Here is a 72089-nt window from a genome sequence, read left to right on the forward strand (position 1 = left end):
ATCACAAACTAAATAATGGAAGACTAGCTTATATTTTTTAAGAAAGATTATATTATGTTTTTATATTCTAGGATGAACACAGAGTAAATACTCTCTAAAGTTTCCCATTTCTAATATTGTAGCTTGTATCATGAATTTTAACACCGAAGTCATGCAGTTATTCAGAAAATGCAACGCCTGTTTCAACTGTCAGTTTCAGAAAAGCATACTATGCTCTAAAATGTCTAGGCATTATCTTAGAGCGATACATTGTTTGGACAATATTTTACAGTATCCGGCTTCTTTTTATTGGCAAATCCCTTGTCATTATCATTTCACACCAAGAGCCCATATCCTGCTACAAAACACAGTAAGTAGTAGCGTATGTAAAAACAATTTGTGTTGTGGAATTTATATTCTAAAATTCCTTCCCTTTCAGATATGTGAAATCTGAGCTCCTGTGGTTCTGACGAGCTTGATATTGTGACAGATTATTTGTGCATGCGTGTGTGTGTGTGCTGGGGAGTGGGTGGCAGGAAGGCAATGGAATAGTTTGGAATGGAAGGATCCTCATGACACATGGGCTGATGGAAGTGAAGCATTAAATTCCCAGGCATTCTGAGACACCTTCCCTCTGCATTCAGACTCCTAGCGATTACTATAATTTTTCAGAGGAGAAAATTTTTTTCAATTTCCAGCACAGCCAGCATGATACAAAAGCCCAGTGGAACTATAGCAGGTAGAACAGGAAGAGGGAGTCTAGTCAGAAACCCTTCATCATATCTTGTGTTTTGTTATATGCTACATGGCATGAACATAATACTTGTTTTATTAAATTCTAAGCGTGTTTCCCATTCAGGGAAATGTGCAGCCAAGCAGACTTTTTAAATAGCTGAAATATAAAAATATAAAAAGATTTAGTGTATCTATCCAGGCCAGATATGTGGAGCTATGGCTTATATATGTGTGTGCTTCAAGATGAACAGGGTTCCCACAAAGTAAAATGCTTCCAGAAGGTTTTCATTTCAGCAGCCCTGTAAGCAAACATCTACTACCCCATCCTTCTCTGCTAAACTGTAGCTTCAAATTCCAAGCACCTGAGAAATGCCCAGGAGTTCAGCTGGAACAGTTATGGCCCAGAACTCCTCCAGCAACCCCAGAGACCATACTCTCTGGCCAGAGAAACCCCAATCCTGGAAGAATCCAACTCTTCCCCTCCACCTCTGTGCCCACCCAGTCCAGCACAGATAGAAAAACCACAAAACTGGGGGGCATTTGTGCCAGTTTTAAATCCATGGTCACCCACCTCAATGGGGCTTTTAACACTTCATAGAAATTCTAATGAGATTTTTTTTTTTTTTTAGCTTTCTTCCCCACTCTCTGGAATGGCAATTTAAAACATTTTCTGCTCAATTCACATCTGCAATTTGCTTTCTTCTTGTTCCTAGCAGATGTCTTATTTCACAGAAAATTAAAATAGAAACCATGAAAGCGAACCACTTCAACTTCCTACCATCATATCTACAAATCTACCTCCATTTGCCCCCTTTCCTTTTCCTCTCCCCTCCTGGCACAGAGTAGAAAGCATCCCTTCTCCAGGTTACCTCTCCTCTGGACTGAGCCCCCAAGGCCATAGTCCTTCTCAGAAAACAAAGCTGGGCCCCACCCATCTGACCTCTTTCCTGGATCACAGCAGAGGCTTCCTCCATGGCACTCTGCTCTCCTCTTGCCCCTCTGCTCCATCCAGATTGCAACCAGAGTGAACATGTAACACATAACTGAGGTCATGTCACTATCCTGTGCTAAACCTTCTCTTATGGCCTGAACTGTGTCCAACCCTGACGAAATTCATATGTTGAAGCCTTAAAGCCTAGTACCTCAGAATGTGACTGCATTTGGAGACAGAGTTTTTGAACAAGTACCTAAAATGGGGTCATTAGGGTGGCCCCCAATCCAATAGAACTTTTGTCCTTATATGAAGAGCAGAGTAGGACAGACTCACATAGAGAAAAGATCACATGAAGACAGCCAACTACAAGCTAAGGAAGGAGGGCTCAACATCCCTGCTAATATTTTTTTTTTTTTTTTTTTTTGTGGTACGTGGGCCTCTCACTGCTGTGGCCTCTGTCATTGTGGAGCACAGGCTCCGGACGCGCAGGCTCAGCGGCCATGGCTCACGGGCCCAGCTGCTCCGCGGCATGTGGGATCTTCCCGGACCGGGGCACGAACCCGCGTCCCCTGCATCAGCAGGCGGACTCTCAACCACTGCGCCACCAGGGAAGACCCCTGCTAATATTTTGATCTTGGACTTCTAGCCTCCAGAAGTGGAAGAAAATAAATTTCTTGGTTAAGCCACCCAGTCTCTATGGTACTTCCTTATGGCAGCCCTAGCAAACTCATATACCTCTCGGTGACTCTCAGTCATCTCTAGGGTAAGGTCTATATGCTCGGATGGGGTTTCTAAGGCCCAGGATGATCTGGCTCATGCTTGCCTCTTCCACTTCATCCTTGGCCACTCTCTGCCCCTCTCTCCACTCCAGCAGCCACACTAGCTTTTGGGCAGTTCATTGAAAATGCTATTATCCTCCTTACTCTGAAACTTTCAGATGTACTGCTCTTTTCACTTGGGACATTCCTACATGCTCACGCTACTCATTCACCTAGTCAGCACCCTCATCTTTCAAGTCTCAATTTAGATATCATTCCTTAGAGAAACCATCCTTGTTCCCTAAGACTAGGTTTGGTTCCTCTGTGGTAATCTTCCATAGCATTTTGTACATCTACTGTATAGCCCATATCACTCCCAATTGTTTGGTCAATATATGTCTTCTGCCTTACTCACTGCTCTGTCTGCAGCGTGTGTGCCTATATCTGTTATATATTTGTACTCTATGTGTTTGAATGAAGCATCAGAATGAACAGGCTAAAAACAGACAGGATCATAACTTCTGGAAGGAAAAATAGAAAATTATAGTACTGCTTTGGACATGGTGTTAGTAAGATTTCCATTTATTAGCAAAATCCAATGAGGTAGTTATTTGTAACTGAAGTTGAAGTAGTGATGTAATTGCCTATAGAAAAATTGTACTACTAATTCAGTTCAGCTTATCAGAGGCAAAGGTTATTTTTTATTTTCTCAAATTTATCAAATGTTCCGAATTTGTTGGACTAGACATACACTAGGTCTAATTTATCTTGGGATACAGTTGAAACAGTTCTGGGAAGGACCAGATTTTATTTTTTCACCTGGAATTTCTTATTTTTAAAGAAAGAGTGAAAATGTGTACAAAATTGGGGCACCATCGTAGGGCACATAGTAATGCATGTTACTACCACTGGAAATTGGGTTTTCTGCAGCTCTTCATCTCTGGTTTATAGCAAAGGGTGGAAACCCTTTAAAGGAAGCACCTTGAGGTTCAGAGCTTACTAATCACGTGGGAGTCACTAGCATGCAGATGTGGAGAAAACGTTGTTAGGGACCACTTTTTTGCAGAGTGGCACACAGACGATGGAAGAGGGAACTTATGGTTTGTGTACCTGGCTCTTGTGGTCAAGAGGAGGGTAAACATGACAGCTACGCCATGCCAAGAGAAGCCTTCTATGGCACTTGTGCGATAAGTACAATGGTGCCATCTATTTGTGACTTGATATTTTTGAAGGGGTTGACTATCTCTGAGTGGGCTGGGGACAAAAAGAGTAATGTAGCTGGCCATCATTCGCACATTTATTTACATGTCAGGGCTTTTGTTCAGATTGTGACTGAAGCCTATTTGTAGATTCAGGCATAATGAAGTAAACCTCATTGAGATTCACTTCAGGACATACCCAAACAAACAAGATCTTCATTCTGAGCCCATCCAAATGTCTGTAATTTGGTAAATTACTCATTCTATTTGAATGCATTAGTCATCATTTATGAATGTCAGTGAAATTGAATGGACTTCCCTCAAAGCACTATAGAACATTTTCATCATGCTACAAATGCCTTTTTTTTTTTAAGACATATTTTTCTGCTGCATTTAAAATTTCTGATCCATGAGCCCGATAGGCATCCCAGGAAATAAAAAATCATCTCCAAGGAGCTAATGGGTATTTATGAAATTTTTTTTTTTTAGACTTGAGCAGATTAAGGTCACATCACATATGTTAAATGTATAAACCTTCATAATCTTCAGATTTAGTCAATACTTACTAAGCACTTTGGAAATGTTAGTAACCTTCAGCATAAACAGCTGTCAATAAGAAATAAAATAGGAAGAACCTTATGGAACACGATACCTCAACAGCTCACCTTCTCAAAAAATATTTTAAAAACATTCAGAGTAATGAAAGCTTTTTATTAAGTATATTGACTCATAGCAAATAATAAAAATTAAAAAGGCCTTAAAAAGAAGTAAGACACAGAAGACTTTTCTGATGCCTTGACATTTCATGTTGTCTGTTTTTTTTTTTTCTCCTTTTTTTGTGGTACGCGGGCCTCTCACTGTTGTGGCCTCTCCCGTTGCGGAGCACAGGCTCCGGACATGCAGGCCCATAGGCCATGGCTCACGGGCCTAAGCGCTCCACGGCATGTGGGATCTTCCCGGACTGGGGCACGAACCTGTGTCCCCTGCATCGGCAGGCGGACTCTCAACCACTGCGCCACCAGGGAAGCCCTCATGTTCTCTTTAAAGTCAAAGCGTTTTAGCAAGACAACAAAGAGAGAAATCTGACATTTTGCCATTCATCAAGTATTTGCAGTAAAGTTATGTCAATTAAAATTTTCTATTCCAACACATTTTACTTGCTGTGTGCCAGCTGTAAGTCTTTATAATGTATTGCAAACACATGATAAAGACAGGAGATAAGGTAAAGGCTTACCATTGAAGTTCTGAATGTATTTATGTAATTCTATAAATTCTGATTTATCTGGGCCAAAGAAATATCCTGAGTTCTCTTTTACATTTATTTAAGGAGCAATGAGGACAATGGTGTCTATAAATCATTATTGCTTAAACGACTAGAATTCTTACTAATTTAGCAAGGAAAGGTTCTTCTCAGGAAAGCATCTTTTTAACTCTTCCCCCGGAAAAGTTTCATAAGTTGAGAGCTGAATTTTTAAATGAAATGTTAACAGGTTGTCACAGGTCTACTAATCTAATGACGGAGTCTTGTCCTTATTCTGTCTCTCAGAACTTTCCTAATGCTCTGCATAGGCAACTCTAGTTTTTCTAAAGGGAAAACTGGCTATTCTTCTAGAATCTCTGTGCAAAATTTCTTCTTTAATTGACCCATTGTGTCGCAGCTACACACATGCTGTCCACTTCCTCTATACATTCCTTGTATTTTAAATCCTAGAGGGTTTTCTTTCATTATAGGAAACATGTCTCCCTTTTAATAATTCATACTTGAGGATGACTTGATTCATGATTATATGTATAGTTTGCATTTTTACTTAAGCATATGTATGTATAGCAAGTATTTATTAGTGTACCATACTTCATCTTGAACTTGAAAGACTAGATAATTCTTGGAAGGGATATTAAACTTTCTCATGCAAGCATTCTTAGACTCAAATGCCTTCAGGTTTCCAGAGAGGAAGGGAGATGAATAAAATGGTTGTGGGCACAGTGGCTGAAGAGCACTTTGTCTTAAGGTACCAGCATCTACTCAGCTGTAGTCAATTGCTGCTATGCAATAACAGTCCCAGTGCTGTTCAATCATCCAGGTTTACGAGAGTAGTCAGGAACCTGGATTTTCATTTGAAAGCTCCAAGTATGCAAATTCTAGTAGCTAATTCTAAGTCAAACACTGTGCGAACCAAGCAAATAAGTTTGTGGCTGCCTAGTGTGCAATTTCTTCTGTAAAACGGGGGGTATATCATATCTAGAAACAAAATACTCTGTGTAAGACTTACCAGCTTCACTTAACAGCAACCTAAGATGTCTAAAAAAGAAATGGAAATGTAAAATGCACACCCAGATAACATGTTTGGGAGAAATACCTTGTGTAAAAGAAGGACTTCTCCCTACCCCTGCCACCGAAGGATCTGCTGGTTCCAGGGACTGGTTCCATTCAGCACCACCCGCTTCCTCACCCTGACTCCCACCAATACAGGTGCAGGGATTTTCTGTTTCCTCAATGCTCACCTCCTTGTTTGCTGTCCAGGGAAATGTGCTTTTTGGTTTATGGATGTAATGGAATGTTAGGGGAGTCAAAGAGGTGATTCAAGGACATTTCCGGATTATGGACAACGTCATTCATGCTGAGCACATACTGAGGGAAGTGATGGCAGAGAGGAGGGCTCTCTGCCAGACAACAGCAGGAAATTGGAAAGAATGGTCTCAGCCCTGTTGGCCTCAAGGCACAGGGGCCAAGTATGGGTTGGACAGTTTACATACTACCACTCAGCTCCTAGGCAGCCCCAGAACACCGGTGACCATGGATACTGAGTAGTCTACTGATGCAGGTTTAGCTCCCACACTGCTGAAAAGCTGAGAGTAAGGCCCTTTGCGGAAATACTCTTCATCTCCACATCCCTTTCCTCCTTCAGAGCTCTCCCTCCACACCACCTCTCAATATCTCTGTTCTCACCATACCACTTTCTGGTAGGAAGAAACTTCATTCTCTCACACCAGATGTTTCTACCCCAGATTTGCCCGTGACCTAAGTCTTTTCCATATCCCTAAGGCCTTAGGATTTTACAAATAGATTGCATATGATTCTCCTTTTCTCAACTCTTTACTCTCACATTCACCTCTGAGACAATGAACACACTGAATAGGCTGTGTGAATGGCGAGGAGGAAAAATTCTAAACATCAAGATAAAAAAATTATCCTTCCACATAAATATGTTTAAAGTAGAATAATTTTATATTTATTCTTATTTGTATTACTTTACAATCTGGCATAGCAATCTTTTTGGCCTATGAAAGAAAATCACATATTCAAAATAAAAATTTACTTGAATGGATGAACTTGCTCTGTACTTCTTCCTCTTAGCCCCTTTACATGATGTGGAGGCTGTAGACTGTCTTTAGTTGTGTGCCCTTCCTTCTGCTTCTAAGGTAGAAGCACAGGACAAATACACTTGAAAATATGGTTAGGGTTAGGGTTAGGAAGCATGTTGAAGCATCATCTACTGGTAAGAGTATTACAAGGTATCAGGTGCTTTTAAACCAATGATGAATGAAGTCCGGGTGATGTTAATACCATATCAGGACTGAGCACCTAATAGAGAAGAAGCCACATTTTTGTTTTCCAAAAGGGGAAATGTTTAAACCTATTACTTTTCTGACGGATGACTAGAAATCTCCCTCCATGATGAAGAAGAAACAGAAACATAGGTCTATTTGACTCCATTATTTATAAATTCTTGTTAGTTTCAAAAATAAAATAAAATAAAATAAAGAATTCAATAAGATTCTCACCTCAGTTACTGTGTCATCAAAGTCATCACACACTTTCTTTCACCTGCCATAGAAACCCTCTTAGGTGTTATTGCCTTAATGCACAGGGAGTTTTAAAAAATGAACAAAGACTTGGGGAAAGTGTCTGCTGATGCCTTCAGGAAACTTTGACATTATGGTGGAGAAAATAAAAGAACTTTGTTTTAAGTACTCGTATCTTTGGTTATTCTCACCTCTTTCAGAACCCCTGTTAACATCCAAAATTATTATGACCTCTTTAGTTTCCACATTTCTCATCTTAAAATATTGCTTGTTTCACATGATAATAAATTATTTGTATATTTGGTAGATATTGAGAGCTTTCACATGTTACACTGCATTAAATTATGATTACCTATTTCTTCAAACTGATGAGCATGTGTTATGACATATATGCTAGGTTTTTCAACATAATAAACAGACGAATAAGAGAGGTCACAGTAAAGTGGGGAAGCAGGATGTGTAAATGTGGTTGTAATAGGCTGTTATACGTAATAGATGTAAGCAGGTTGCTCTGACAGATGATAAGAAAGAGCTAGATAAGGCTGCCCAGGTGAAATGACCCTTCTGTTCAGCCTTCACAAGTAGGTGATCATTGGCCAGAGCAAGTGGAGGTGAGGACCAACACATGCTGAATTAGAAGAGCTATGTACTTACAAGAATATCACTATAACAAGAACATAATATGCAATGTGGAGAATACTGCATTCAAGGGTTTACAGGGTGTCCAAGTATGAAAGACCTGATAGTTTATGGTAAGGCATACTGAAGTATGGCACCTTAGGGAGAGTTTAACCGGTGGGATACTTGCTCTGATTATCATAGTGGAAACACTCTGGCTGCAGTTTAGAGATTGCATTGGAAACAGGCAAGAGTGCAAATGGGGAGGCCAACTATGAGGGTTTGTTGTAATCCAGGAAGAGGCCTGAACAAGGCAATGGCAACAGAGATGGAGGAGACGGGGCAAATTCAAGGACTATTTAAGAGATGTAAATGGTAGATATGACTCAGTGAATTTTGGATGTGAAGAATAAGGAAAGAGAGTCTAGGTTTCTGGCTTTGACAACTGGATGTAGAGTGGTGCCAAAAACCAACACAGGAAATTCAGGAAAAGGATGAGATTTTACATGGAAAATGGTGAATTTATTTTTGGACACATCGAGTACAGTTATCTGTGGTTTATCCAAGATCAGACATATATTGAGTGTTGAGGGCTTGGTTCAGATGTGAGTGAAAGAGGAAGATCTGAGATTTACCATGTCTTAGTTGAAGCTATGAAAGTGGATGAGATAAACCAGAAAAATATATAAAAGATGAGGTAAAACTTACAGATCTGGGAAACATTAACATTTAAGGAGCAGGCAGAGGAAGTGGTGACTGCAGGTAAAAGTTAAATATAAATCCAGAAGATTAGCACTCTAAAAACCAAGAGGTAAGGTGATTTCAGAAATAAGTGGGGGAAGTTGGTCACTGGCATCAGATTCACAGAGGGATTAGGCAGTAGAAGAATCAAAGAGAGTTACTGAGATTTAACATCCTGGTGGTCATTGGTACCCTAGGGTAGCTCTTTCTTTCAACATGTAGTAGAGAGAGTAGCCAGACTTTAGGACTTTGAGGATTGATTGGATTGTGAGCGTTGCTGAGTATGGTTATGCAGGGAGTGTCTTGCTTGAGAACTCCCATCAAGTAGGCAAGTGTGGGCTAAATACACCCACTTGGTCTATTTAGTGCGTCATATGCCCAGTTACAAGGTAGTATACATCCTAAGGAATTGGCAACTTTTTCTAATTTTTTCAAAGGCATTGATGGTTAACTGAAGCCTGAGGGAGGATTTCCCAGTAATACTAAGTATGAAGAGGAAAATGAGGGTAACAGCTAGAGGAATGTAAGATTTGTTTGATTTTTAAAGATCAAATAGACTTGGCCATACTTAAAGGCTAGAGGCTGAGACATAATAGAAACATAGAGTTTAGAGACAAGTGAAAAGAAAAGAAAAGAAAAACAAAACAATAAATAGAAGGATCTGAAGAAAATGGGATGTAGAGACAGTAAAAAAAAACAGATTAGGGCTTCCCTGGTGGCGCAGTGGTTGAGAGTCTGCCTGCCGATGCAGGGGACACGGGTTCATGCCCTGGTCCGGGAAGATCCCACATGCCGCCGAGCGGCTGGGCCCGTGAACCATGGCCACTGAGCCTGCGCGTCCGGAGCCTGTGCTCCGCAACGGGAAAGGCCACGACAGTGAGAGGCCCACGTACCGCAAAAACACACACACACACACACAAGAAAAACAGATTAGACTTGGGTAGAAGGAGAGATTCCTCTTTTACTGATATGGAGAAAAGGAGATAAGAATGAGAGAAGATGCAGAGGAGCTTATGTGTGAAGAAAAATGTGAAAAAACCTGAAACCAGGTAGAAATAAAACAACAAACAGTAACCAAAAGAAAGAAATAGAAGTACTAAAAATGATAAATTAGCTAATTGCAAAACGGTCAATAGTCATTGTGTCCAAATTGGACACAAAATGAGACTAGGTAGATAACCTAGCAGCTTGTCCAGAATGTAGCTAAGGAGAAAAAAGAGATAAATTAAAAAAAGAAAAGAGAAGCTAAGACACATTAAAAGTAGAGTGAACAGGTTCACAGATGTTTAAAAGAAATTCCAGAAGACGTCAATAAAAGGAATGGCCTATAAAAAATATTAAAATAGATAACATATGAAAATTTTCTCAAATTGAAGAAGAATATGAGCTTAAATTAAAAGGGTCACACTAACTGCCAAACAGTTGAAATAAAAAACAAATCATGATTGTGGTAGATCAGGGATAAAGAAGAAATTTTCAAAGCTACAAGAAAGAAGACATTTTAGCTATTGTGGTAGGTGGTATTATTTATTTACAAATCTTGCCTCCCTACCCTTATCAGGGTGGGTGGTATGTACCTCCCTGACACCTTGATTTTGGCCAGTGGAATATGGGTGGAACTAACAATGTATAAATTCCAAGTAACATTACCCAGAGAGAAGGAATAGGGTATAGTCTGAAGTTATTCACAGTTACAGTAAGTTTAGAAACTATTGTTCAATGTAATTGATTATAAAAATAATGTTTCTTTTAAAAATATGTAATTCCAAATAATAAAAAAGGAAAAATGTTTATTTGTATGTGCATGTATAAGAATGTGATTAGCATATAAGATTGTATACACACACAAACATATCTATGTACAGGTGGCTGGTCCACCATATCCTCAGGTCCTGCATCCTTGGATTCAACCAGCCTCAGGTCAAAAATATTCACCCCCTCCAAAAAAAAATTCAGAGATTCCCAAAAAGCAAAACTTGAATTTGCCATGCACTGGCAACTCTTTACATCGCATTTATATTTTATTTACAACTATTTACATGGTATTTACATCGTATTAGGTATTATAAGTAATCTAGAGATGATTTAAATTGTACGGGAGGATGTTAGGTTATATGAAAACACTATGCCATTTTATATAAGGGACTTGGGCATCTGAGAAGTTTGGCATCCAAGGGGGTCCTGGAACTAATCCTCTGCAGAGACAAAGAAATGACTGTGGATGTATGTGTTATCTATATATACACACATAAATTATATACATTTATAATTTATTTACTTGTATGTAATTTGTAGCTTCTAAATCATCAGAGCATAAGAAAAGATGAGGGGGATGACTAAAAGCATATAAATGGGAAAAGACAGTAGAAATAAATCTAAATGTATCAATAATTTCAATAAATATAAATGGACTATACCTGCTACTAAAGAAAAATCTATTGAAATATCTAAAAAAAATAAACAAAAAGGTTGTCACGTATTATTCCCAAGAGATACACCTAAGCCAAATGATTCAGAATTGCTGAAAATAAAGAGATGTAAAAAGATATAGCATAAAATTCTAACCCAAGTTAAGTGAATAGAACAGTATTAATATCAAGACAAAAGAAAATTCAGGAAAAAAAGACTAATAGTCATAGCTAGGTATAGTAGATACTTATGAATAAACTTCTAGCAAAACAGAGAAATCATTTACTTTATGCATATTACAATATGACTTCAAATTATCTAATGTAAAATGGATAAAATTTCAAGGGGAAATTGACAATCAATAATTATAGTATGGATTTTAACACATGCTTTAGAAACAAATAGATTTAACTGACAAAAATTTAGTAAGTCATAGAAGATTTGAACAATAAAATTAGTAAATGAAATATATATTGTGATATTATATATATTATTTTTTCAAGCTAAAATGGACTTAAAAAATGACCCTTTATAAGGCCACAAACTCAAAAAATTCCAAAGAGCACATAACATACAGACTACTTTCTCTGACCACAATTGAATTGAGTCAGAAATTAACATACAAAATGGCCAATTTCCTTACTCAATGTTTCTAAAAAAGAAGAAAATAAAATTAACTAATTTATGGATTAAAATATTTCACTGGAAATTGGAAAATACTAAGAACTAAAGGAAATTTAAAATATTCTATAAAATATGAGATGCACGTGTGGACCATAGATTTTATTTGTGCCCTGACTCCACATCTTAGAAAAAGATAACTTTAAATTACATTCATTAAAAAATTATGAAAATTGGAAAATAACTTATTTAAACATTTAAGAACTAGAATCAACTCAAGAATTAGAACACAGAAAATAATAAAAGCAAAAGTATAAATTATTGACATAGAAACCATAACCAACAATAATAGAACCAATAGAAATGTTTAAAGAAAATAATCCTATCTTTTGAAAAGATGAACAAAATAGAAAAAGCTATAGTAAGATTAACATAAAAAAATTAAAGATACAACTGTAGAGTGGATATTTTAAGACACTATAAGATACATTTTTAAAATCAAGACAATTGCACCAATAAATTAGCAAACTAATATTAAATACTTTTCTAAAAAATATAAAGAAATAAAATTGAATGAAGAAAAATTACATTAGTCAAAATTATTTATTCTAAAATAAACTAGTTTTAAATTGTTTTAGAAATGTTTTCTCAAACTTATAAGGAACAGACAATCCACATATTATAAATTTGCTTCCAAGAAAGAAAAAGAGAAAATGCTATCAAATTAATTTTATGTAGCTGTAACATGCACCCTAGACTAGGACAGCATAAAAGAAAAGTCAGTTCAGTCTTCTTACTGAACATACGTGCAGAACCACCTAATAACCGATAGTGCACAATTCAAATGTTTGCAAGACAGCAGGTGGATAAGATAAATGTTCGAAGCAGGTTGGGTGGGGATAAGAAAGATAGTGTAAGGACCATGGCAAATAGAAGGGCACACATAAACATGTTCTTGTGAACTTGTGCGAATACACTTAGTTTTGTCAGATTGGCCAATTTTTTAAAGAAGAATCCTAAATCTATATTTCTAAGTATAATCTTCTGATGTTTAAATGTTGACAACCTATTCAATTTTTGTGAGCCAACTGCACATGCCCATAGGCGGGATTTGGTTGGAGGACCAGGAACAGCTCTGGTTGACTGTTTTCCAACTCTGCTATGAGGGCGGACAGCGAGGCTTGGGGAAAGAGTAGATCCATTCATTCCTTCTGACCTCTCAGTGCTCAGATGACCACCAGAGCCTCCAGCTGTGCCCAGAGCCCAGTTTCTGACTGGGATCCAGGGATGCTACGATTGGGTCAGCACTGGTGATTGGCCTACTTGCCACTCAGCTGTTTGGTTACCTTGTGTGACCCAATAACTTTTCTTCATACTTTGCCATTTCTGCTCAAATATGCCTATCAATTTTTAAGTCCAATCCTAAATAGTCTTACCAACATCTTAGAGAGTCTTTTCCTTGCTTCGTTTTCTTTAAAGGTCTGATAGGAGTGAGGTTGTTCTTTTCCTTTGGAGTAGATGTGGTCTGTCACTGATACTGTGAAGTTATTTTATGAGCTTTAAAGTAAGAACTAATGTCTGCAAACATCTTCCCTCAAATAAAGATGATCATTCCAAGAGAATACATAGCCAAAACATTCCTTGCAAATTGAGTTCATCAGAAATATCTGGCCTTATTCAATGCTGTGATGTTGATGCTGTAGTCAACAAAACATGTGGAACTGATAATCTTTTTTGTGTTCAGTGATTGTTGACCTATTATTGGTCTGTTGCTACATGACCCAGTGTTGTAGTTTTATTTAAAAGGTTTTGATGAATTATTCTTTTTGTTTTTGTTATTTCTAGTAAGTTGCAATGTTGACATAAGATTTCATGCCATATTTGGAGTTGTACCAATAACACAATATGAAGATCACAATCAAACAACTCAAAAATATTCTGTAATAATGCAGGGGGCTGAAAAGAACTGGCCTGTAGCTTGCCAAGAAACAGCAGCTTTTTATACAGCAGGAAATCAGGTTACTTTTAAGGCAATCCTCTTGTTACAAATTTTCTTAATCAGATTATATCTGTACACAGAGAGGAAAGGGGAAAACTGAGGCATGTAGCTTAATATTTTTAGCTTTAAACTTGTTTTTGGCTGGTAATATTAAGACAATTGATGCCAGGGTGATATTCAAAGGCCTCGGTTTTCCAGTTTGTTCTCTCATTTCTGCATTTTAGTTTGACCATTGTAATACACTCTGTATCAGGAAATAGGATGGAAAGTACGGTCCTTATTCTAGGCATATTGTGGGAAGTCTAGGGGATTCTTAAAGTCGGTACATGCACTTTTTTTAAACTATAAAAAGGAAGGACTTTAAAAAAATTATGATTATCTGTCCAATACTTCCTCTCAGGTTTGATACTGCCTTGATTATTCTACCTGCCGAATAAGACCTATAAGAACTATGAACACTAATGTGTAGAAATTAACTTGAGCAAGTATATTTTCTATTTTATTTAGCATTCACAACCAAAACAGGGCTATTTTTGATGACTACAATCAACTGCCTTCATGCCCAAGTCTAAGCTTCCTAAATCAGCAAGTGCCAGAAATTACACTTTGAACCTCCAAATAGTGTGAGTTGAACAGAAGTGTATTTTTGGATACCAAATGTGCTCTCATATCCTTCCAACTCAGAAAAATCAAACAAGCAGGAATTTCATTATCTGGGCGTTCAGCCTTTATCCCTCACAACTGGCCCTGTCTTCCTGTGACCCTGTTCCCCTGCATCAGACAGAGCCATAACTGTATCTCAGTGTTCATTTCCATCCTACCACGACCCCTCCCTCCACCTCCTCCCTCGCCCTCTCCCCTTCCAGTAGGGAAATGCTTCAACAGAAGGGAGAGAAAACTCAAAGAATCCCCCTTTACCAACTAGAACTAAGATGAATTGTGTCAGAGTTCAGAGCCCCGTTGTTGCTTTGGCATGAAATCACTGCCCTTGGTTTCTGCCAAGACGGGTGTCAGCTGGTGAATTATAACACTGGCAGACAAGACTGAGATAAGCAAAAAATACAATGACAGCTGCTACACAGAACTATTCTTTCTGGCCTAGTGAATACAAAAATACATTGTGTAAATAAAGACAGACAGCTTCATTATGCAATTGTCTGCTACTGTGTCACTGCTGAAGAACAAGTATTGATTCTGGAAAATATATCCAGACTCTTCAAGCTAGTATGGTCTTGCTCTTGGCATGCAGGGGGCGTTAAGGAAAGTAATCATCTCATCTAACTTCTTAACTTTGGAGCTGAGCCAATAATGTAAATTTAGTATAATGTCCCATTACTTTAGACATTTGAAATTTAACTTTTTTAAAAAGCCTCTTTTGCATTCAAGTCCTCAATTTTTTATATGAAAAAATATATATTTCATGTAAAATTCTAGGGCTTTGATTAGGTTTTTATGAATTATAAAGTAAGTGTGTGTATTAGTCTGCTCAGGTTGCCATAACAAAATACCATAAACCAGATACCAAATACCATAGAACAAAATACCATAAAATACTGTTGGCTTAGACAACAGAAGTTTCCCTGTGCTATACAATATATTGCATATTTATTTTATACACAGTAGTTTGTGTCTCTTAATCCCATACCCCTATCTTGCTGCTCTCAATCCTCTCCCCATTTGTACCCGCTAGTATTTTTCTATATCTAGTCTGTTTCTGTTATATATATTCATTTGTTTTACTTTTTAGATTCCACATATAAGTGATAACATGCAGTATTTGTCTTTCTCTGCTTCACTTATTTCACTAAACATTGTATTCTCTAGGTCCATCCAAATTGTTGGAAATGGCAGGATTTCATTCTTTTTTATGACTGAGTAATATTCCATTATATATATATATATATGATATATATATATGATATATATATGTATACTAAATTTTTTTTATTCATTCATCTGTTGATGGATACTTAGGCTGCTTCCATGTATTGGCTATTGTAAATAATTATGCTGTGTATATTGGGGTGCATGTATCTTTTCAAATAAGTATTTTCATTTTCCTTTAATATACACCTATAAGTGGAATTGCTGGATCATATGGTACTTCTATTTTTAGTTTTTGAGGAACCTCCATACTGATTTCCATAGTGGCTGAACCAGTTTACATTCCCACCAACAGTTTACAAGGATTCCCTTTTCTCCGCATTCTCACCAACATTTGTTACTTGTAGATTTCTTGCTGTTAGCCATTCTGACAGGTTGTGAAGTGATATCTCATTGTGGTTTTGATTTGCATTTCTCTAATAATTAGTGATGGTGATGTGGAGCTTTTTTTCATGTGCTTCTTGGGCATCCATATATCTTCTTTGCAAAAATGTCTATTCAGGTCTTTTGCCCACTTTTTAACTGGGTTGTTTGTTTTTTTTTAATATTGAGTTATATGAGCTGTTTGTACATTTTGGATATTAATCTTTATTCATTATATCATTTGCAGTTGTTTTTCTCCAATTCAATAGGTTGTTGTTCCATTTTGACAATGGTTTCCTTTGCTGTGCAAAAGCTTTTTAGTTTAATTAGGCCCCATTTGTTTATTATTACTTTTATTTACTTTGCCTCAGGAAACAGATCCAAAAAAACATTGCTACAATTTATGTCAGAGAGTGTTCTGCCTATTCTCTCTTCCAGGAGTTTTATGTATTCAGGTCTTACAGTTAGGTCTTTAATCCATTTTGAGTTTATTTTTGTATATGGTGTGAGGAAATATTTTAATCTCATTTTTTTACATGTAGCTGTCCAGTTTTCCTGACACATTGTATATTCTCACCTCATTTGTCATAGATTAATTGACCACAGTCATGTGGGTTTATTTCTGGACTCTCTGTTGTGTTCCCTTAACATATGTATGTATGTTTTTGTGCTAGTACCATGCTATTTTGATTACTGTAGCTTTGTAGTATAGTCTGAAGTAAGGAACATGATACCTCCAGCTTTGTTCTTTTTTCTCAAGATTGCTTTGGCAATTTGGCATCTTCTGTGGTTCCATATAAACTTTAGGATTATTTGTTTAGTTTTGTGAAAAATATCATGAGTATTTTGATAGGGATTACATTAAATCTGTAGATTGCTTTGGGTAGTATGGCAATATTAATTCTTCTAATCCAAGAACACAGGCTATCTTTCCATTTCTTTGTATCACCTTCAATTTCCTTAATATTTTATAGTTTTCAGAGTATAGGTCTTTCACCTCCTCTGTTAAGTTTATTCCTAGGTACTTAATTCTTTTTGATGTGATTTTAAACTGGATTTTTTGTTTTACTTTTTCTTTCTGATAGTTCAGTATTAATGTATAGAAAAGCAACAGATTTCTGTATATTAATCTTGTATCCTGTAATTTTACCAAATTCATTCATTAGTTCTAATAGCTTTTTGGTGGAGACTTTTGGGTTTTCTATATATAGTATGTCATCTGCAAATAGTGACACTTTTACTTCTTCCGTTTACATGATGTATCTTTCCATCCCCTCACTTTCAGTCTGTGTGTGACTTTATCTCTGAAGTGAGTCTTCTGTAAGCAGCATATAGCTTGGTCTCGTTATTTTTGTCCAATCAACCAACCTATGACTTTTGGTTAGAGCATTTAATCCACTGATTTTTAATTATTGATAGGTATGTACTTACTGCCATTTCATTACTTGTTTTCCAGTTGTTTCTATAGTTCTTCTCTGTTCATTTTTTCTTCCCTTGTGATCTGATGATTTTCTTTAGTGGTATGCTTGTGTTCCTTTCTTTCTAGTTTTTATGCATCTATTGTAGGTTTTTGATGTGTGGTTACAATGCAGTTCATACATGTTGACCTAAAACTTTGTTTTAAACTGGTGGTCATTTAAGTTCAAACACATTCTAAAGATTTACCGTTTTTACTCCTCTCCACATTTTGTGCTTTTGATATCATATCTTATGTCTAATGTTAATCCCTTCCTTTTTATTGTAGCTATAATTACTTTTACAACTTTTTGTCTTTTAATTTTCATTCTAGCTTACTTAAGTGGTTGATTCTCAGCACTTACTATATATTTGCATTTCCTAGTGGGATTTTTCCTTTCCTATAGATTCTTATTTATTGTTATAGCCTTTTCTTTTGCACTTAGAGAAGACCCTTTAACATTTCTTTTAGGGTTGCTTTAGTATTGCAGAACTCTTTTAGTTTTTGCTTGTCTGAGAGGTTCTCTATCTCTCCTTCAATTCTAAATGACAATATTGCTGGCTAGAGTACCCTAGGTTGTAGGTTTTACCTTTCAGTACTTTGAATATATCATGCCACTCCCTTCTGGCCTGCAAAGTTTCTGCAGAAAAATCACTGATAGCTTTATAAGGGTTCCCTTGTATTTACTCTTTTTCTTTTGCTGCCTTTAGAATTCTTATCTTTCACTATCACTTTGTGATAAGTCTTGGTGTGGAACTGTTTGGGTTCACCTTGTTTGGGACCCTCTGTGTTTCTCATACCTAAATATCTATTTCCTTCTTCAGGTTTGGGAATTTTTTAGCCATAATTTTATCAAATATATTTTCAACCTCTTCTCTCTCTGTCTTCGCCTTCTGTGACCCCTATAATGCAAGTGTTGGTATGCATTATGCTTCATGGTATGCTTCATGTTATCCCAAAGATCTCTTAAACTGCTCTCATTTTTAAATTTATTTTTCATTTTGCTGTTCTGATTGGGTGATTTCCATTATTCTATCTTCCAGATCACTTACGCATTCCTTTGTATCAGTTAGTCTGCTATTCATTCCTTCTAGTGTGTTTTTCATTTCAGTTATTGTAGTCTTCATTCCTGACTGGTTCTTTTTTATGTTTTCTAGTTCCTTGTTTAAATTCTCACTGTGTTCATCTATCCTTTTTCCTAATTCAGTTAGCATTCTTACTACTAATGTTTTGAATTATTTATTTGGTAAATTATTTATTTCTGTTTCATTACTGATTTTTTCAGGGGTTTTCTCCCTCTCTTTCAATTGAGACCAGTTCCTCTTTTTGTTTTGCTTAACTTTCTGTCTATATATATTTAGGTGAAACAGTTACCTACTGCAGTCTTGAAGGGGTGCCCTTCTATGGGAGTGTCCCTATACAGTCTGTGGGTGCCCATTGCCTTTGGTGGGAGAGCTGGATTGGAGCTAAAGTCTCATCTTTCCTCAGGGTGTGCTGGCAGCTATCACCTTGGTAGGAAGTGGAGCTGGAGCTGGAGGGACTTGGGCCAGAGGCAGGTGTAAGGCGGGACTTTCCTCTTTTCTCAGTGGCCATCACTGCCCTTTTGGGTGTGGGGTTGGATCCCAAGTTGATGGAGCAGAAGCCCTGATGGTTGGGTCCAGGCTGGCTCTGTTCCCTTTAAGTGTGTGCTCTCCCTTCTCCCAGCACTGGTACCCCTGCCCCAGTGGGGAGCAGTGCTGGAGCAAGAGGGGCCTATGTGGGCTTTCAGCTCATGATGAGATGCAGGCTGTGGTGGGCTGACTACAGACAGAAGCAATCCCTGTTGCATTTAGGTCTCCTTTGTCCCTCACAGCTGATTACTCCCCATAGCCTCTTCCACCCCCACCCTGTTGTGGTGCCACTCTGCAGAGCAGGCAGGACCCATGTGGGCTCTCTGTAGCACGGGCTGTGGCAGTCCAGCCTCATGATTTCTTTTTTTTATCCTAAGAAATGTGTTCACATTTAGAAGCAATGAACTTTTTGGGTTGGCCAAAAAGTCTGTTCAGATTTCTTCCATAAACTGGCTCTAGTAGTGCTTAGTTGTCCTTAACTTCATTTGAAACAATTTTGTTAGATTGTATTGTGACAACTGTCATATCAGTGTGCATTTAAAAAAAAACTTATCAAAATTGGTGAATTTGTGGGTAGCCATTTTAATATTGAAGATGGAAGAAAAAAAGCAACATTTTCGGCATATTATGCCCTATTATTTCAAGAAAGGTAAAAACACAACTGAAACACAAAAAGAGATTTGTGCAGTGTATGGAGAAGGTGCTGTGACTGATTGAATGGGTCAAAAGTGGTTTATGAAGTTTCGTGCTGGAGATTTCTCACTGGACAGTGCTCCACGGTCTGGCAGACCAGTTGAAGTTGATAGCGATCAAATTGAGACATTAATTAAGAACAATCAACATTATACTACGCAGGAGATAGCCAACATACATAAAATATCCAAATCAAATGTTGGAAATCATTTGCACCATCTCAGTTATGTTCATCGCTTTGATCTTTGGCTTCCACATACGTTAAGTGAAAAAACCTTCTTGACCATATTTCTGCATGCGATTTTCTACTTAAACGTAATGAAAATTTTCCACTTTTTAAAACAAATTGTGATGGGCGATGAAAACTGGATACTGTACAACAATGTGTAATGGAAGAGATCATGGGGCAAGTGAAATGAACTACCACCAACCACACCAAAGGCTAGTCTTCATCCAAAGAAGGGGATGTTGTGTATATGGTGCAATTGGAAGGGTGTCCTCTATTATGAGTTCCTTCTGGAAAACCAAACAATTAATTCCAACAAGTACTGCTCCCAATTAGACCAACTGAAAGCAGCACTCGATGAAAAGCGTCTGGAATTAGTCAACAGAAAATGCATGATCTTCCATCAGGATAACACAAGGCCACATGTTTCTTTGATGACCAGGCAAAAACTGTTACAGGTTGGCTGGGAAGTTCTGATTCATCCACTGTGTTCAGCAGCCATTACACCTTCAGATTTCCATGTATTTAGGTCTTGACAAAATTTTCCTAATGGAAAAAAATTTCAATTTCCTGGAAAACTGTAAAAGGTACCTGGAAGAGTTCTTTGCTCAGAAAGATAAAAAGTTTTGGGAAGATGGAATTATGAAGTTGCTTGAAAAATGGCAGAAGGTAGTAGAACAAAAGAGTGAATACATTGTCCAATAAAGTTCTTGGTGAAAATGAAAAATGTGTTCTTTATTTTTACTTAAAAACCAAAGGAACCTTTTGGCCAACCCAATACTTAATGAACTGCTATTTCTTATGTGATCAATGCTTGATGTTATGCAGTCATTCATGAGTAAAGGAGTCATTCAGCATGCAATATAGACCAATGTATTTCAAAGTAAGAGATTATAAAAAAATTCCTTGATAAAGTTTCAAATTCCATTGAAGCTAACCTTTAGGAGCTACCTCTGATTGAGCTTTTGGCATGATATCAAAGGTGAATATACACAATATAAAAAGGCTACTGACATTTCCCTTATCCATCTGCATGTCAGTGTGAGACTGGATTTTCTTCGTATACTTTAAACCAAAACTATATATTTTGACAGATTGAGCAGAAGCTGATCTGAGAATCCAGCTGTGTTCTATTAAGTGAGACATTAGACAGATTTGGCAAATATGTAAGGTGATTTTACTCTTCCTAGTAATTTTCTTTGTTTTGACAAGAAAGTTATCTTTTTTGGTAAAAAGTGTATTATCTATGTTAGCGTGTAATGTGCTCATTATTATTGATTTAAACAAATCATTAAATAATATTTTATAAAATTTTCAGTTTTACGAGAAGCCTTGAGAGAGATAGCTCATATAAACAAAAGCTCTTTGGAATACCCAGTATCTTTAACAGTGTAAAGTGTCCTGAGACCACAACAGTGTGAGAACCACTGGTGTAGTGGAAAAATAAGAGCATTTGTCAACTGGAAACCTTTTTTTAAAAAAATGTCCTCTGCTAGTTATTTTGTGAGCTGGGGCAAGTTACATAATCTGAGCTATAGTTACATTATTTATAAAACAGAGATAATAAGGCCTACTTCACATAGTTTTTGTAAGGATTTATTTAATGGGATCATGAACATGAAAGCACTTTATAAACTGTAAAGTGCTAAACATTTTCAGTTGTGTGTTGTTGTTTGTCTCTAGCATAGACTTATGGGACCGGCAAGATACTGAAAGCTCACAGAATTTTCCATTACGTCTTTATTCTTGATTTGCCCCTCTTAATCCTGTTCATCAACAACAGAACAAAGATGATAAATGTCATCCTTTTCTTCAAGGCTCTCTGCAATACAGCTCCAATTTACCTGTCCCCAGTTACCTTCCACAAGTGCTGTATGTGACCAAGAGAAGCCCTGGCCAGATGAGCTCTACTTGCAGGTCCTGCATTGTGCTTTCTGCTCATGCTGTTCTCTCTGCCTAGGATGGTACGTGGAACTCCTCCATCCTCAAGGCCTTTTTCAAAAATCCTTATGAAGCCATTCCTGCCATTCCTCTCCTCTCCTGAATTTGTAAATGTTTTCCGTTTTTTGACTCTGCATATTAATTTAATGTGCTTAATTTAAATACATGTAAGACATGCTTCTCCTGGTTCATTTGTCTTTGCAGTTATTTAAGCTCAGGCCACTTCTCTTGGACCATGATTCTCATCAAAAGGATTTTGTTAAGTTCACCTCTTTTATTCTCTGTAAGCAGTACTGCTTAGAGGAGGTATTTCATAAATTTTCATTGAGTAGAATTGAACTTATAAATATGCCAAAGCCTATTTTATATGGTAAGAATAATTTGTTTATAAGGGACAAGATGGCATACGAGGCTAAAATTCTTTTGAAGTCTGAAAACAATTCTCTTAGCACGTATTGTAGGGGAAACATCAAAAGATTATTTGTGATTTTCTTATTGAAGCAGGTAAATAATGCTTCCCTCTCACATCTCTTTCATAACTTCCTGTCACTGGTGATACATATGTCATGCACAGCTTTGTAGCACACCTATAAGTTTCCATGAACCAATTCAATGAATTCAATAAATTGAGCTAAAAAAAATCATTCCAACTGTTTGCAGTCCATTGCAGAAACTTTATTTTGCTTTTGTTTTCTGTTTTTTACTTTTCAGGAATTTGTTTTCTTCTGTAGAGATTATTGAATTATTTTTTCAGGTCTTGAAGTATTCCTAGCCTTTAATTCATGTTTAAAGAAGACCATACGAATTCCCTGTTCCTCTTGGTAAACTGCAAGATTAATGTGAACTAGTGCTGACCAATAGGACTTTTTACAGTAATGGAATTGTTCTCTATCTGTGCTGTCCATCACAGAGCCACTAGCTACAAGTAACTTTTGAGCACATGAAATGTGGCTAGTGCAACCGAGAAACTCAATTTTAATTTATTTTCAGTTTGATTAGTTTAAATTTAAAATAAATTTAAATAACAGTGACTAGTGCCACTGTATTTGACAGCACAGGTGTAGATTGTGAGTCAAAAACTTTTGCCTGTCTGAGACAACTAGCCCATGAAATGGTAAACTGAGGGAAATAGTCTAAAAGTAACTAAAATTACCTTTTTTCTTCAAGAAACACAAAACAGGAAATGTCTTTTAGTTTTAAACTGAAGGAGCAGGGAAGAAGAATTTATGGTCAGAGACAAACAATAGAGAAAATAGAAACACGAAAACAGATATACAAAATGACCAATACACACTTAGGCTAAAAACTGAAGAGAAGGAAAAAGTAGTCAGAACACCGGGGATTCTGAAGAGTTAATTAAATATTCATTCTACCCTGCCTTACATTTGGATTGTGTCTTCAGATTATTATCACTTCTAATCTTGTCCTTTTATATTCTTGTCATTCACTGCTCATTGTTCTCTGTTTTCTTTCATCAACCTAAAGACAACTGGTGTTCCCTCAGATAATTCTAGAATTTCACTAAGATGAAATGAATTCACTGTGCTGCTACAGTAATGTCCAGAAAAAAATAATATCCCAAGGGATGCATAAAAGTAAGTCAAGGGCTACTGTGAATATGGATTTACTCAGAAGCATGAAGAAAGGAAGGATCAGAAAAGTAGTATTTTTATTAACTGAGAAAGAGTAAAAGAAAAAATACTGTTTTAAGTTTTATGGGAAATTTGGATAGATATCTGCTATTAGAGAATATGCTGCTTCATTCTTGATCCCCTCATTTCTTTATCAAGTGACCTATGAAGCTGCAAATTTAAGATGTTAATAATTGGCAAGCATGTTTAGTAAAAGTCATTAGGTTCCATAAAGAAAAGCTGATAGCGTTTGCTCCTTTTTAATCTCTAGACTGAGTAGTATCGCTTCAGGTGCATCTTGCTAAAGCAGGTGGTAGACCTAATGATCTCTTTAACAGTAAATCAAATCCACAACATTATTGTAAAAACTGATAATGTTCTTAAAGACCACCACTGAAAGTGAGAATGTAGTAAATTGGAAATATTGTGTGTGATCTCAGCTAACCAAACCATATAAGTGAAAATAGAATAAATTTAATTTATGCTTCTTACTTCTAAGAATACTCCTTCTCAAAGCTTTTTAATAGCCTCAGAACCCTTTAGGCAGTAATAATCTACAATATTGCCATAATTTCACTAATATTAAAAAGAAAACAGTAAAAGGGAACTTTGAAGTAAACTTCATCATACATTAAGTCTAAAATAGCAGTATTTCTTAAACTAATGGTCCTACAACATTGTGAAATCAATTTAGGGGACCTCAATAGCAGTGTTTTATCTCTTTAAGGAAAACAGGATGGGATAGACTAGCCTGTATTGCATGTAGTAAGGGTAAATATTATATCATGAAATGTTGTTTCACTTAGATAAATATATATTTATTTGTATACTGTTTATGTTGTATGTTTTTCTGTTCTGAGTTAACTTGACAAAGACTCTTCTAAGTGAACAGTCAATTGATTTAGTTCTAGTTCCAAACAGGGCTAAACCTTTTCCACACAGAAACACACATTTTTATTCTTGGCAATGGACAAAAATTTTCAACATATTCATAGAAATGTCCTTGTTGATATTTTTGGGTTAAAAAGATGGTGAATTTGTGAGGGTTTACTGAATTGAAAATATAAATATATAGGATATCTGAATATTTATTATAGGGTTTCTGTGATTCATTGGTGCTGGGCCCTCTGTGGGCCCTTTCAGTCTTGAAATACATGCTGTTCAATTCTGAGAAATTTTCCTGAATTACTTCTTCAGTAATTTCCTTCCTTCTGTTTCTTTTGGTCTCCCTTTCTGGAAATTTTGTATCCTTAAAGGACCAATTAGCTAATTTCTCATCATTTATTTTCTAGTGATGCTGTGTTGTCTTTTGCTGTACCTTCTAGAAGCTTTCTACATCTTTATCATCTAAACTTTCAACTGGCTATTTTATTTCTTCTACCACCATTTTAGTATCCAAGAGCACCTCCCTTCCACCTTTTTCCTTGTTCCTTTTTAGTGATCCTATGCCTTTGGACTCTAAACTTCACGAGAGTTTCTCAGTTTTTTTCTCCCTCTGTAGGTGGGACAGGATGGCTACAGCTGACTGGAGTTGGGTATTTCCCTTTCCCCAGGTCAATTAGGCTCTGATTAAACCCCGGCAGGTTTGGATCTGGTTAATTAGTTTCTCCTGAGGGCAGACCTTGTTAAGAACAGAGCGTCGTGGCAAGTTCCAAAATGGTTTCCTTTCCTCTCACCCGGCTGGAAGCTCTAGGAGATTTTTCTCCATTTTTTACTGTTACTATGTTGAGCTCCTGGCGACAGAACTCAAAAAGCTGTGGAAGTCCCTCCAGTGACCGCGTCCCCTGGAGTTCTGAACTCTCAGAGTTGTTCATACTCTAGAAATTAGTAAACCCCAGTTTGGTTTGTCTTACTCCCGGCAGCGTCAGTTCCTGGTTTCTGCGGCTGGTTCTGCTCCGCGTCTCTGCTCTGGTAAGCGTACCATGTTCCTTTGTTTTTAATAGCATCTTGTTTCATAGTTGCAATGTGTTTTCTTATCTCTAAAATAGCTATATATTTATATTCCTTCATCCTTCTCGCCTAGTTTCCGTTTCCTCTATTTTGTTCTTTTTCTGTTTGGGATTATTATTCACATTGAATGCTGTCATGAAATGTTGAAAATTGTTTGTAATTGTTGGCTGATGATTTTAATTGAATTTTGCAGTCCCTAAATACAGCACCCATCCACCTCCCATTTATTTAGGTTTTTACTTAATCTCACTAATATTTTAGAGTTTTGTCTGTAGGGGTCTTGCATATCTTTCACTAAATTTATTCCTCGATATTTGGTGTTTTTTAAATTTGCTTTAGAAAATGGTATTATTTAAAGAGATTTTTTTCTAATTGTTTGTTGCAAGTATATAGGACTATAATTTATGTATATTATCTTTTTTCAATAGACTTCGTAAATTAAGTTTTTAATTCTGTAAATTTATCTGTGTATTCTTTTGTGACTTCTCCCTATACAATCATATTGTCTGTTAATAAAAACAGATTTCGCCTTTCCTCATGATCCTTATACACCTATTATTTCTTCTTTTTGACTAATTTCACTGGTGAGGACAACTATGGAGTGTTAATAGCAGGCTTTCTTGTCTCATTCCAGCTCAAGAGTAAACGATTCCATAGTTCAGTCATAAGTTTGGTATTTAGGCTTCTTTCTTTTAAAGATATTTATCAGATTAGGGAGTTTCCTTCTATTCCTTGTTTATGGTGCATTTAAGAAAATAATTATTGGATATTGAATTTTATCACTAGCTTTTCTGCATTTAATATGATCATATGGTTTTTCTGTCTTATTATTTTAATGTGGTGGATTAAATGGATTGATTTTCAAATGTCAAACTAATTTTTCATTCTTAAACCCATTTTGGTCATGATATATTATTTCTACATATTGCTAGACTTGCTAATATTTTGTTTATGATTTTCACATATATGTTTATGAAAGTGATTTATCTGTTGATCTGTAATTTTCCTTTCTTAAAATGTCTTAAATTTTGGTATCAAGTTTTGTTGGTCTCAAAATAATTCGTTAAAAGTTTTCTCTATTTCTGATCTCTAGAAAAATTTGTGTGAGATTGGTTTTATATCTGCCTTAAATGTTTGGTAGCAATAAATAATAGCGTCTGAATCTGGATATTTCTTTATTGGAAGGTTAATTATAGATTCAGTTTTTAAAAATTGATATAGCACTACTTTGACATTTTATTCCTTCTCATATTGGTATTGATCATTTGTGTTTTCCTAGGAATATGTCCATTTCATCTATTTTTAAATTTATTGGGGTAAAGTTGTTTATAATATATCCTTATTGACTACTTGATTCTAAGATCTGTAGTGATTCCCCTCTTTGTATTCCTGATATTAGTTGTGTTTTCTCTCTCTCTCTTTATTTTAGTCTCATTTTGGATTTATTAATTTTGTTAATTGTTTCAATGAGCCAACTTCTGTCTTTTTTTCCCCTTTAAGATCTATATTTAATTCTGTTTTATTAATTTCTGCTCTTATTGTTTCCTTCCATATAGTTTCTTTGGATTTACTTCCTCTTATTTTTATTTTGTCTCTCTCTGCCGTTGCGTTAATGAAAACCATCAACATTGGATATTTTTAAAATGTGTACCTTCTCAAAACAATTAATGGGATGTATGGAATGGATAATTTAATAACCTATTAAAATCAATAATTAAAAAAAATTATTTCCTGTGAGAAAAATTGCAGTTTTTACAGATTGAAATTTAAAACGTTCTGATAATATCATGTAATTGGGAAAAATCTATATAGTTTTAAAAGATTTTTATTAAATTAACAGATATTTTAGGAAAAAAGTTGCCAAAAGTAGCAATATTTCTAAAATTATAAGGAAGAACTAAGTATAGGAATTCTTTGAATTCATAATAAGGTGATGTACTGAATGGAGAAGATATTATTACTAAAACTTAAATTTTAAAAGCTATCTATACATTTAAAATACATTACAATTATTGGTGTACTTTAAATTTTAAAATAAAATAGAAAAGAATTCAAATTATTAGTATTACTTTCAGAAAAGGCAAAATTAAGAGACTACTATAATCTTCCATATATAATTAAAAAAATTTATATATTGTGGATCAGCCTCATAAAAATTCTGGAAGTTGTGAAATGAATTTTTAAAATGTGAATAACTTACACTGAGTTAAAATGTACTATTGTCAAATGGAATACTGATTGGATTGCAAAATTAAGATTTAATGGAATTTAAAAATTACTATAAATTTATGAAAACAGCTTCCATTTTCATCTTCCACTCTTTTTTCCTTATACTTCTGCTTTGATAATCTTTCTTTTGGTCTCTTTTTTTGAACATGGAAGAGGTCTAAATAAGCCTCAATTAAAATATTCTTTTAGATTATCCATAGGAAGTATGCTGTGGAAATAAGTTTTCTCGTGAATATTTGTGATGAATGAACGTTCTCTTCAAAGCAGTAGTAATGGTTTGGTGATCATAGTTTGCGTTGATTAGATTATAGCTTTTGTACTGCATTGTTAACCAGTCTTTTTTCCCTTAAGGATTCTTTATCTTGACTTGTAGTCTACACAGTTATAATTTATTAGTGATCAGGTATTTAGTGTGTGCTGCACAGTGTATCATTTTACTTACATGCAAAATCTCATTTAATGTTCACAAGTAACTGCATAAAGGAAGTATTATTTGACTCCTTTAACAGGTGAGATAGCTAAGGACTATAGGAATTAAGCATTTGCCCAAGGTCATTTGAGTAGTAGTGAGATTTGAATCCAAGAAATCTCATTAGAGTGCTTACTCTTAATGAATTTAAAAAAATACAGGATAATGAAAATAAACTTTACAGTTTTCTATTATTTAAACAAAAGTCATCATGGAATTCAATGTTATCCTTCAGGGGAAAGAGTTTTATAGCTCTAAATGAATGAGAGTTTTATAGCTCTAAAAGAGTTTTAAAGCTCTAAATGGTAATCATTTAGAGCTTTCTGATGTTTGACATAATCTTGAATTTGGAATTTTTCTGGACTTTTGAGTGTCAAAGATATCCTTAAGAACAAATAGCAAGAAGTTTTCCTTACTCTCTGAATATCCTATTTAGAAAGTGTGATAACTTTGAACAATGTTCTAATTATTTTATTTGACCCTGGAAGAAGTAATGATCTTATAGGCATCAGCAATAATGATTTCTGTTCTTTAAAATATGCAGTTTTCCTCAAAACTGGATATTACTGTTGAGACCAATTTTAACATACTTATAGGACAAATGTGCAGATGATACAAATAATTAAAACAGCTATTTTTAAGTCCAAGGGCACTGTTAATACAAACAAAACTTTATTTTTAAATACCACACAGACCTTAAGAATTTAGCCTTTTTTTCTCATGGTCATTTCATATTCAAATGCTTACTATTTCTTTCACTCCTGTAGCCATGGCTGCCATGCCTAATTCCTTTCTCTCAGTTGTAAGCTGTTTTCATTATGTTCAGGGGGAGAATTGTCGCTGGTTAGGTAAGGCTGATGGAAGAAAATCATTATATCCCTCCCAGAGGGGTGTTCCCTTAATGCTTTCAGAAATGCATTTTACAATTAAAAGTTGCTGAAATGGTGGTGACCAGTTTAACCAATTTCAGAATATGGTCAAGAAGGAATGTAGATTTGGTAGAGGATTTTGTTTTGTTTTGTTTTGAATGCTGAAGTATAATTTCAAACTGTTTCTCTGAAAAAGAAAAGGAACTCCCTTTTGAAGCATAAAACTAAATATCTATTAACAGGAATCCCATAGGATTGCTTTTTGCAATCCCTGTGTTTTTTGTGGCAGTGAGAGATAAAAATTAATGTTCTTGGCTTCTTTTTCTCATTGATTATAGCAAATTCTGATGCTGTGTATTCGTGGTGTTTTTACTATGCCAGCACAGCCTATCCATGGAGTGAATTTGTTATAAAGCTTATATATCTTCTTCTAACTAAATTGGAGAGAGTAGATGTAATCATCTGGTGCATTTTATTGCTATTGTAGTCTCACATAATCACTCAATGTGATGCAGTTCACATGAGGACTTCATAGAATTTCTTCCAAATTTATTCAGTTAGCTTTGCTCTGGATTCACAATGCCATGGCTATTATTCGTAAATATCTTTACCTCATCTTATTTCCGGTCCATCTCCAATTTTATATCCTTCTCAATCTCCTCATAAAAATAAAGCAAACAGCTAAAGAAGAACGTTACTTGCAAGTGTTTTTTGTTGTTGTGTTTTTTGTTGTTGTAATAAATGAGTTGTTTTACTATCAATTGTAAAGATAACCAGACAAAAGAGTAGCAACCAGCTAAGTGATCAAGATACTGTAATTACATCTGTTCTTTGCTTTATTCTACTGAGAAGCAAACCTTTGTTTCTAATATTCACTGGTATCTTAAAAGCAGTCCTCAGAGTTCCCTAACATGTTTAGTTATATATCGTTGAAATACACACAGGGCTCACTAAGTCTGTATTTTAGAGTGAAAGAGCTGGAAGGCCTCTTAAAGCTCATTTAGCTCAAACTGTGTATTTCAAAGTTAGGACAGTGGAGGATAGAGACAGGTGGACTATGGCTCTCTCACTCAAGGGCTCTCAACCATGTGGCAGATCAAGAATCAACCTAGGGTGGCTGACTCCCAGCCTGTTACTCTTGGTAGCCTCATTCTGCCTTCACTAGAACCCAGCATACATTAATGTGTGCACATTCATGTCTAAGAATGTATATAAATATACTCTGTGCTTCTCTATGTCTATAAATGTAAATATATTGGTGCAAGATCAAAGCAAGTGGTTAAATCAGAGAATGGGAAGGCATGGAATTTAACCACTGTTTTGAAGGTAACAAAGCAAGGACATACAGGGCAAGTGAAAGGTATTTTAGGCCACGAAATTCATTATGAGCCCATGCTTTGTCAACAACAAATTCAAAGAAGCTGCAAGGAAAAGAAAATATATCCCAGGGAAATGTTGTAAGTTGAAAATCTCGAGACAAGAATGAACAAAATACACTGTTTAAACGGAAAAGTTCGTCCAATGTCATCATTTATTCTTTTTTAACATCTTTATTGGAGTATAATTGCTTTACATTGTTGTGTTAGTTTCTGATGTATAACAAAGTGAATCAACTATACATATATCCCCATACCTCCTCCCTCTTGTGCCTCCCTCCCACCCTTCCTATCCCACCCCGTTAGGGGGTCACAAAGCACGGAGCTGATCTCCCTGTGCTATGCGACTGCTTCCCACTAGCTATCAGTTTTACATTTGGTAGTGTATATATGTCCATGCCATTCTCTCACTTTGTCCCAGCTTACCCTTCCCCCTCCCCGTGTCCTCAATTCCATTCTCTAGTAAGTCTGTGTCTTTATTGCCGTCCTGCCCCTAGGTTCTTCATGATTTTTTTTGTTTTTTAGATTCCATATATATGTGTTAGCATATGGTATTTGTTTTTCCCTTTCTGACTTACTTCACTCTGTATGACAGACTCTAGATCCATCCACCTCACTACAAATAACTCAATTTCATACCTATTTATGGCTGAGTAATATTCCATGGTATATATGTGCCACATCTTCTTTATCCATTCATCTGTCGATGGACACTTAGATTGCTTCCATGTCCTGGCTATTGTAAATAGAGCTGCAATGAACATTGTGGTACATGACTCTTTTTGAATTATGGTTTTCTCATGGTATATGCCCAGTAGTGGGATTGCTGGGTCGTATGGTAGTTCTATTTGTAGTTTTATAAGGAACCTCCATACTGTTCTCTATAGTGGCTGCATCAATTCACATTCCCACCAACAGTGCAGGAGGGTTCCCCTTTCTCCACACCCTCCCCATTTATTGTTTGTAGATTTATTGATGATGGCCATTCTGACTGGTGTGAGGTGATACGTCATTGTAGTTTTGATTTGCATTTCTCTAATGATTAGTGATGTTGAGCATCCTTTCATGTGTTTGCTGGCAATCTGTATATCTTCTTTGGAGAAATGTCTGTGTAGGTCTTCTGTCCATTTTTGGATTGGGTTCTTTGTTTTTTTGATATAGAGCTGCATGAACTGCTTGTAAATTTTGGAGATTAATCCTTTGTCAGTTGCTTCATTTGCAAATATTTTCTCCCATTCTGAGGGTTGTCTTTTCATCTTGTTTATGATTTCCTTTGCTGTGCAAAAGCTTTTAAGTTTCATTAGGTCCCATTTGTTTATTTTTGTTTTTATTTCCATTTCTCTAAGAGGTGGATCAAAAAAGGTGTTACTGTGATTTATGTCATAGAATGTTCTGCCTATGATTTCCTCTAAGAGTTTTATAGTGTCTGGCTTTACATTTAGATCTTTAATCCATTTTGAGTTTATTTTTGTGTATGGTGTTAGGGAGTGTTCTAATTTCATTCTTTTACATGTAGCTGTCCCGTTTTCCCAGCACCACTTATTGAAGAGGCTGTCTTTTCTCCATTGTATATTCGTGCCTCCTTTATCAAAGATAAGGAGACCCTATGTACATGGGGTTATCTCTGGGCTTTCTATCCTGTTCCATTGATCTATATTTCTGTTTTTGTGTGAGTACCATATTATTTTGATTACTGTAGCTTTGTAGCATAGTCTAAAGTCAGGGAGCCTGATTCCTCCAGCTCCATTTTTCTTAAGATTGTTTTGGCTATTCGGGGTCTTTTGTGTTTCCATACAAATTGTGAAATTTTTTGTTCCAGTTCTGTGAAAAATGTCATTGGTAGTTTGATAGGGATTGCATTGAACCTGTAGATTGCTTTGGGTAGTATAGTCATTTTCACAATGTTGATTCTTCCAATCCAAGAACATGGTATATCTTTCCATCAGTTTGCATCATCTTTAATTCCTTTCATCAGTGTCTTATAGTTTTCTGCATACAGGTCTTTTGTCTACTTAGGTAGGTTCATTCCTAGGTATTTTTTATTTTTTTGTTGCAATGGTAAATGGGAGTGTTTCCTTTATTTCTCTTTCAGATTTTTCATCATTACTATATATGAATGCAACAGATTTCTGTGCATTAACTTTGTATCCTGCTTCTTTATCAAATTCATTGATTAGTTCTAGCGGTTTTCTGGTAACATCTTTAGTATTCCCTATGTATAGTACCATGTCATCTGCAAACAGTGACAGTGTTACTTCTTCTTTTCCAATTTGGATTTCTTTTCTTTCTTTTTCTTCTCTGATTGCTGTGGCTAAAACTTCCAAAACTATATTGAATAATAGTGGCGAGAGTGGGCAACCTTGTCTTATTCCTGATCTTACTGGAAATGGTTTCAGTTTCTCACCACTGAGAACAATGTTGGCTGTGGGTTTGTCACATATGGCCTTCATTATGTTTAGGTAAGTTCCCTCTATGCCTACTTTCTGGAGAGTTTTATCATAAATAAGTGTTGAATTTGTTGAAAGCTTTTTCTGCATCTTTTGAGATTATCATATGGTTTTTCTTCTATTGAAGAATCCTTGCATTCCTGGGATAAACCCTGATTGATCATGATGTATGATTCTTTTACTATGCTGTTGGATTCTGTTTGCTAGTATTTTGTTGAGGATTTTTGCATTTATGTTCATCAGTGATATTGGCCTGTAGTTTTCTTTCTTTGCGACGTCTTTGTCTGGTTTTGGTATCAGAGTGATGGTGGCATCGTATAATGAGTTTAGGAGTGTTCCTCTCTGTTATATTTTGGAAGATTTTGAGAAGCATAGTTGTTAGCTCTCCTCTAAATGTTTGATAGAATTCGCCTGTGAAGCCATCTGGTCCTGGGCTTTGGTTTATTGGAAGATTTTTAATCACAGTCTCAATTTCAGTGCTTGTATTGGTCTGTTTATATTTTCTGTTTTTTCCTGCTTCAGACTCAGAAGGTTGTGCATTTCTAAGAATTTGTCCATTTCTTCCAGGTTGTCCATTTTATTGGCATATAGTTGCTTGTAGTGATGTCTCATGATCCTTTGTATTTCTGCAGTGTCAGTTGTTACTTCTCCGTTTTCATTTCTAATTCTATTGATTTGAGTCTTCTCCCTTTTTTTCTTGATGAATTTGGCTAATGGTTTATCAATCTTGTTTATCTTCTCAAGGAACAGCTTTTAGTTTTATTGATCTTTGCTATGGTTTCCTTCATTTCTTTTTCATTTATTTCTGATCTGATCTTTATGATTTCTTCCCTTCTGGTAACTTTGGGGTTTTTTTGTTCTTCTTTCTCTAATTGCTTTAGGTGTAAGGTTAGGTTGTTTATTTGAGATGTTTCTTGTTTCTTAAGGTAGGCTTGTATAGCTAAAAACTTCCCTCTTAGAATTGCTTTTGCTACATCCCATAGGTTTTGGGTTGTTGTGTTTTCATTGTCATTTGTTTCTAGGTATTTTTTGATTTCCTCTTTGATTTCTTCAGTGACCTCTTGGTTATTAAATTGTGTATTGCTTAGCCTCCACGTGTTTATATTTTCCACAGTTTTTTTCCTGTAATTGATATCTAGTCTCACAACGTTGTGGTCAGAAAAGATACTTGATATGATTTCAGTTTTCTTAAATTTACCAAGGCTTGATTTGTGACCCAAGATGTCATCTATCCTGGTGAATGTTCCATGAGCACTTGAGAAGAAATTGCATTTTGTTGTTTTTGGCTGGAATGTCCTATAAATGTCAGTTAAGTCCATCTTGCTTCTTGTGTCATTTACAGCTTGTGTTTCCTTATTCATTTTCATTTTGTTTGATCTGTTCATTGGTGAAAGTGGGGTGTTAAAGTCCCCCACTATTATTGTGTTGCTGTCGATTTCCCCTTTTATGGTTGTTAAAATTTGCCTTGTGTATTGAGGTGCTCCTATGTTGGATGCATAACTCTCTACAACTGTTATATCTTCTTCCTGGATTGTTCCCTTGATCATTATGTAGTGGTGTCAACCTTTGTCTCTTGTAATAGTCTTTATTTTAAGGTCTGATATGAGAATTGCTACTCCAGCTTTCTTTTGATTTCCATTTTCATGGAATATCTTTTTCCATCCCCTCACTTTCAATGTGTATGTGTCCCTAGGTCTGAAGTGGGTCTCTTGTAGACAGCATATAAATGGTTCTTGTTTTTGTATCCATTTAGCCAGTCTATGTCTTTTGGTGGGAGCATTTAATCCATTCACACTTAACGTAATTATGTAGCTTCCTATTACCATTTTCTTAATTGTTTTAGGTTTGTTATTGTAGGTCTTTTCCTTCTCTTGTATTTCCTGCCCAGAGAAGTTCCTTTAGCATTTGTTGTAAAGCTGGTTTGGTGGTGAATTCTCTTGACTTTTGCTTTATCTTTAAAGGTTTTAATTTCTCCATTGAATCTGAATGAGATCCTTGCTGGGTAGAGTAATCTTGGTTGTAGTTTTTTCTCTTTCATCACTTTAAATATGTCCTGCCACTCCCTTCTAGCTTGCAGAATTTCTGCTGAAAAATCAGCTGTTAACCTTATGGGGATTCCCTTATATGTTATTTGTTGTTTTTCCCTTGCTGCTTTTAATATTTTTTCTTGGTATTTAATTTTTGATAGTTTGATTAATATGTGTTTTGGCGTTTTTCTCCTTGGATTTATCCTGTATGGGACTCTGCACTTCCTGGACTTGATTGCCTATGTCCTTTCCCATATTAGGGAAGTTTTCAACTCTAATCTCTTCAAATATTTTTGCAGTCCCTTCTTTTTCTCTTCTTCATCTGGGACCCCTATAATTTGAATGTTGGTGCATTTAATGTAGTCTCTGTGGTCTCTGAGATTGTCCTCCATTCTTTTCATTCTTTTTCTTTATTCTGCTCTGCGGTAGTTATTTCCACTGTTTTATCTTCCTTGCATCCATTCTTCTGCCTCAGTTATTCTGCTATTGATTCCTTCTAGAGAATTTTTATTTTCACTTATGTTGTTGTTCGTCACTGTTTGCTCTTTAGCTCTTCTAGGTCCTTGTTAAACGTTTCTTATATTTTCTCTATTTCCAAGGTGTGGATCATCTTTATTATCTTCACTCTGAATTCTTTTTTAGGTAGAATGCCTATTTCCTCTTCTTTTGTTTGGTCTGGTGGGTTTTTACCTTGCTCCTTCATGTGCTGTGTATTTCTCTGCCTTCCCATTTTGCTTAACTTACTGTGTCTCCTTTTTGCGAGCTGCAGATTTGTAGTACCTGTTGTTTTTCATGTCTGCCCCCAGTGGCTAAGGTTGGTTCAGTGGGTTGTGTAGGCTTCCTGGTGGAGGGGACTGGTGCCTGTGTTCTGGTGGATGAGGCTGGATCTTGTATTTCTGGTGAGCAGGACCACATCTGGTTGTGTGTTTTGGCATGTCTGTGAACTTATTATGATTTTAGGCAGCCTCTCTTCTAATGGGTGGGATTTTGTTTCTGTCTTGCTAGTTGTTTGTCATGTGGTGTCCAGCACGGGAGCTTGCTGGTTGTTGAGTGGAGCTGGGTCTTAGCGTTGAGATGGAGATCTCCTGGAGAGCTCTCTCTGATTGATATTATGTGGGGCCGGGAGGTCTCTGGTGGTGCAATGTCCTGAACTCGGCTTTCCCACCTCAGAGGCTCAGGCCTGACACCTGGCTGGAGCACCAAGACCCTATCAGCCGCATGGCCAGGTACATGGGGAGTTTCTTGCCTTTTGGGAAGTCTGAGGTCTTCTGCCCGCATTCAGTAGGTGTTCTGTAGGAGTTGTTCCACATGTAGATGTATTTTTTATGTATTTGTGGGGAGGAAGGTGATCTCCACGTCTTACTCCTCCACCATCTTGAAGGTCCTCCCTTGCTCATTTGGGGCTTAATCTCTTCATCCAAGTCCAAATCTTCTAAATTAAGGATATTGTCTTCACCTTCCCTGCCTGATTCATATCACCTTGAAAGGAACTGCCCCAGTGTCATCTTTAATGAAAATACTTGCATCATATGTTTTTGTTCTAAAGGCTAACGATCAAAATAATTAACAGTGTACTGTTGAAAAATGAATGTAAAACAATCAATTATTTATATGAACTATAAGAATCACTGCTTAGAAAATACAAAGTTGTTTATACTTGATTCTTTTTCTTTGTCTTTTTCTTTGTTTATACTTGATTCTTTTTCTTTCTCCACTTGAATAATTCATTCAACCTAGTACTCCTTTTTATTCTTACCTGGGAATATATCTTATTGTTTGAAATACCATATCACTGCTTTTTTTCTAATTTACATGTATATATTAAATATACATTTAAGCTATATCTTGCATCTTTCTCCCTATATTTATTTTCATAGCAACAACTTCTTTCCAAAGCCCTTTTCATTTGAGAATGTTAAACAGTAAAAGCTCTAGGAATGGTGCTGAATAGACATTATTAACAAAGATGGCTTGAGGAGATTTGAATTGATAATTTTTTTCTGAGTAATGTAAAAAGTATTTTAAACCTATCTACAAATTAGAAGACCAAGTACACAATACAATAATCAACGAATTGTACAAATTAGGATTCGTGCAATTACCGAGTACCCCTCATGTGTACAAAACTTGAAAATAATGAATTTTTGCCTTCCAAGTTTTTGTTTTCTTGTGTATGTGTATTTTTTTTTTAAGATGCTAAGTGTTATTAAATGATCCCTATCTACAGAGAAGGATGACTTTACAGATTAGGCATTGTTTGTGTTGCTATTATTTAGAGGGGTGGTGGGAAGTTCCTTGCCCAATTCCTGCTTCCTCAGGGTCCCAAGTAGTTATTGTTTCCTCTGGACACAAATATTCTGAAAGTCTGCCCTGCCCTGTCGCCTTGTGTGTGCCTCAGAGGAAGGGAAGGGACACAGAAGGTTGAGATGATGGAATGGGTGGAGGAAAGCTGTGTCACAGAGCCTTACCTACATGGGAAAGCTCCCTCCAACCTTGGGACTTTGCTCTCTCCCCACATTACTAAATGCGTGTCAGATTCTTGCAAAACATTACGCAATTGTTTAAAAACCTGCAACCAATTATTTTTCCAAAATGTAAGCTTGTCCTTTAAAGATTATAGATTATTATTTATAAGAAAATAAACTGATCATGTAAAACTCTCAGTAGGGAGCAACAAATAGCTCAGAATATCTCCTTTTTTTCTTAAAAACCATATTATATTTGATGCATTTATCATTTTTAAAGTATCTAAGAATAAATCAAAAGGTATTTTCCAATAAGATCCTACCACATTCACTCTTTACAAAGCACTTGTGACCTGATGTAAGTAAAATTTTTTCCTTTATAAAATTTATCTGAAAGACTCAAAGCAGTGTTTGATTTTTATCTTTCAGTTAATTTAATAAGCCTTTATTGAACTCTTATTATGTGCTAGGCACTATTCTGAGTGCTAAGAGTATGAATATGCAGAAAACCCTGGCCTCAGAGCTTTCTAATACAATAGAAAAACATTTACCATAACAATAACATGCATAAGTATAAAATATATTATCAATGTATGAAAAAATGCAAGTACATATAAGGCAGAGAAGCAGCCCAGAGAGAGAGAGAGAAAGGATGATGGAGTCAGGAAAGGCTTTTTGAGGAGGACATGTCTGAACAGGTTTTTGACAGTTGAATAATTATTTACTCAGTGGAGATAAGTTGATAGGGTAGGGTAATCCAAGCAGAGAGATGGTGTTATGTGTTGAATAGTGTTCTCAGTACCTCACAGTATGACCTTACTTGGATCTTTACCAAGTTTAGGTCTTTGGCAAGTGAAGATGAGGTCATTAGGCTAGACCCTAATACAGTACAACTGGTGTTTTTTTGTTTTTTTTGTTTTTGGCTGCTTTGGGTCCTACTTGCAGCATGTGGGATCTTCATTGCAGCATGCGGGATCTTTCGTTTCAGCGCATCGGCTTCTCTCTAGTTGTAGTGTGTGGGTTTTCTCTCTCTGGTTGTGGCACGCGGGCTCTGTAGTTTGCAGCATGTGGGCTCTTTAGTTGAAGTATGCAGGCTCTGTAGTTGTGGTGCATGGGCTAAGTTGCACTGTGGCATGTGGGATCATCCCAGACCAGGGATTGAACTCACATCCCCTGCACTGGAAGGCAGATTCTTTACCACTGGACCACCGGGGAAGTCCCCAAACTGGTGTTTTGATAAAAAAAGGGAAATCTGGAGATAGATTGGCACACAGAGAGAATGCACGTGAACATCATGGAGAGACCAGGGTGCTGTGTCCAGATTTCACCTCACAGCCCTCAGCAGATACCTTGATCTCAGACTCTCTAGTGTCCAGAACCTTGATCTCAGACTTTCTAGTCTCCAGAACTGTGAGAAAATAAATTTCCTTTGTTGAAGCCACCCATTCTGTTGTACTTTTTTAGGTCAGCCCTAGCAAGCTAGTATAGATTGGCAAAGCCTTGGAGGTAGGGAATAAAAAAATATGAGTTGTTGAGGAACTACCCGTATATCTGAATGCTGGGCTCCTAAAAGCCTGTGCTGGTGGAGTACCTAGAGGTGAGGCTCTATCAGCAGCCAGCACTGGTTCCAGAGGGCTCAGCCCAGGAGTTAGACTTTATCAAGTAGATAATGTGGAATCAGGCAGGAATCTTAATAGAGTGATGTTGCCATTTTTGTTTAAAAAAGACCTATCTGGTGGCAGTGTGAATGCTATTTTGGAAGAGGAAGAGTGGGAGGAAGAGAGGTTGTAAGCAAGGGTCTCCTTGGTCGCACTTACCAGAGTCTAATGATGCTTGGGTGATTTTAAGGTCTCTGCAGAGCAAATTCCAGATGATACCAAAGAGTCCGTTCTGCAGAGACTCATGCATCAAATCAAACCAGTGAGAAGTTCATTCACATGTGTGTTCTCCACATTAACTAAAATCAAAGAACAAGGAAAATGCTGCCTGAGTCCTAGAAAAGATCAGTATTTCTTTCTTCCAAATTACAGTCGTTATACTCCATGGAAAATACTAGATAGAGATTTTTCTTGACTTGTGAGGAATAGACTCCATATAGTAAGGTGCATTTTGCTAATCTCAGTCTCTCTTACTTGCTAATGGACAAGCCTGCAAAGGGCTAACCACTGTCTTTCATTGGCGCTTTATTAAGTAGCCTGCACTGTAGATAATCATTTTCACTGAATATGACAAGCAACCTAGTTGAACCAGCCTGGAGAAGATCGTAGGTTGAACAGCCAAAGTCTTAGAAATGAAAATTACAAAGCTGAGAGTACTTTGAGCCAGTTAGTCTGTTCAGTACCAACTTAATGTTTGACAATACTGTAAAAGAGCATGACTGCAAATAAAAACAACTCTAAAAATAATTTCTGGGCTTCCCTGGTGGCGCAGTGGTTGAGAGTCCGCCTGCCGATGCAGGGGACACGGGTTCGTGCCCCGGTCCGGGAGGATCCCACATGCCGCGGAGTGGCTGGGCCCGTGAGCCATGGCCGCTGGGCCTGCGCGTCCGGAGCCTGTGCTCCGCAACGGGAGAGGCCACAACAGTGAGAGGCCCGCGTACCACAAAAAAAAGAAAAATCATTTCTGTGTTGTTTGGCAAATTATTACTCTTAGTATGGCTGCTTAAATACCTCTTTGGGCTTCTTTTTTTTTTTTTTTTTTTAGGCATAGGCTTAGCACATACGATAATATATTGACGTTTACATCTGTGAAGTCATCGAATATCTGCACAGAGCCACACATGCTCATGCTGATAAATGTTCTTGTCTTATAATCATTTCTTATTTATATAAATACATACATACATTTTTATATTTATTTAGTCATTTCTTATGTGTCTCCCAGAAGACAACTCCCCACCTACCCCACCAATGACTTTTCCAAATGGCAACAGAAATAAAGTCAGATTATCATGTAAACCATGAGATAAGGATAATTTCTGAAGCCTTTGCTATGAAAAAGTACATAATAATAGAAAAGTAACATCCATGATAAATTGTCCCTTGTGTTCAGGGCATTTTTCCTCCAAAATCCTTTCAGAAGTGAAATAGAGCTATTAGAAGGACAACCACGGTCGTACGGTTCCGATAATATATTAACAATTTCCAGCATTTACTGCGCTCTTGTCATATAGCAGGCATACTACCACATACTTGGTATGTTTTACTTTACTTAATTCTTATATCACAATATGGGATTATGATTATTATCCTTATATGGGGAAATAGAATCTTAGGATGAGTTAGTAAATTCCCTAATAAGTTTAGTCAATACTGAAGCTGTTTTTTTGTGGGACGAAACAACCATTAGGCAAAACAGTGTCAAATGCCCATAGGAAATGGTGTGTATGTTTGTGTATGTGGGTGGTGTGTGTATGCATATTTATATTTGTGGCGAGTGTCCGTGTGTGGTATGTGTGTTACATGTTGGGGCTGAGTCTCATGTCCTTTCAGGAGGACAGACAGAGGATCTCACCGTCTTTAAGAACCTTGTGTTGGTGTGATCCATCCCTATAAAGGGGGTAATATGATTTCCTTTGTATTGGGCAAAATATGTCAGTATTTACTAGGCTATCTCAAATGAATTATGATTTGAAAAATAAGTTTATTTGTAACCCAAATGTATATTTCACAGGCCTTTTCCCTTTCCCTCCTACTCACCATTCCCCCAGGGGCAAACACATGTCGTCTGCAACTCTACACAAGGCTACAAACCAAATGACTCAATTCTCACAAGGACTGGTGAGGAACTTCCCCATAAAACCGAACAGGAATGCCTACGTTAAAATGAAGCAGACTCAGGAATCCTTTGTGGACCTACAGAATGCACCTAATTGTGGACCTAGAGGCCCAGCTTGTGCATATGGATTGTGTCATGTATAAATTTAGTTTGTAGCTCTGCTTGCTGGGGTTGATTTATTCAAAGAGAGGAGACAGGACAACAGCTTACGGAAGATGTTGTTTCCAATAAGTCTAGGGCTTTTGAAAATGGATAGGCTGACTGCAGCATCCCTCCCCCTTGTTTTGGTAGTCTAACACCTCTACGCTTCTGATGGAGGGATATTTTCCCCTCAACTTTAAATATTCCAGTCACACTAAAACTTTCACTTCTATTTTTTGGTCTCCCTTTCTCCAGATGGAAACTTCTCTTTGACAGGATTCAACTTATATAAACAAATACAAATATTAAACTTCAAAATAAAAGACTAGAAATATATTTCACTCCTTAGACTCTCCGTGACCTTGAAAAATGCCTGCCAGTTGGCAGCAGCCGCTTCGTATAATCCTGCTGTTGACCTCAGCTATGCCTTTCCAAGAACTCAAATGGTAACAGGGCTCTTAAATGGGAAAGGGACTGCTTAGCTTAAATATTTTGTTTTCAATTCCCTCACACCTGCTACTGGACTCAGGGAGGAGGTTTGCAAGTGCAGAGAGATACAGTGGGAGAGATCTCAGGTCATGGCTACAAAAACAAGCACTGTTTGTTTGTTTTGCAACTACAAAAAAATGGCCACTTCCTCTCTGAAGAGCTGTGATAAGCACTCCTGGAGGTGTGTGTTGGGCTCTGAATGAAATTAACCTTTCTATCTTAAGTCACAAAAAGAGCCTACAGCCTTCATTGTTAACACAAGTTCACACCCCATTTCCTCAATGCCACCCCTTCTTTTTCACAAGCCTTCTTCCTCTTCCTTCCAGCTCCAATAAACCTAAGAAGGATAAAGACACGAAAACATCACGCAGCCAGACACACACACACACACACACACACACACACACACACACACACACACACGCACACAGCCCCTCACAGTGATACCAGTATTTTCAGAGATTCGCATTTCAGCTTGCAAATGGATTATTTAAAATAAGGCAGAGAAATAGTAATGAAATACGTGCATTTCTTTCTCTCCTCCATGCCATTAATGTAAGAGTAAACTTGAGGTCACTGATAGGAGGAAAAGTAAACTCAATCCTATGGAAATACTCAGTACAATCATTTGCTTCTTTGTTGCAACAAATGTTTATTAAGTGTAGCAGATCTGTTTGCTTTGTATTAGAAGGGTAGCAATTCAACTTTGTAATACGTATAAACAAATTAGTACAGATTTGCTAATTCTCAGAAGAAAGGGTGCTCTTTTAAGGTGTAGATTTGAATACGAGGTTTAATCATTTCTGGAAAAAATCATTGGGGACTTGCTTATGATATCGACCTTCCTGAAAGACATCTTATGAGATAAGCATTAACCTTCCTGGGAAGGAATAGGCAATAATTCATAGCCACCATAATATATCAATAATTGGAAAAAGAGACTGGCTTCCTAACAGAACTTCTGTGACAAACTATTTTGTGTGTTTACATTTGACTTCTAATTCACCAAGAGAACACAAATACTGGAAGAGGCAACTCTGTCATTGACTCTGACAGCATTCAAAGAAGAAAAAGCCCAGATAAAGCTATTTTAAGTTATTCTTGTCACCATTTTCCTATAAACTTGAGCCACTTTTTCTTGACAGTTCTCATTCATGGAGATAACATTGACAATATCAGATCTTATCTAACATGTAGAGAGAATGCGTACTTTCTTCCTAAATCTGTGCTGCACATGTGGCTATTGAGTATTTGAAATGTGACAGGTTCAAATTCAATGTGCTGTAAATGTAAAGTGCACATTGGATTTCAGACTGAGAATTAAAAGTGTACAATATCTCGTACATAATTTTTTAATAAAGATTACATGCTGAGTGATATTTTGGATATATTGGGTTACATAAAATTTATTAGTAAAATTAATTTTATATGTTTAATCCTACTTTTTAGAAGTGTGCCTGCTAAAAATTTTAAATTACATAGATAACTCACATTCTGTTTCTATTAAAATAGTGCTACTCTAGACAATTCATTTTATTTTCCACGTGACATGACCAACTATGAAGATATATTTTATAAAACAGGTTTTGAAAATTTTCTTTTCCCGAAAAATACAACTTGAAATTTATGATGAGATGTCTGATGCCACTTTTGTTTTCCTGTAAAGTATCCAGCAGTTATTCAGAGTGAAAAAATTAAATTTAATAGAAATTTATCTTTTTATATGTGTTTAATATTTCTTCATTGTATGTGTGTGTCTGTGTTTCTAATATGACTAATGGTGGTTACTCTCTGTATTGTCAGATAAAATTTTTGCTCAAAATTACTATCTTATTGTCAACCTACCTCATTTCCACTGTAGCACCAGTTTTCTAAGATTCTTAGATATTCTTTTAACCCTAAGATTAATTAGTACTTAAAATAGATTTGATTTGTATTTTTAAAATAATTTTTGAATAGCAACTCTATAAAGAGTGGCCTTCTCTGCCCTGGAATGGACATAAGCAATTAGTCATGTCTGTCAGGCAATCAACAATACCCATGTCATGCTTTCTTTAGGCTTGGCTCTCAGCTAACGCTGTTAAATAAGTAATGAGAGTCCTGGCTCCTACTCTTAAGCAGCTGATAGTTTTGTAGTTGAAGAGTCAAAATGATTTGCATTGAACACAGGTGAAGTAAAATAAGATAGAAAAATTTCATACTAAACTCAACATTTGTGGCTTCTCTTGAAAAATGGCAACACTGCTCTGCATTCTTGTCATGCAAACCATTGTCTGAAGTTAGTAGCTACTGTCCACATGAGATGGGCGTACAGTGTGCAGTGTGCTACTTTACATTGTCTGTCTGGCTCATATAGACATTTGAGTTCGATTCCTGATGTAGGTAATTATTGATGTCCCTTTCAACTGCCAGCTTTGATTATGAGCTTCTTGACCCACTAACTTAGAAATCTTCCTCAAAGGACTCTCTTGTCAAAGTAGACTTGGCTCCTACTTAACTTCTACTGAAAAATCATAATCCACTAGTGGTAGGAAGTATATCGGGTAGCAGTTCAAATAATAAGCATTATGGAATATCATGTATTATCTGAATTAACTTTTCACGATAGTAAGATAAACTCAGTATTTGACAGATCTAGTTTCTGCTGCTTGTGTGAGATCCCTTTTCTGGGCAAACAAATACTGGCATGGGATTATTAAAAATGTTACCCATGTGTTTATGGTATCTAACAAGGGATAATCTGTGTAGTAAAACATTGTGATGTTATTGTTTACTGGCTCATTCAGAATTGAGTGGTAAGATGCCGTGATGGAAAACTGTATTGCCAATTCTTTCCATATGTTCTTAGATATAAAAATAATGTTTGTCACATAAAATTCTCTATTGGGAACTGTAATAAGCCAATGTTGCTCTTATTAGACATCCCCAAAGAGAGCAATATGTTAGTGGTTTTTGGTATTTTGTCCTATTAAATACTAATGGATGATGAAATTACATCCTGGAAAAAAACGATAATAGGGAAAAGGACTATAGTAATATGTAGAAATAAATATAACAAGAATTTACAAGAATATTGAAAATTTTAAATTATATTAACTGAACAATTATAACAATTATTGGATCAACATTTTGTCACTTTAAAAAAAATTGATAAATTATTCTTTCTACGATATGTATCAGTATTTTGGACAATTCAATGTATAATTAGAAAGTACTTTTTAGAATTTCCTACCATTAAACAACAAGTAGATATTGATAATTTAAAGCTAGGTCAAAGAAAGCATTATTAATAGTGAAAAGGACATTCTAGGCAGATGAGAACAGCTGTCTGAGGGAGAGGGCACGACTAGGCCAGGTATGAAGAAACTGAACTCTAGTTTGTATTGTTTACTACGTATTAACTTGCTAGTTCCTCATTAGTCAAGGGCTGACGAAGAAATTAACAACCAATTTTTATCAACTCCCCGTATACACTGAATAGCTTTCTAGATTATGTGAGGGATACAATGAAATCCAAAAAATAGTCCCTTTCAAGAAGTATACACTATGTCTTGGGGTTCAAGTAAACAGATAACAGATGCTACTTGGTAATATGTAATCGAGTTCTGCAGGATTTTAGCAAAGTTTAATGAAAATTTCTAACACTGAAATAGCTTGGGAAAGCTTCTTTGATGAAGTAGGACTTTATGAAGACAAGGATGAGGCTGAATCATAGTACTTGCATATGGCAGAGGTGGTACAAATACCAGGAAAATTTAGGCAGAAATTCCTTTTCATCCGGTGTTTCAGTATTTTATACTCCTTCTTAAGACTATGGAGAATTATGCATAGAATTCTGAGTCTACTTTTTTATCTGTGAAAAGGAGATACTATTATACTTAATTTCTCTATGATTCCTTGCAACATAGAATGTTAGAAAGTCAACTTCATTCCAATCAGTTCTTTCATTGGTGAAAAAACTGAGGCCTGAGGAGGTGAAGTGACTTGATCAAAATTACTTTGTTGCTTCTAGATGTCCATAAAGAAAATAAATTGATAGCTACTATCCTGGCTGCATTGTACAAGTGACAGATTGAGCGTGTATACAGAGCACCAGAAGGTACAACCTCAGAAATATTTTGGGGAAAGATGGCAAAGACTTTTATGTGGACATTAAATAACCATCCAAAGAAAAATTAGAACTTTATTAGATGTTCTTATGGTTCAGCATTGTTTTTATTTTGATTTATGCAGATGAATGGTGAAGAGTGGACACCACGATATTTTAGAATGTAGGACTTTTATATAGCCCTATTTTGGTCTTTACTTTTAAAGCCGTCTTCACATTTTTACCAGAAGAATCTCAAATTAACTTTATATTGTTTATACTTCATGTAAAAGTCTATGTTCTACTATTGGGCTTAGCTTCTCTGGGCCTTTCCCAAGTGTATATGCTCTTTCCCTGATGAACACCTGGACCTTAGAGCAGCTTTTTATTCCCTGCACATAGCATGGGTGGAGAGGGTAAGGCAACAGCCATAGGTGAGTGTTCTGCAGCCCTACTATTGGACTTTGCCTTTCTTGTAACATCCTAAAAGGGGGACCCATGGAAAAAGGTCCCACACAGATACACAAAGAAGCGGCTCTTCTCATCGAAAGCACCCACTCTTGCGTGTATACAGAGCACCAGAGCACCATATTACCAAAAGGTGCATTTAATGGGAATGCTGTTACATAAGGAGTTGCGACACGACTAAAAGGAGATGGAATTTCATTATCGATTAATTTGAATTCTACATTAGTGTCAGTTAAAAGGGACAACTTTTTTTTTTTTTTTTTTTTTTTTTTTTTTGCGATACGCGGGCCTCTCACTGCTGTGGCCTCTCCCGCTGCGGAGCACAGGCCCCGGACGCGCAGGCTCAGCGGCCATGGTTCACGGGCCCAGCCGCTGCCGCGGCATGTGGGATCCTCCCGGACCGGGGCACGAACCCATGTCCCCTGCATCGGCAGGCGGACTCTCAACCACCGCGCCACCAGGGAAGCCCCAAAAGGGACAACTTTTATCTGTATCTTCAAATCATCCAAAAGGCTGGTAGTATATTTGGCCAGTAGAATGAGAAACAGCATTGGCCATTTGAAATCTGTGCCTTTGGCATTATTTGGAAACTTTCTTGTGCTATTAATAACACAAAATAAAGGCTTTTATCCATCAGAATTTTTTTAGCCAGTTATACTGATGTGTTTATTTAACCAAAGCAAATCCATTATGCAATGAAATTTTACATTTTAATAGCTTGTGATGAAGTAGATTTTCTGTCTGGCTGTTGAGTCAGTTCTATCAGATATTGAGTTAGGTAACCCTTTTGATAATGATTTCTGCTATTCACAGTGCTAAGCCTCTAATGAATGCTAAGTGGATGTGAAGTGGTGAGGATGGTATAAGTTTAATTTGTCAGTGCCATGAGGAGAATGAGGAACCAGAACTTTGTAATAAGGAAAGACATAAAAGCATATCTTTACCAGACTCGGCTAAGTGTTTCAGCCCAGATTTGACATATTCTTTAGATGAACCTTGCAAAAGATAACAAATGCAATTTACTTGCACCTTGCCTTTTTATTCATTTATGACATGCAAATATCTTCCACAAAAATCTGGGGGAAGAGTGCTCCCATAGAAGAGGCATATCTGGCAACATTGCTGGAGATTATAATTGTGTTCTCTGCTCTACCTGTGGTATTGATTAATTGAATAATGGAACCGTGGGGATAGCAGTAGAATCCTCTGTGGGCCTGCAACGATTAGGCTTTTCATAATTTGTTTATGTTGTATATTTTATCAGAAACACAACGAGGAAATAGATTTTCTGCCTGCATTATGAACTTGATTTCTCTGTTGATGGTTCATGAATATTAGTCATTGAGTGACAGATTTTGTTGTATGTGTTTGTATTCATTGCTCTCCAGAGTGGGTGTTATATCTTGAATATGCCAGCTGTCTCTTGGGCCCACTTGACAAAATGAGAGGCTTTTCTCAAAGGGTAGTATTTTTTTTCCATAAAGTGGAAGTCAAGTTCTATTTTTTCCCTTCACTATTTGAAAAAAATTAAATATTGTGAAGAAAAAAACATTTCTTTTTCAAATCATTTCTCTCACACAAATGGCACTTAGTTCAGAGTTTTGCACTTTTCTCCAGAGATGAGTGACACAAAGAAATCTGACTTGAATTTAATGGATTTACATGGTAAACACCGCAAAGCACATAGAATCATCTTCAACAGTGGCATATAATAAGACCTGTATATCAATGAAAGGCTATAGAATAGAATCTGTAATTCCTAGAAATTCTTTATGCATAATATTTATCTCTATGGATAAGAAATGGATATCTTGCTGAGAAGAAACATGAAACATACTGAATTTGGACAAGGATAATTGTGTCTGGTGTGAAACAAGAATCTTCTCCATTTTTTCCCCTACAATGAATAGTAGCTGTGAGTCCTGAATCAGAAGTAGCTAATAATGAAATCTACATATATTTAAAGATAAGTGAGATACATGGTTTGTAGAAAGGATCACACCTTCTGGTTAAAGTACAGTGGATGAAGAGCTAGGATAGTAAGTTTCACATGTCACCGCTGAGACTAGTGAGCTTAGGAGATATCAGGAGGAAGACGACCTTGGGTTTGCGCAAGTATGAGAGATGAGTGAGAGTGGAATTACTTCTCAAATTGTCGGATTTTTGTTGAAGCCTTCAGTACTCCTCTGCATAAATTCATGGCTGACTGATAGAAAGTTCTATAACCAGAGGGTGAAAATATCATCTCTAGAGCCCAAATACCTGGTACACTTGGGGATAAATTCAGGGTGTACTGCACAGCTAATCAATAAGAATCTAGCCAATGGAAGATGATTCAATGGAAATTAAGGCCTACTTCACAGGAAAAAATTGAGAAGGGACTTGCATATTGAAATTGTCCTGATTTGCAAATCCTTCGTCCCAAAGACCAGTTAAACAGTGAAATAAGAATGCATATGGTACAGTAAGCCATCATGCTTGATCCTTAAGAGGGAGGGGGAAAAATCCAGTTTTATGATGGTAATTACAACCAGAAAAGTGGTATCTGTCAATTTCTAGGAGCCCATGCACACACATTCACTGCTCCAAATCCAACCAATTATTTTGACCTCTTCCTGTTAGATGATCAGAATAGGTCCTGAAAACCTTATTTTAGAATTCAAAGCCAGGGCCATGGATGGTTGAGCCACATGATCTAACTAGGAAATGACTGCCTCCCTGTATCTGCCTCCTCAAGTCCACGTTGGGTGAATGGGCCCCTGCTTCCATCAATATAAGGTTCTGTTCCTTAGTGGAAGCTGGGATTAGTCCTATCTGCATGTAGTTCAATGTGCCTTTTTTTTTTTTTTTTAAGATTCCAGGGTAACTTTTATTAAGATATACCTTTTAATTTTGGATATTACAAAAATGAGAGTATCACCACACAATTAGTGATATTCCCCCAGAAAAACTTTCTTAGCCAGGGTGAGGGTTCCACTGGACACTCCAGCATAGGAATACAGTTAAGAAAGCCTCTGTTTCAGTCAGCTGGATTATATCATACTGTGAAATCTAGAGAATTCCTCTCATGCCTTTTGAACCATGAAGAAAACCCTAACTAATAAAATAGCACTTAAAGGCATATAATTATCATCCTCATATATAAAAGCTAAAGTTTATTGGGAATTTTTTTATGTGTCAAGCACTATCTTACACACCTTATAAGCAATACTTTGTTTCAACACTTTTATAAGATAGGTACTAATATCCATACGTTTTTTCACATGAGAAAACTGAGGCTCAGAAAGGTTAAATAACTTGCCTAAAATTAAACACCTACTAAAAACCAGAGCCACGTTTCCAACTCAAGACTGTTTCCTGAATCTGAGATTTTAACAACTTTCGTAAGTTGACTCTTCTAGAAACCATAAAGATAGAAATTTGGTTTCCCAAAACTTGAACAGTGTCTGAATGTCTAAAACACTGCAAATAATGAAAATAATACTACCTCTCATCAAGTTTGTACTTGCTATTTCCTAGACACACTGCTTAGACTTTATGTCCATAACAGGTCACACCATCCCCATTTTATATATGTTAGACCTGAGTCTTTTTTTTTTTGAATTGAAGTATAGTTGATTTACAATGTTGTGTTAGTTTCTAGTGAACAGCAAAGTGATTCAGATATATATATATATAAAACCATATTTTCCATTATGGCTTACTATGAGATATTGAATGTAGTTCTCTGTGCTGTACAGTAAAACCTTGTTTATTTTATATATAATAATTTGTATCTGCTAATCCCAAATTTCTAATTTATACGCCCCCCCCCCCCCCCCGCTTTCCCCTTTGGTAACCACAAGTTTGTTTTCTATGCCTGTGGGTCTGTTTCTGTTTTGTAAATAAGTTCATTTGTGTCATATGATAAAACTGGGTCTTGCTGAGCCAGAGTGGCTTGTCCAAAGTCACACAGCTAGTAAATGATAGGATTCGGATTTGAAACTCAAGTTTGCCTAATACCAAAATCTGTCCTCCTACTGAAAGACTGTTTGCAGTCATCTGGAAAAAATATTTGCTTCATTTGTAACAGACAAAATGTTAATAACTTTTATTCAGAAAAATAAGTGCTGAAGACGGAAAAAAAATATACAGAATTATAGAATGCAACGTTAGGAAACAAGCGAAGAAAAATAACTCTGATGGTCAATAAAGAAATATTATAAGTTAATATAAAGAGATCAAAAGAAATGCAAACAAAGCCAATAAGATACCACATCTGAACAAAATAATTGAGGCAGAGTTCTTATGTTTTAATAATACCCAGTGACAGTAAATATGCAAGAAAACAAATATTCAGATACATGGGGGAGTAAGTTGATATACTCTTTTCAAGAAGGGAATTTGGCAATATATTAATCTGAAGCCTTGAAAGTGGATGTTGGCTTTTCCTCAGTAATTGCATTATCAAGAATTTATCTTAGATTTAACAAAGATTTGATGAAGTAGAAATTATAGCATATTTTAGAGTGCTGCAAACCAAAAGCAAAGTAAATGGGTAGTAACAGGGATTGGTTAAATAAGTTACGGCACATTTATAAAATGGAATGTGGTACAGATTTTACACGTGATAGTGCAAATATGTATAGACTGATTGAAAATACAGTCACAATACAATAAAAGAAAATAAGGATAAACAGTGTGTACACCAATGTCACCTTTTTTCTTGCTGTTAAAATAAGTTTATTCATAGAAAATTCTGAATACATAGATACAAAATATTAACCATTTTTTTGAGTAGTGGGTTTCTGGATCATTTTCTTTTTATGCTTCTCTGAATTTCTAATTTTTCTTGGTTGAGAATATTTAACTAAAAATTGAACTTAAAAAAGAGTCTAGTACACACACACACATGAAAATCTCAAATTTAGTATGGAAATGAAATTACTATCACATTTTCCAAATGGAAGAAAAATTCTTCTGGGTTTCCAAACAATTTAATTAATGTCTGGTAAATTTAATTAATGTCTCCTAGATACAATCTAAGTAAGAGTTTATATAATTTACCTGAATACTGATGGGCATTGACATTATGTTTCTTTATTACTTACAAGAAGACGATTGATATTAAAAGAATAGATGTTTGACTAAACAGTCATTTGTTTAACAAAAGGAGAAACCAACATCGAGATGAAATGTAACCATAGACAATAGCAGAGTGGGTCGATTTGCTCCTGTTTCCGATATATAGACTTTCTCTGCATTGTTTACCAACAACATTTTTCACCAACAATGGATTAATTTATTTAAACAACTAATAATCCTTGCATTGCATATGAAAAATAATTTGATATTTAGTCCCCAAACAGTTCTTTAATTTTAAGAAAGCAATAAATATTAGTTGCTATTTAAGTTAATGAAAAAGTCTCACTTGTTAATTATATCCTCATATGGATCATCTTGATCATATATTGCAATTATACATTTTTTGATTTGATAGTCTCAGAATACTTTTTCACAATAATCCAGACCAGTATTCTTGTGGGATAACAGAAGCATAAAATTTAATGTTTAGGTTTATTTTGAATTTGAATATTCACAAAATGACAACTGAGATACTACTTTTGGTCTCTGATTTCTCAGCTGTCAAGACCTAGCATCTATTTCTCTATTCTGTCATCTATCTGTCTATCTATCTGCCATTTATTTATCATCTACTTATTGTATACATAACATAACATTTACTGTATACATAACATTTACACTTCCCTAATAACTGGAAATACAATAACATATAAAATATTCATTTTTTAAATTTTATATTATGAACTAGAATAAAAGTCTCTCAGATTTAAAAACTGTTATGAATTTTCTCCCAAGAGTCTCTACTTTCTCCTTCTTTAAACTGCTAAAAATTAAAAAAAAATCTTTTGACATTGATTTATAATGATCAGCAAGTATCAATTTACTTTATCAAAATTTGGAAATACACATTTTTCTATCATTCCTCTTGTGTTTCCATACTGTTTAGTTAAGAATTATTTCTGCAAGGAAAAAGAAATTTGTTTTCTTTTTTCTTTTATATCCATATAGGATGAAGGATATTAACTAAACTTATAGCAAACATTTCATAATATATGAAAGTCAAGACATCGTGTTGTATACCTTAAATGTACATAATACTATCTGTCAATTATATCTCAGTAAAACTGGAAAAAATGGAATTATTTTATAAGTGTGAATAGACTTCTGAGGAGGAATGTCCTTAGGATTTCTTAGCTTGAATAAAAATTATTCTTTCTTTAAAAAATAAAAAAGTAAAATACAAAAACAGAAGAATAGTATTAGCAAGAAGATTTTATTCTTAATAATGATGAAAATTCCTATCATGGAATTTTTAACACAAGGCCAAAGAACCTGTAATTAACCCCAGACTTCTAACCGGTAGTTCCTTTCATTTAGGTAGAAAACCAGTTGGTCCTAAACAGCCTCACATCCATGATGTTATGTTTTATTCAGTACAATAATAAAACTGAAGCTGTTTTTGCATAGTCAATTATCTGCTTACGTTGGGGCCTCCTATATCTCGTAAATGATTTGTTCCTCTTCTGACATTTATTGTTCAGAGACCTACCCTGTTTTCAGAGTGGCTGGAAAGTGCTGTGTCGGCAGGCAGTGTTTGGGTATTGCAGACTGTGCTTTCCTCTCTAGCTGAAAACAGACAGAGGAAAGGAACGTGTCTTCCTGCAGCCCTGAGCTGCCCTCCTGGTAGGACGCTCTCCGCAGCTGCAAGGCTGGCCACCTGGGCCGGCGGCCCTGTTCAATAGCTGGATATCCTGTTCTGCTTTTCTGCTGCTGAGCTGTCCAGGATGATCGCCTGGGAAGTGAATTGTGACTTTCCAGGGTTTTAAGCTTGCCAAGATTAGTTAGGAAAACACAGTTTGAGGTTATACAAATTCCAAATTTTCTGGCACTCTTGTTGCCTGAAATTTGAGAGAAGGAAAAAGTATTGGTGGGAGTTGTAAGCTTAAGTGTGTTCTAACGTGAGGATTTTTGTTGAAAATATATAAATTGTCAGTGAGCATATTTTGTATGCAAAGAACAGGGGCCCTATTGGATATTTTCTAATGATGTATTTAAAAAGTACGAGGTCCCTCTGGGCTGCATGGAGTAACATGTAGAAATTGTTCTCAGAGGCAGTTATGGCAAAACAAATACTGAGTGTTAGAGTTAAAAGGCATCTTTGAGACTTGGTTGAATAGTTAATGCACTTAGATGTTAGAGGAATGTTCTTACTTTGAAATTGTTCTGATGCTCCAGAAAAAAAAAGGAAAAGAGAAAAAACGTTTGGAGGGGAAAAGTTGCTTCTATGCTTTCTTCCTGGCAGTCCTGATACTTCCTACCAGATATGCAATTGCTGAATAAATTCAAAGGACAATTGCTTTGGGAAGACGCTTAGACCCCACAACATCAAAAAGTCTGCTCCAGCCTCACTTGAAAGGGATAAAGTCATGAATCTGTTATGTCAGGAGATGGAGTCTGCGACGAAATACTCTCCACCTAGTATTACATGGACTTTTTTTTTTTTTTTTTTTTCCGGTACGCGGGCCTCTCACTGCTGTGGCCTCTCCCGTTGCGGAGCACAGGCTCCGGACGCGCAGGCTCAGCGGCCATGGCTCACGGGCCCAGCCGCTCCGCGGCATGTGGGATCTTCCTGGACCGGGGCACGAACCCGTGTCCCCTGCATCGGCAGGCGGACTCTCAACCATTGTGCCACCAGGGAAGCCCTTAACATCTTTATTGGAGTATAATTGCTTTACAATGGTGTGTTAGTTTCTGCTTTATAACAAAGTGATTCAGTTATACATATACATATGTTCCCATCTCTCTTCCCGCTTGCATCTCCCTCCCTCCCACCCTCTCTATCCCACCCCTCTAGATGGTCACAAAGCACCGAGCTGATCTCTATGTGCTATGTGGCTGCTTCCCACTAGCTATCTATTTTACGTTTGGTAGTGTATATATGTCCATGCCACTCTCTCACTTTGTCACAGCTTACCCTTCCCCCTCCCCATATCCTCAGGTCTATTCTCTAGTAGGTCTGTGTCTTTATTCCCGTCTTATGCCTAGGATCTTCATGACCTTTTTTTTCCCCCTTAGATTCCATATATATGTGTTAGCATACGGTATTTGTTTTTCTCTTTCTGACTTACTTCACTCTGTATGACAGACTCTAGGTCCATCCACCTCACTACAAATAACTCAATTTCATTTCTTTTTATGGCTGAGTAATATTCCATTGTATATATGTGCCACATCTTCTTTATCCATTCATCCGATGATAGACACTTAGGTTGCTTCCATGTCCTGGCTATTGTAAATAGAGCTGCAATGAACATTTTAGTACATGACTCTTTTTGAATTATGGTTTTCTCAGGGTATATGCCCAGTAGTGAGATTGCTGGGTCATATGGTAGTTCTATTTTTAGTTTTATAAGGAACCTCCATACTGTTCTCCATAGTGGGTGTATCAATTTACATTCCCACCAACAGTGTAGGAGGGTTCCGTTTTCTCCACACCCTCTCCAGCATTTATTGTTTCTAGATTTTTTGATGATGGCCATTCTGACCAGTGTGAGATGATATCTCATTGTAGTTTTGATTTGCATTTCTCTAATGATTAATGATGTTGAACATTCTTTCATGCGTTTGTTGGCAATCTGTATATCTTCTTTGGAGAAATGTCTATTTAGGTCTTCTGCCCACAGGTACATGCAAAAGTATGAAGTTAGAACACTCCCTAACACCATACACAAAAATAAACTCAAAGTGGGTTAAAGACCTAAATGTAAGGCCAGACACTATAAAACTCTTAGAGGAAAACATAGGCAGAACACTCTATGACATAAATCACAGCAAGATCCTTTTTGACCCACCTCCTAGAGAAATGGAAATAAAAACAAAAATAAACAAATGGGACCTAATGAAACTTAAAAGCTTTTGCACAGCAAAGGAAAGCATAAACAAGCCCAAAAGACAACCCTCAGAATGGGAGAAAATATTTGCAAATGAAGTAACTGACAAAGGGTTAATCTCCAAGATTTACAAGCAGCTCATACATGGACTATTGATGGCACTGATTGTAGCTGCCCCTTAGGGAACAAACAGTGTTTTCATCTGGTTTCAGATCATGTTTTGAAGTCCTGAGCTTTCTCACTAAAATGTCTAATTTTTTGTGTGTCTGCTTTAAGATAAAGGCTATTTCTTTTTCTATTTCTTTGGTTTAGGGAGTGTCATTAGTGAATGAAACCATTATCTCTATCTTGAAGATGTTGGCTTATGCAGTGACTTGGATCTGTTTGGAAAAAGGAGTATACCATTTTATCACAAAGTTAAATCACTGATATCAGATCTTATAATAATCAGAATATTTAGCACGCATAGAGCTTTATAATTTAAAAATTACTAGCACAACATTTTAAAAGTGAGAGAAAGAAAGTAAATGTATCATCGAATAAGGAAAACACAACCCCGTCCCCCCACCTTTTACCGCTTCTGCCTCTGTCCCTGTCCTGCAGCCACACATTACGGTTCTGTGCCAAGCAACTTCAGGGAGAGGCTCTGGGAGGATGTTGATGAGAACGTTTTCTTCCCCTTCTGGATCATCACTTCACTTTTTGTTGTCCCCAGTGAGAACCATAAGGACTACTATTTTGAGAGGTATATAAAAATCAAATACATCAAGAAACCAAGAATTCACTAAAGGCTGATATTAATTTGGAAGTCCACGTTTTTACATGTGAGTCAGATAGCCCGATCTTCAACTAAATATTACAGTTCACTTCTCCAGTTCTAAACCATAGAATATGAAAACTAAAATTAAGTTGTAGGAAAAAACATTTAAGCTTTCACAGGTTCAAAGAGGAGCAATGATTATTTACTACCACCGAACTTCATAAATTTAATTCTGGGACTAGGATATTGGCCTTCCACTAAATTCACCATTATAATATGGAAGGCTAAAATATCTAAGTATTTTTAAAGTATTTTTACTTTTCCATTATCCTAAGAGCTACAGTTTAACTTGAAAGTTTACTGTGATTGTAATACATAGTCATCAAAAATTATTTTTCACATTTACCTCTAAGTGTATCTTTTGAAAAGTTAGTATGTAACTGTAAAATTCTTAAAGACACTTGCCAAGAATGAAGTTTTATATCCTATCATTCAAACTATGCATAGGGTTTACTCAAATCTCCAGTTTCAATTCTGAGGAAGTGTTTCCTAAATGTATATGTAAACACACACTCGCACATACATGCATGTATTAAATATGTAAAAAGCTCAGAAAGTAGATCTTCAAAGGGGTCAAGTTTTTAAAAAGTATCATTATTCATATTTTGATCTTATACACAGCTGTGGTTTTCCCTCTTCTGTTTTTAGTAGGGCTATAACTTCTGTTTTTGATGAAAACAAAACAGAGCACATTGGAAATTTATTTATGGTGAGGCTGAATGTTAGTTAACATTCAGTCTCTAGTTAGGGTGAGTGTGGATTTGTGTGTGGATGTTTGTGTTTAATTTTATCTACAAATATGGTTAACCGTGATATTAAATAGTTTCCAAGGTGAATTTCAATTTTTTAATTGAACAGTCTTAATTTAAGTTTTCTAATAAAGAGAATTAGGTTTAGAATAGCAACATTCATAGAGGTGATATTTGCTCAGCATTAATGCAGTGTGAGTAATATAAGTCACCATGTCTTGGAAAACCTAATTCATGACATACCATTAAATAATCCAGATTGAATGTTCTTTGATGGCCATGATTCATTCATTTCATTCATCCCTTCAGCAAATCTTTATTGTCCAACAAAAGATTAATTGAGTTTACTCAATAAATTGACCATAATAACAGAAAAAAGTTTGTGAATAGTTTTATATTAGAATCTAATTTATTGCTTATCCTAAATTGTTGGCATCATAAAGCTAAGAAAAGCAAATACTAGTTTCAGGTTGATTATGGGCAGTATCTACACATTTTAGGCACAAATATTATATCATTTTGGTAATTTCCAAACTTTGAAATATTTCACATGGGGCATAATCTCCTAGCATGTTACAAACATGCAAATTCTGTGATGAGATAGGTAAAAATGTGTATATAGTTCTAAAAGAATGTGAAAATATAACTTGTGAAAGAATATGGCATATTTCATTTATGTGCTTTATATTTTATGTCAAACATAAAAATTATATTCATAATATATATATAATTTTAACAGGGTTCAAATCATTATTTTAATAGATAGATTTTGATCTTTAAAGAAGAATTTAAAGATGACTTAATTTAAAGAAAAAATCAATACCAATCTTTTTCAAACTCTTCCAAAAGTAGAAGAGTGAACACTTTCAACCTTACTCTGTGTGGCCGGCATCTCCCTGACAACAGAGCCATACAAGAACACTACTAGAAAAGAAAATTATAAGCAAGTATCCCTGGTGAACATAGCTGTAAAAATCTTCAGCAAAATACTAGCAAACAAAACTGAACAGCACATTAAAAGGATCATATACCATGATCAAGTGAAATTTATCCCTGGGATGTAAAGTGGTTTAATATATGGAAATCAGTAAATGTGTGATACCACATAACAGCATGAAGGATAAAAATCATATAGTCATCTCAATAGATGAAGAAAAGACAACTCACGAAACTCAACATACTTTTATGATACAGATTCTCATGAATTAGATGTAGAAGGAATCTACCTCAACATGAAAAAGGCCGTATATGACAAGCCCACAGTGAAAACTGAGAGCTTTTTTTCTGAGATGGGGAATAAGTCAAGGATGCCCATTCTCACCATTTCTATTCAACACAGTACTGGAATTCCTAGCCAGAGCAATTAGGTAAGAAAAAGAAATAAAAGGTGTCCAAACTGGAAAGAGAGAAGTAAAATCTCTGGTTGCAGATTACATGATTTCTTACATATAAAAAAATCCTAAAGTCTCCACCAAAATATTAATTAGAATTAATAAATGAATTCAGCAAAGTTGCAGGGTACATAATCAACATACAGAAATCTGTTGTGTTTCTATATGCTAACAGTGAACTATTCAAAAAACAAATTAAGAGAACATTACCATTTAGAGTAGCATCAAAAACAATAAAATACTTAGGAATTAATTTAACCAAGGTGAAAGATCTGTACACTGAAAATTATAAATAGATAAAAGAAATTGAAGAAGAAACAAATAAATGAAAAATATACTGCATTTATGGATTTAAAGAATTAACATTGTTTTGAGTAGTATGGACATTTTAAATAATCTACAGATTAAAGTCAATTGCCATCATAAATTCAATGACATTTTTCACAGAAATAGGAAAAATAATCCTAAAATTCACATGGAATCAGAAAAGACCTCAAATAGCTTTGTTCTTCTTTCTCAAGATTGTTTGGCTATCACACTTTCTGATTTCAAACTGTATTACAACACTATAGTAATCAAAACAGTATGGTACTGGCATATAAATAGAGGCACAGACCGATAGAACAAAATCAAGAACCCAGATATAAACCCATTCACAAAGGGGAAAGGATAGTCTCTTAAATCATTGGTGTTGGGAAACTGGTTATCCACATGCAAAAGAATTAAATTGGACCATTATCTTACACTATATACCAAAAAATGAATTCAAAATAGGTTAAAAACTTCACTGTAAGACCTGAAATCATAAAACTCCTTGAAAAAAACATAGGGGGAAAGCTCTTTGACATTGATTTTTGCAATGATTTTTTTTGATCTGACACCAAAATCAGAGTCAACAACAGGAAAAATAGACAAGTGAGACGACATCAAACTAAGAAGTTTCTACACTGCAAAGGAAATAATAAACAAAATGAAAAGATAAACTACAGAATGGGAGAAAATATTGCAAACTATATACACAATAAGGGATTAATATCCAACTATATATAAGGAACTCATACAACTCAATAGCCAAAAAGCAAATAACCCAATTAAAAAATGGGCAGTGGACCTGAATAGACATTTCACCAAAGAAGACATACAAATGGCCAACAGGTATATAAAAAGGTGCTAAACATCACTAAACATCAGAGAAATGCAAAGCCAAACCACAATTAGATATCACGTCATACCTGTTAGAATGGCTATTATCAAAAACTCGAAAGATAGCAAGTGTTGGCGAGAATATGGAGAAAAGGGAACACTTATAGACCATTAGTGGGAATATAAATTGGTAAAACCATTATGGAAAACACTATGGAGTTTCCACAAAAAATTAAAAGTAGAACTGCCGTAAGATCCCGCAATCCCACTTCTGGGTAAATATCCAAAGGAATTGAAATCAGGATCTCAAAGAGAAATTTCCTCTCACATGTTCGTTGCAGTATTATTCACAATACCCAGGAGGTGGAATCAACTTAAATGTTCATTGACAGATTAATAGATAAAGAATATTTGGGATATGTATGTATATGGATATTATTCAGCCATGAAAAAGAAATTCTGCCATTTCTGACAACATGGATGAACCTGGAAGACATTATGCTAAGTGAAATAAGACAAAGAAAGACAAATACTGTGTGAACTTACAATACATGGAAAATTAAGTCAAACTTAGAGTAACAGAGACTAAAATAGGGGTTAACAGGGCCTAAGGGATGGGGGAAATGAGGACAAGTTGGTCAAAGGATAAAAATCTTTCAGTTATAAGATGAATAAGTTCTTGACACCTAATTATAGCATGGTGACTATATATAAGAAAATATGTTTAAAATAAATTTTTATAAAAATGTATATTTTTAGGGTTGACGCATTAGGGGAGTGAGGTATAAAGCTAGCACAAAATAGTCCTTAATTCCAACTTCAAGGTTTTTTTTATAAGCAAGATTGTTTAATAGGGAAATAACTGGGCAAAAGATTACATTAGGTTTATATGGTTGAAAGGGAATGTAAAAAAGAAAAAGTCATCACAAGAATTTTCATTTGGAATGGAAATTATTACCAAGGATTTGTCCTTGTGTCATTTCTTATTAAATTTATGAAATTATTGAACATTGTGTCCTATTCCCCTGACATTCTACTAAGTGAAAAATGATAGAGCTCAGCTAATTATTTGATTATGGTATAGAATTGTGTCTGATATGTCAAGATAAATGTTAACACTGGTACAGAATGTATGGATTTGTAGACAGTATTTAATTTTTGGAAAGAAATCTTTCATCAAAATTATTAATCATTTATTATTGTCAACACAACTGTGTGGTAGGTTTCATTACACTGCAGTAAAAGATATTGAATGTAAAATCTTTTTCTGGACTGACTGTCATGAAACACCCAAAACATTTGAAGAGGAAAAATTTTTATCTGTGTTTTCACAAAGATTTACACCATCATCAGTTTTATATAAAGAGAAACCCTGTGCCTATAGAGAAAAGATACCTGCAGGTAAAATGTACATCAGGGTAAGTGTGGATCCATGAGATCTCTGGGACCAGGGGTCCAATTACTAATCCACTTTTTTTTATTTTAAAAATTGATAGACAGGCTTCCCTGGTGGTGCAGTGGTTGAGAGTCCGCCTGCCGATGCAGGGGACACGGCTTTGTGCCCCGGTCCAGGAGGATCCAACATGCCGTGGAGTGGCTGGGCCCGTGAGCCATGGCCGCTGAGCCTGCACGTCCAGAGCCTGTGCGCCGCAACGGGACAGGCCACAACAGTGAGAGGCCCGCGTACCACAAAAAAAAAAAAAAAAAAAAAAAATTGATAGACTTTAATTTTTAGAACAATTTAAGGTTTACAGAAAATTGAGCAGAGAATTCTCTTAACTCCCTCTTCCCCCAGCTTACATATTCCCCTATTTATTCTTTTTTAAAAATTTTTATTGGAATATAGTTGATTAACAATGTTGTGTTAAGTTTCAGGTGTACAGCAAAGTGAATTCACTTACATATATACATATATATGTATATCCACTCTTTTAGATTCTTTTCCCATATAGGTCATTACAGAGAAGTGAGTAGATTTCCCTGTGCTATACAGTACGTCCTTATTAGTTATCTATTTTATATATAGCAGTGTGTTTATGTCAGTCCCAATCTTCTAGTTCATCCCTTCCCCCTCCTTTACCCCCTGGTAACCATAAGTTTGTCTTTTACATCTGTAGCTCTATTTCTCTTGTGTAAATCAGTTCATTTGTTTTGTTTTGTTTTTTAGATTCCACATATAAGCAATATCATATGATATTTGTCTCTCTCTCTCTCTGACTTACTTCACTCAGTATGGCAATCTCTAGGTCCATCCATGTCGCTGCAAATGGCATTATTTCATTCTTTTTTTATGACTGACTAATATTCCATTTTATATATGTACCACATCTTCTTTATCCACTTCTCTGTCAGTGGACACTTAGGTTGCTTCCATGTCCTGCTTATTGTAAATAGTGCTGCAATGAACACTGAGGTGCATGTATCTTTTCAAATTATGGTTTTCTCCAGCTATTTGCCCAGGAGTGGGATTGCTGGATCACATGGTAGTTCTATATTTAGTTTTTAAAGGAACCTCCATACTGTTCTCCATAATGGTTGTACCAATTTACATTCCTACCAACAGAGTAGGAGGATTTCTTTTTCTGCACCCCCTCTCCAACATTTATGGTTTGTAGATTTTTTGACAATGGCCATTATGACCAGCGTGAAGTGATACCTCATTGTAGTTTTGGTTTGCATTTCGCTAATAATTAGTGATGTTGTGCATCTTTTCATGTGCTTTTGGCCATCTGTATGTCTTTGGAGAAATGTCTGTTTTGATCTTCCATTCATTTTTTGATTGGGTGTGTGTTTTTTTGATATTGAGCTGCATGAGCTGTTTGTATATTTTGGGGATTAATCCCCTGTCAGTCACCTTGTTTGCAAATATTTTCTCCCATTTTGTGGGAGGCCTTTCGGTTTTGTTTATGGTTTATGTTTTGTTAGGTGCAAAAGCTTTTAAGCTTAATTAGGTCCCATTTTTTTTTTTCTTTTGGTACACGGGCCTCTTACTGTTGTGGCCTCTCCCATTGTGGAGCACAGGCTCCGGATGCGCAGGCCCGGCGGCCGTGGCTCATGGGCCTAGCCGCTCCACGGCATGTGGGATTCTCCTGGACCGGGGCATGAACCCATGTCCCCTGCATCGGCAGGTGCACTCTCAACCACTGCACCACCAGGGAAGCCCTAGGTCCCATTTTTTGATTTTTGTTTTTATTTTCATTACTCTAGGAGATGGATCAAAAAAGATACTGCTGAAATTTATGTCAGAGAGTGTTCTGCCTATGTTTTCCTCTAAGAGTTTTATAGTATCTGGCCTTACATTTAGGTCTTCAATCCATTTTGAGTTTATTTTTGTACATGGAATTAGAGAGTGTTCTAATTTTATTCTTTTACATGTAGCTGTCCAGTTTTTCCAGTACCACTTACTGAAGAGGCTGTCTTTTCTCCATTCTTTTGCCTCCTTTGTCATAGATTAGTTTGCTGTAGGTGTGTGGGTGTATCTCTGGGCTTTTTATCCTGTCCCATTGATCTATATTTCTGTTTTTGTGCCAGTACCATACTGTTATGATTACTGTAGCTTTGTAGTATAGTCCAAAGTCAGGGAGCCTGATTCTTCTAGCTCCTTTTTTCTTTCTCAGGATTGCTTTGGCTATTCAGGGTCTTTTGTGTTTCCATACAAATTAAAAATTTTTTGTTCTAATTCGGTGAAAAATGCAGTTGATTATTTGATAGGTATTAGATTGAATCTGTTGGTTGCTTTGGGTAGTATAGTCATTTTGACAATATTGATTCTTCCAATCCAAGAACATGGTATATCTCTCCATCTGTTTGTGTCGTCTTTGATTTCTTTCTTCAGCATATTATAGTTTTCTGAATACAGGTCTTTTGCCTCCTTAGGTAGTTTTATTCCTAGGTATTTTATTCTTTTTGATGTGGTGGTAAATGGGATTTGTTCCTTAATTTCTCCTTCTGATCTTTCACTGTTAGTGTATAGGAGTGCAAGAGACTTCTGTATATTAATTTTGTATCCTGTAACTTTACCAAATTCATTGATGAGCTCTAGTAGTTTTCTGGTAGTGTCTTTAGGATTTTCTAGGTATAGTATCATGTCATCTGCAAATGGTAATAGTTTCACTTCTTTTGTAATTTGGATTTCTTTTCTTTCTTTTTCTTCTCTGATTGCCATGGCTAGAACTTCCAAAACTATGTTGAATAAAAGTGGCAAGTCTGGATAGGACATCCTTGTCTTGTTCCTGATCTTAGCGGAAATGCTTTCACTTTTTCAGCACTGAGAATAATGTTAGCTGTGGGTTTGTCATATATGGCCTTCATTTCGTTGAAATAGGTTCCCTCTCTGCCCACTTTCTGGAGAGTTTATCATAAATGGGTGTTGAATTTTGTCAAAAGCTTTTTCTGCATCGATTGAGATGATCATATGGTTTTTATTCTTCAGTTTGTTAATGTGGTATATCACACTGATTGATTTGTGTATATTGAAGAATACTTGCATCTCTGGGATGAATCCCGCTTGATCATGGTGTATGATCCTTTTAATATGTTGTTGGATACATTTTGCTAGTATTTTGTTGAGGATTTTTGCGTCTGTGTTCATCAGTGGTATTGGCCTGTAACTTTCTATTTTTGTGGCATCTTTGTCTGGTTTTGTTATCAGGATGATGGTGGCCTTGTAGAATGAGGTTGGGAATGTTTCTTCTTCTATTTTTTGTGAGAGTTTCAGAAGGATAGGTGTTAATTCTTCTCTCAGTGTTTGATAGAATTCACCTGTGAAGCCATCTGGTCCTGGACTTTTATTTGTTGGAAGATTTTTAATCACAGTTTCAATTTCATTACTTGTGATTGGTCCATATTTTCTATTTCTTCCTGTTTCAGTGTTGGAAGGTTGTACCTTTCTAGGAATTTGTCCATTTCTTCTGGGTTGTCCATTTTATTGGCATATAGTTGCCCATAGTAGTCTCTTATAATCCTTTGTATTTCTGTGGTGTCAGTTGTAACTTCTCCTTTTTCATTTCTAATTTTATTGATTTGAGCCCTCTTTGTGTTTGTGGCAGGACAAAAAAAAAGATACTTGTCTTCTAAACATCAAAAACTTTTTTCTACAGAGTTGCTTTTGTAAAAATTAATTTATAAAGTATTTCCATATCTGTTGGTTTGAAAATAAGTTCTGCTTCTATTTCAAGTGAAACTACGCACCAATAAGGATGTGTCTGTTCAACATCCAACATGTCAATTAAAGTGTAACAATATTAACATAAAAGGTTTCTCAAAAACTGGAATATTTTAAGTATAGCCCTCTCCTTCCTCAGAGTGAAATGCTATGTTGAAGTATAGCTTTTCACCCGATTATTTTAGTAGTTGGTAGCAGTTGTTATATAATTGTAGTAATACTCATGTTAGCAAATTAACTCTTTTTTTAATGCACAGTGAAACAAATAAGAAAACAGCAGAAAGAAAAGGATTACTCCTTAGCAATCTAAGTTTAAAACTCTCTGCTATTACCTTAAAGAAATAACTAGCTTTAACAAGAGAAACAAGTTTATTTCTCAAGATAATTCATCTTGAAATGAAGTGATTACATAAATATAAGATTTAAATCGTATATGCTAAAATCTTGTGAATTAAATGCTCTGGCGAATAATTTAAAAAATGGTAACTTCAGAGCTTCCTTGTCCTCGCGGTGAGACACAGCCAACCCCAACTCTGCAGGAGACCCTCCAACACTAGCAGTGATGCATCCAGGAGTCAGTGCTATGCCTCTGAGGTGGGAGAGCCAACTTCAGGACAGTGGTCCACAAGAGACCTCCCAGCTCCACATAATATCAAACGGCAAAAATCTCCCAGAGATCTCCATCTCAACACCAGAACCCAGCTTCACTCAACAACCAGCAAGCTATAGTGCTGGACATCCTATGCCAAACAACTAGCAAGACAGGAACACAACCCCACCCATTAGCAGAGAGGCTGCCTAAAATCATAATAAGTCCACAGACACCCCAAAACACACCACCAGACGTGGACCTGCCCACCAGAAAGACAAGATCCAGCCTCATCCTCCAGAACACAGGCACTAGTCCCCTCCACCAGGAAGCCTACACAACCCACTGAACCACCTTAGCCACTGGGGACAGACACCAAAAACGACGGGAACTACGAACCTGCAGCCTGCAAAAAGGAGACCCTAAACACAGTAAGATAAGCAAAATGAGAAGACAGAAAAACACACAGCAGATGAAGGAGCAAGATAAAAACCCACCAGACCTAACAAATGAAGAGGAAATAGGCAGTCTACCTGAAAAAAATGGTAACTTCAATATACTGAAAAAAATCCTAGTGGCCTTAAAAAGTTGATGTCTTTTAAAATAAGAAAAACAAGCTTAATTTACTCTCAGGGAATAATTTCAGCACTGGGAAAGCTGGGTAGAAAAAAGAAAACTTATAAATGAAAGTCAGTCTTTAATGAGTACTAGCATAAAAATCTATAGAATACACACAAGATAGCAATTCAAGTTTTAGTGAATTCTTTTGAAAAGACATCATCTTGATTAGATTTAAGAAAATGGCTTAACAGAGAAATTATGTGCATATATTTTGAAACAATAATTTATGTTAAATGACCTTCTGTATGACATGAGAAAAAGTAAAACTGGAGGATTTGAGATTTACGTTGAACATGTACTTGTCATTAATTTTTTCCAGCTGATGACTTTCTAATGTGGTAAGCCTTAAATCTCTCTTCTTAAGAAGAAATGTTCCCTGAGCTTAATTTTAGAGTGAATTCTCCTTTTCCTGTCAGTACCGAATGGAATGGATAACAATGGAAGAAGATGTAAACAGTTTTCTTGCTATAAATAAGTAGTTTATGTAGAAAGTATTTTTTTTAACAAAAGCTTGCTTTTATTTACTAAAAATTGAGGATCAGTGCCTACTCTAAATACTGGATAAACAATGGATTTAGAAGAAAATAGGAAAATACCATTTACTAAAATGACAGTTCCCTAGAATTGCCCATGTCCAATGTGGATGTTTAATCTAGACTGACAAATCTATTGCTATACCTTCCCCCAAAGATGAACCGTGGCATCTGAGCACTATTTCAGGTCCTTCCCCGAGTGTCATGATCTATCTTGAGTGTTCTTGAGTTGTACTCACTTATAATCTGCTCTTCCTCTCTTATTTGTGGTTTAACTCCTTCCTATTAATTTCATCATCTGTATTTGTTCTTCCTTCATTAACTCTTGGATCTCTCTCAGGGATGTAGTTTAACTTTCCTACTGACTCTTACTGTTCCCAGCTCCACATTCAATTAGTCAAAGACTCATGGTGCTTTTCCTCTTAAATATTCACAGAATGTATCTCCTGCTCTCCTCATTACCACCAGTTGCTTAGCTCACAATTACATCTTCTCTGAGTCACTTCAAATATTACAACACTCTGCTCACCAGTTGTTTTGCCACAGCCCTTGTCAACTTCTAGTCGATGCACTGCACTTTTCTAGAGTAATCTTTGTTAAAAAAACGTATATTATTTCCCTGTTTAAAACCATTTGATGCTTCCCTGAGCCTTTTTGGATATCATGTAGACTCCATTGCATGATATGAAGGTTCTTCATGGCCTGGCTCCTGCCTTACTTGTTTATGACTTTCTCTTAACAGTCTTCAGAAGGAACACAGTACTTCAGCCATACCGAGCTATTTTCTTTTCTTTGAACATGTTGTGTTGTTTCAAAACTGTGTGCCTTTGCACTCGTTGTCTTCTCTGCTTATAATACCCTTCTTTGTTTATCTGTGAGAAATTTAAATAAAGTTTGAGTGTGAAGATCAAATGTTCTCTGTCATAGGTAGGCAAAGTGTTGTGGATGAGTTGCGACATTTATAGCCCTCAGTGTATGAATAGCATCCATGAATACTGTCAGAGAGTAGTAAGAACCCAGGTTTTGCCTGAGAACTAGGGTGCCCAACAATCCCAGTTTGCATACGACTGAGGGGGTTCCCAGGACACACGATTTTCAGTTGTAAAACCAGATAGTCCTGAGCAAAGCAGGATGGTTGGTCATCCTAACTGAGACTCAGGAGCTAGAAAGAAACAAATCTTCCTCTTATATATCCCCAATGTTTCCTAAATCTCTAAGCTTATCACTGTCTACTGCAGCTGCTTTATGTTTGTGTCTCATTCCCACAGCAGGCTATGAGCCTCTTCGGGGATTGGGTCTTATTCACCTCTGTGTCTTTAGCAACTGCTTTGTTGCCAGTCATGTGTTTTTTCCCCAGGAAATGTTTGATAACCATGAGTGAAGGAATTGATGAGCAGATACATGAATAATTGAATGATATAGAAAAATTGAAAAGGGGAGGACAGGACTCATGTCCCGAGAGTTCTAGATAAATTAACAAAATGGATCCAGAAATTAAGACCTGCCATAGAGATCTCAGAACAAGCAAGAAACCCACTTCTCAGATTCTGGGGCACATGAGTACTATGTCAACAGAAGTCTCTTGCCTCTAGAAATGTCAGGGTTGTTAGTTTAAACTCTGGTTCCTCCATTGCATGGAAGTCTAAGTCTCTCTCCAGTACATTAATAAATTCTGGGAGTCAGGAAGATTATATTCTGACTGTCACATCTGTCTTTGGGCTCTTGGTTCCTCAAGTACCAAATGTGTTTGTACCAGTAACAAATGTGTTTGTACCAGCCAAAAACAGATGAAAAGCCAAGTCTTGCCCATGGTTTCCAAAAACAATTCACTCACTCAAAGCATTTGCAAAGTTGTAGAATTTACTGAAGATTTGGGGTCAGGGAGAAGAAATGCTTATATTACAAAAATGTGGAAAACATCAGCAAAAACACCAAAACTTCAAATTGAACTTTGGCATCTGTGATCCTGCACTCAGATATCCTCTGGCCATCTACACCTGGAGAATTTACACACACTTTTCCCCTGAGAGCCCCTCCCCTCATACTGGCTCTGTTGTTCCTATCCCTCTCCCTTTTCTTGTCTGCTCTTGTTTTTCTTCTCTCTCCCTCCTTCACAAAAATAATTTATCCTTTTGTCTCCTACTGAACAGTGCACCTTGGTTCTTTCAAACATCCAAGTTTTCTTGGACCTACTCTCTACTCCAAGGGGCTTAACCAAGGTATAGTCCCAAGAAAAGACAGTGCCCTCCCTACAAAGTTCTTGCCAGTCTTGATGATTACATTTCAATCCCATTATCAAAGGTTAGAAGCAGATTAATCACAAAAGTGCAAGGACAATGAATCTCAGAGTCAAATGAAAGGTAATAATTGCTTGTTACCTAATGATAGGCAGGACAGATTATGAATGGAACTGAATTCTGCTCTGCTTGAGGGTAGAGACCATTTCTGACTTATCTACAATGTATCATCGGCACTTAGCCCAATTCATGTCTCATAGTAAATACTCACTAAATGTTTTAAAATTTTGAATAAATAAACGAGTTTGCAAATTTGGTGACATAAGCATTTGATCAAATTAAGTCATTGAAATACGTGGCCCGTTCAGAGTAAAACAATCAATTAATCCACTTACTTAACACAACAGCCAGTTTATTAAACACAATCAGTTGTTAGCGATTCCGAGAGCTACCAATGCAATTCCACAATTTTTTGAAAAGTGGAAAAATAAAATTACTGAATGAGCCTTGTCACTTCATTTGAAAACAAATTTTTATGTTAACTATATTATTACCTTAAGAAGTTGTACAGGCAGAAATAAAACCACAAATAAGCATTTTTGCCTAAGTGTACTGCAACAGAAGGCATGTAATTGATTTGGGCTCGAAATTAACATTAACGGATTAAACAAATAAGTGTACATATAACTTGGAAATTTATAATTAAATTATTAAAGCAAACAGGCGCATTACAGAATGCTTTAATATTGCTAACGATGCTTATTCAGAGTTATGTAAAATGGTAAAGGCTTAATTTGTTTCAACAAGCAATTCATAAATCCACAGTGATGTCAGCATTACCAGAACTATAGGAGTGATTTCTTACCCTATCAAGGTTAAAAGACTATCCTCACTGATAACATTAGTCATTAATGTATGTGAAATACATTTAAAAACACAAAACAAGAATCTTAACTGCACAGTCACAGTTACATAAAAGCAATAGTTTAGCAGGAATTGTTTCAGAAGCTTTTGTCATTTATAAAGTCCTTTTGTAGTTCAAATATACATATATTAAAAATATTTTACTTTGGGGAGCCCTGGAAACAATGTTTTGGTATTTTATTTCATTTCAGTTATTCTTCCCATGGATTATTTTTACACTTTTAAAATTCAGAGTCAAAGGAACAATTCTAATGACTTTCTTTGTTTTTATTCTGTTGTTAACAGAGACAATTATAGGTTATTACCTAGTGGGATTCTGTTTCTAATATTCAAAAGAACATTCAATAACTAAGAGACAGAGAATGACAGAGAATATAGATATTGTTTCAGCTCACTAAATCTGCACATTAAATAATCATGAAAGCATTTAAAACCATCAGTGGGTTTTCTCATAAAATGTCTCTTTCAAGTGTCTGTTCTTCCCTCCTTCCATTTTACAGAATTCAAGATGGGAAAGCACATGACTTTCTTTTGTTCTGGCTTTCGTTTTTTACTGTCCCCGAGTGTAACTCAGACATCACAGCTATTTTAGCTAAAACAGGAAACTATTCTGTAATGTGAGTAAACTCAGATTGTTAAGCAGCTCTTATTACAAAAATTCCTGCTTTGCTATTTTTCTCAAGGATAGCAAGAGTTGCTAGGATTCCAATTTGGGGGGAAAAAAAAACCATAAGGGGAAAGGGAACTAGTCCATCATGTTATTTAAGTCTGGTGTGGTGAAAAGGAAACAACTTTGATTTGTTGAGTGGATCATTTTTATAAATCTTTTGAATGATTGAAGTCTGAAAACATATATAACACATATATTCATTTTGATATGTCATTTTTAGGATATGAGAATTTAAAAATTGAAATAACTGCAAATATGGGGCAAAATGGGTGATTTAAAATATTTCTTCTGAAAGGCTCACCCACCCTCTGCTTTGCCTTTCATCAATTATGGATCCAAAGAGACTGTTGATTTTACTTGGATTATTTATGGCAACACAGTCTGTTTCTGACTTCTTCTGGTGGAAAAGTGTCTGAGGAACATTTTTATTCAGTTCTTAAAATTGCCATATCATCCATCTCTTTTTTTTCCTCTAATGAACTCTTTAGTTGTGTTCATACAACACCAGACAGAGCTAAAGTTCAGTATCTCAAAGTGACATAAGACTGTCCTTAAAAAGAAAAATAACAATATTCACTAGAGGAAATACTATGTATATATTTACTTATTTATTTGTTTGCTTTGCTTTCTTTAGATGAAATAGGATCACCCTGGGCCTATGTTATGAGCAAGCAAGCTGTCCTGGTTATGCTCTGATGGGCACCTTGGAGAGTTGCCTTAAGTGGAAGGGAGATATGTGAACCGGCTGCCAGTGAGTTGAAAGAGTTCAGGCAACCTCCAGGGCTACCTCCTAGGATGTAATTTATATGCATAGAAAATCCACCTCATTTTTCTTAAAGACCAAAATGTACGCCTATCCCCTAGCATATTTTGAAGCATTATTTATTATCATAGATGTTGGAAAAGGAAACACTTATTCATACTACCATTTTCCCAGAAGTATATTTTTTCAGGATACCCTGACAGCTTTGCCTAGTCGAACTCTAAATGATTGCAAGGGTTTTCTTTTTTTTTTTTTAAATCACCAACTTGAAAAAATTTTAAATTAGCATCCTAATTTTTTCCTTTGATATCTGCAATTAATCCCTCAACTTTACTGAAACCAATTTACCTAAATTAGTCCTCTGTGCTGATAGTCTTCAACGTTTGTGGAGTAGAACAACTAAAATTCCTTTGTTTTCTGATCCATAGAAAAATTTTGAAGTTATTAGTCAAGTATTTGTCTTCTTTGAATTGTTATATGCATTTTACTACATTTTAAAGTCCAGAGTATCTGTGCTACATTTAATTTTGGAAATTTCATTATTGTTTTGCTCTCAAGAAGTATTATTGAATTATGTACAGATCAGTCAATTATTCATTCTATTATATCCTTGTACTGCAAGTACTGGTCAGTGCATCTTTCTAAAGAAGTAGTTTAATCTTAAATACAATACTTTTATTTTCCTCATTTTCTTTAAATTGGTTAAAAGTTTAAATGTACTCCTTGCCTGTATGTATACACATATTAAATACATTTGCTATCCCTGCGTTTATTTAACTAATAGCTGTTGAAGGTTACCTATGCCACTATTCTAGGCATTAAGAGATATTTGTCTCAATAACTTGAAAAAATTATTTTGTCTATGATAACATCTAATCATTCTTAAAAATTCAGATAATTACCCCATTGTATCATTGCAAATGATTTATATATTACCTATTGATCTTATGCTTAATAGATGCTTAAATGGCAAATATTAATTCCTAATAATGCAAATGCTCACTTATAAGTCTATCCACAATGTTTTCCATTAGTGGTATTTGCAGCAGATATGCAAGGTGACATCGACAACTTTCCACAGGGTCATTTGGGGTGAGAAAGTATGCAAGTCTTACCAAGGAAAATGAGCTTGAAGG

The sequence above is a fragment of the Phocoena sinus genome, chromosome 12 (assembly GCF_008692025.1).
Source record: "Phocoena sinus isolate mPhoSin1 chromosome 12, mPhoSin1.pri, whole genome shotgun sequence".
In the NCBI taxonomy this organism is placed as follows: domain Eukaryota; kingdom Metazoa; phylum Chordata; class Mammalia; order Artiodactyla; family Phocoenidae; genus Phocoena; species Phocoena sinus.